The 66,615-nt window shown below is 51.9% G+C and overlaps 1 protein-coding gene across 1 annotated transcript; it reads left to right on the plus strand.

Moving 5' to 3' along the window:
• Positions 1–31,900: 31,900 nt before the first annotated feature.
• Positions 31,901–56,938, plus strand: TSPAN33 (tetraspanin 33). Its single transcript, XM_065423798.1, has 8 exons — positions 31,901–32,008; positions 49,190–49,247; positions 49,894–50,021; positions 51,117–51,191; positions 51,906–52,001; positions 53,085–53,213; positions 55,876–56,037; positions 56,837–56,938. The coding sequence occupies exons 1-8, from the start codon at positions 31,901–31,903 to the stop codon at positions 56,936–56,938; spliced, it is 858 nt and encodes a 285-aa protein (XP_065279870.1).
• The last annotated feature ends 9,677 nt before the right edge of the window (positions 56,939–66,615 follow it).

Genomic DNA, 66,615 nt, shown 5'->3' on the forward strand with positions numbered 1-66,615 from the left:
GTGTGCAAGATGGATGCATTTACTAAATCAAAAATAATAACAACCAAACTTGCCCCAATTGCATGTGCAAATTATGCCCCTGTGCGGGCACTAGCGTCATCCAGGCTTTAATGGGATGTTGTGAACTTAAATATAGCGCTTCAGTCTGGAAACTTCAGACCTGCTGTCGTTGCAAGGAACAGCTGAGAGTCCTGAAGCTGGAAACGGATTGCTGACAGTGCATTCAACAGCCCCTTAGGTATGGCCAGTTTCACTGCTTCCTCTGCGGAGTTAATTAGGCTGAGTTTAATTAGTCCCTTTCCCTGTTCACAAAAGATTTAAGCACATGTTTAAATCCCATTGAATTCACGTGCTTAAAACTAAGCATGTACTGAAACACCACTGACTAATGGTGTTTAAGTATGTAGTTAAAGTTAAGCACAGTCTTAAGTGAATGGGGATGGATGCTTAAATGCTTTGCTTAACTGGGGATGTAGGCCCGGATCCTGCACACATAAGTAACTCATTTGCATGAGCATTTGTAGGTTTGACTCTTAGGGTTTGTCTATATGAGGAGTTATTCCTGATTAATTATTCCATATTCCTGATTAACTCCATATGTGGATACTCTTATGTCAGAATTAGAGTGCTTTATATTGAATTAGCTTAATCCGGTGGATTAAACTAATTTGGAATAAGGCACTGTTATTCTGGAATAAGAGTAACTCCATGAGTGGATAATCAGGAATAATTAATCATCTTTAAATTCACACCCAACTTTATTCTGGATTCATTTTCATGTGTAGACGAACCCTTCGTTTTCTGTGTCATTTTAGCGAGTCTTTCACTCAGCGACAGGGAAGAGAGAAATATATTAATAAGTAGAAAAAGGTGACTCGAAAACTACACCTGAAATTGTAATTTACACCTGACACTGCTCTTTCACTTGCTTTTCCTGAAACTGACTAGGTTTCAAATGAGTCGTGGCCTTGTAAGCAAGTGGTTGTACAAATGACAGCCTGCTGGGACTCTGTACCTGGTCAAGAATGAACAACACCCCCCTTTTCCCAGTTCCACCGCGGGCCTCCATTCTACTTTTCATAGGATTCCAGGCCTGCAGTCCCACTGAAGTCCATAGGAGGCTTTCCATTGATTTTAACTGGCTTTGAAGAAGGCCTTAAATTGTTTTTAAAGCATATTTTGGCAACTGAGTTTTTCAGTGTCGTGGTTTGTTCACAAGTTTGGCACACTTCAAACCCCGAGTTTCCATTTTCCTGTCCGTCCGGAAACTGAACTGCAGCTTCAGTGTGGTCACTATTGTTAATTCTGTTTTGCCTGCAGGATGAGCCACAGCCTGAAGGGTCTGAAATGTACTTGCAGGCACGTCGCTTGCTGTGTCAGAGCAGACCTCTGTTCAGTTAAATGTCCTGCTCTTCCCATTCATTTTAGGCTTCTGGTGAGAGCAGGAGCTGTCTGTACCTAGAGCGATTTTCTAACGAAACCAAATGCATAAGTAACTTAACTTTACTCGAAAAGATGATGTGAAGATTGGACATCAGAACCAGAGACCACGGCCCAGCATGCTGACCAATCCTGGCAAATTGGGTTTTTTGGGGGCTGCCTTGTCTGTCGTCTCTTGTCATAGATCGTGAGCTCTTTGAGACTGGGCCATCTTTTTCTGCTGTGTTTTGTACAGCCCCTAGCACAATGGGGACCAGGACTGGACTTCTAGCCACTACCACCATGCCGATAATTAATAATAATTATTATTAAGAGTATGGCTTACATAAGTCCCTTACAAAGCTAATGGTTTACTCTTTACCTTCTCCTCCCCGCTCAATCCCACGTCTCTCTTTTATCCTCGTGGTGTTGTCTCGTGGGATGGATAAATTGCAAACTCATTGGGGCAGGGGCTCTCTTTAACAGGTCTAAACACTGCAGGCTAGTGAGCATTCTCACCGGTCAGGGAGAGGAAATCAATCTCCATGTGTAACCCACACACCTCCTGGGTGTGGTGTTCTGTCCCATCTAGTGGCACTGAGACCATTTAGAGATTAATGAGTCTGCTCTACAGCCTTAGCTAACAGCCCCGTGGCTTTTAGCTCATGCTGTAGAGGCTCATGCACTGAGGTCCCAGGTTCGATCCCGCCCACCGATGACTGGAGTCTGCCTGTGTTACACATGCACTACTCCTCTCCTTGGGGGTTGTTTATGGACCACAATACAGCTACCAAATCAACTCAGCTGAAAACACCGGCAGTAATCCCCAGCTGCCTTCCTGGAATTGGGAGTTTTGTTTCAAAACGTCGCTAGATTTATCTTTTTAAAGGGTAAAAACACCTAAAAATTAAAGGAAAAGAACAAAAATAATAGTTTTGGGTCAAACTAAACATTTTGTTCCACCCGAAACAAAACAATTTCCATGTTTCGTTTCGGCTCCTGAACCGAAAAGCCGATTATCGCTCTGCTCTAACTATAAGTACTCAGCCTGCTGGCTTGCCTTGTGCACAGTGTGCAGAGAGCCAGCCAGGGTGTGTTGCAGTGGGTTGATTTTGCTTCAGACACACACAGCCATGCAATGTACTGGGATTTCTACAGTGCCGTGAGAGCACTCCCTGGCCTCCCCTCCTCCCCCAGCCCATCTTTGTAATTTTCAAGATAACCTGCTCAAACACTGCCGCAGCTGAACACGCTTTCGGTCTGAGCAATGCCAGGGCCTTATTTTCACACCTACTGAGTGACCACAGAGCAGAAAAGAGTAAGGAGGAAGCAGATTACGACATGTGGTTAGGGGCTCAGGTTTGTACCAAACTGCTCATTCTCTGTTCCTCTACAGAAGCAAACACAGTTGAGTATTGCGTGGATATTCACCCTGCTCTGAATTTGTCTCTGTACACAAAGGCCAACCCTGTATGTTCACTCTGAATGGCTTCTATTAAGGGAAGCAATCAAACAAGCTAGAAAGTAAGTGAAGTCTCTGTGGGAGAGGGAGAGCACAGCGTGTGTGTGTTTCTGTAACATGCTGCATGCCATCTGCCTTCCAAAATGGCAGCTGCCTATGCAGGCAGGCAGACGCCTTAGTAGTTTAAAGGCACAGTGAAGAGAAATGAGTCGTAACAGCTATATGGCTACGTACGACACAAACCCTCCTGATGCATGCAGCATAATTCTCATGGAAGTTAAGATGGACACCCGGGACTTCCCATTGTGATGTATTAGGGATGAGCATGAGATGAAATTACTAAATTCTAAAGTACCAGAAATGTGGAAATATTTGTCTTTTTACCTAGTGCAGTTTCTTAAGTGCTAGTTTCTCTGCTCCACCCTGAATTGTAGCTCTGCCTCAGGGTTTATAATTTAACCCCCCCGCCCCCTCCCTTCTTATCTTGCTTTTTGTAGTTTAGCATTGACTTAGGAAATATTTAGTACCAGTCTTTGCACTAGCCAGCGATGACTGACCCCACTCTGATCCTCGAGAGGCCTGATCCTGTATCAGCAGGACTGGCGTATCTAGGCCAATGGTCTGACCCTGCACCTATACCAGTGAACATTCTTCCACGCGTGACAAGGTGTGCAAACCCCGCATTGGAAAGGAAGAGGTTAATGAGCTACTTCAGGCCCAGGCAGCCCCACCCTGCTATCCCTGGAGTTTAAAGGAAGAGCAAACAGAATAGAGCGAGGGGAACTGACCTATGCCCTCAGCTCCTCCTGCGAGAGGTTCAGCTGCCTGGGCCACTGGCTTTTGGACTCTTGGAGCAGGGGACTGGCAGGCAGCAATCCAGGGAAGGAGAAGTACAGCACCTTTGGGTGCAAACCTTCGCTGCTTACCGCAGGGCCCTGGATTGGAACGCAGTGGAGAGGGTGGGCTCGGGTTCCCCACTAACCCCTAGGGGGTGCCGAGGGTCACAAGCCTACCCTGGTATGAGAGAACCTGGATGGAATCAAAGCCCCAAAACCAAGAGAGTAGAGACCTCAAAACATAGACTCAGGGGAGGCCTAGAGACCCTCTTGGCTGATCCTAGGATTATCAGCTGCTGGACTCTTTGCATATCCCAAGAGGAGCAAGGCACTAGCTAACTGTGGTCGAGCCTCAATAACTAGCATCCCATAAGCAGGGACTGAAGCCAGTGGAGGGTGAACAACTAGAGGCAGACTCGCCATGATGCCATGCCCAGACACAAGAGGGCGCCCTGGTGGTGAACTGCCTACTACACCACACAACAGGTAATTAAGCTGTGGAACTCCTTGCCACAGGATGTTATCAAGACTGAAAATACAGGAAGGTTCAAAAAGGGATTGGACATTTGTATGGCTAGCAAGAATGTCTGGAGTTGTTACAGTTAATGCTAATGTACATTTTGGGAGATTAAACCTCATGCTTCAGGGTTTAAGACCAACTCTAACTAAAGAGATTAGGAGAAGACCTAATATGGGGGGGCCTATTGCCCCACAGCTGCCCAATATGGGGTTCCATGGACCGTCCTCTGAAACAGCTGGTGCTGGCCTCAGTCAGAGACAGGCTACTGCTCCTCTGCTTTGCTGTGGTGTTGCCGTGACATGTGCTGATGTTGGCTCAGGGTGAGGGAACACCGCAATGCCAGCAGGGCCATAGGGGTTTGTCGCCCTGTGTTTACCGCATGACTCTTGGGGACACCATTAACGACTTAGATATTGGCATAGAAAGTACGCTTATTAAGTTTGCGGATGATACCAAACTGGGAGGGATTGCAACTGCTTTGGAGGACATGGTCATAATTCAAAATGATCTGGACAAATTGGAGAAATGGTCTGAGGTAAACAGGATGAAGTTTAACAAAGACAAATGCAAAGTGCTCCACTTAGGAAGAAAAAATCAGTTTCACACATACAGAATGGGAAGAGACTGTCTAGGAAGGAGTACGGGTGAGAGGGATCTAGGGGTTATAGTGGACCACAAGCTATGAGTCAACAGTGTGATGCTGTTGCAAGAAAAGCAAACATGACTCTGGGATGTATTAACAGGTGTGTTGTGAGCAAGACACGAGAAGTCATTCTTCCGCTCTACTCTGCTCTGGTTAGGCCTCAGCTGGAGTATTGTGTCCAGTTCTGGGCACCTCATTTCAAGAAAGCTGTGGAGAAATTGGAAAGGGTCCAGAGAAGAGCAACAAGAATGATTAAAGGTCTTGAGAACATGACCTATGAAGGAAGGCTGAAAGAATTGGGTTTGTTTAGTTTGGAAAAGAGAAGACTGAGAGGGGACATGATAGCAGTTTTCAGGTATCTAAAAGGGTGTCATAAGGAGGAGGGAGAAAACTTGTTCACCTTAGCCTCTAAGGATAGAACAAGAAGCAATGGGCTTAAACTGCAGCAAGGGAGGTCTAGGTTGGACATTAGGAAAAAGTTCCTAACTGTCAGGGTGGTTAAACACTGGAATAAATTGCCTAGGGAGGTTGTGGAATCTCCATCTCTGGAGATATTTAAGAGTAGGTTAGATAAATGTCTATCAGGGATGGTCTAGACAGTATTTGGTCCTGCCATGCGGGCAGGGGACTGGACTCGATGACCTCTCGAGGTCCCTTCCAGTCCTAGAATCTATGAATCTATGAATCTATTCATTGAGAAGGTCTTTGCTCAGCAGTGGGATTCCAGATGCTATTGTTTCTTACTTGCACCTGCTAAGGCTCTGGCATGTTAACTTCTTGCTTCCCATCCAGTATAAGATGTTTACTCAGCAGGGATCAACAGTGAGAAACAAATGCATTTCTCTTCTCTCCCCTGTCTCCAGCAGCGCTGTTACCTGTGCCGATCATCCTCATCAGATTTCTTTTTGGAGGAGCTGTGGTTCTTTGGCTTATGTTCCTGCTAGGCTGCTTCATGAAAAGTAAGTATCCAGGAAATGGAGGCATTCGACGCTGATCAATGTAGCGTTCAACAAAACATCTCAGGCTCGGCAAATGCTCTGACATTTCTCATGGTGGCATCCAGGCTGCCGGAGCTGGGTATAGGTGGACTCCTCAGTGCAGGGATCACTGGGTGGAATGTTCTGCGCGATGCAAAGCAGACTAGGGCCGGCTCAGAGCTACACAGTTTGATTGAGGTCCGTTACGTTGGTGTACAGCTGCGGATTTTTGTATGTTGCTTGGGCGCATGCACGCTTGGGTGCTTGTGTCACTGCTCTGCTTACTCACCACGTGTGGTGGCATCGATGGAAAATGCTGTGCACACCGGGTAGGTGTCCCGGTACGTCCCACACCGCTGTCTGGCGCAGTGCCTTGTGGGACATTTAAAGCAGCTCTTAATGGACCCAGCACCGGGCGCTTCGGTGCACAGTGCTCTGGCGTCAGCAGCAGGTACTGCGCCACGGACGGACTCTATCAGAGACCCATGGCACCGGGCTTCCCCGGCACCACCAGCGCAATCGGTGGTGGAACCGGCATCGCCGCAGACCGTGGTACCACCTCCGATTCGTGCGGTACCGTCTAGGGGCAAGCCGGCCCTGGTACGTCCAGTAACTCCTCCGGCAGAAGCATGGCACCGGTCCCAGTTCCAGATTCGAGCCCGCTCCCGGTGCCGTTCTCAGTCCCGACGCCACTCTCCCTCACGTCGGTCGTACTCACGGCACCGCTCCAGCTTACGACGCGGCTCCGACTCACGTTACCGATCGGATTCCCAATGTCGATCCCGGCACCACTTAGAGCGCCGAGCGCCCTCCCTGAGCCAATCACGGCACCGCTCTCGCGGACGGTCGTCATCGCGGTCAAGATCCGGATCCCAGTACCAACCCAGACCTCGGCACCGGTCTTGGTCCCGGCACCGCTCCCCAACATCTCAGTGGCACCACTCACCGGCGACTCAGTACCGGTCTCCACCGCATCCTGGAGAATCGACGCAGTCACGTTCGCCACCACCTTGGCCCTCACGTTCTGCCCCGCACTCGTCCGAAGGGGACTCATGCTCAGGCTTCTCTGCTCCTGACCAGGGCGAGGGTGATGCTGGAGGACCAGGATCCTGGTCAAGGGCCACCTCAATGGGCCTTTTGGACCCTGTGGGCGTACCACCAAGCCCAGGGGGTACCGTCAGGGGCCTCCCGCTCAGCCCACTCAGAGCCTCGGGTGCCAGAGGCCACCATAACCTGTCCTGCACCAGGAAGTATGGAAACTGCAGCCCCGACTACTGGGCAAGCTCCAGACCCCGGCAGCAGGACCCATCACAACAAGCAGAGGAGGTGGTGGAGCTGGAGGACCCAGTGGTGGACATCCTATCCGCGGAGGCCCCATCCCGAGTGGCTTTGCCCCTTATACGCACCATCCACACCACTGCAAAAACAATCTGGCAGATGCCTGCTTCCATCCCTCCAACAGCTAGAGGAGTGGAGAGGAAATGTTTTGTTCCCTCCAAGGAGTATGAGTAGCTGTACACTCACCCTCAGCCGTGCTCACTAGTAGTGGCCTCGGTAAATGAAAAGGAGCGGCATGGGCAACAGGCTCCAGCGCCCAAATCGAAGGACGCTAGGTGCCTCGATCTGTTCGGGTGGAAAATTTACTCTGCCGGGGGGCTACAGCTCAGGGTTGCAAACCAACAGGCACTCCTGAGCCGCTACAACTATAATTCATGGAACTCCATGTTAAAATTTAAAGCACTAGTGCCCCCAGCAGGAGCAGCGCCAGGGTTTTTGGCGCCCTAGGCGGGGGTCCTTCCACGCTCCCGGTCGTCGTTGGCAATTCTGCGGCGGGGGGGTCCGCGCTCCCGGTCTTCGGGGCACTTCGGCGGCGGGTCCCGGAGCGAGTGAAGGACCCGCCACAGAATTGCCGCTGAAGACCCAGAGCGCGGAAGGACCCCCCGCCGCAGAATTGCCGCCAACGGCGGCAAAATGCCGCCCCCCCCCAAATCCTGGTGCCCTAGGCAACCGCCTAGGTCACCTAAATGGAAGCGCCAGCCCTGGCCCCCAGAGTCCAGGGACAAATTTGGGGCCCTAGTGGAGGAAGGCAAAAAGGTGGCTAGGACCTCCTTGCAGGCCTCCCTGGATGCTGCAGACTGCGCTGCCAGGACCCTTGCATTGGGCATAGCCATGCGCCGTTTATCGTGGCTTCAGGTGTCAGGGCTACCTCCAGAACTGCAGCAAACCCTGCAGGACCTTCCATTTGAAGGGCAAGGCCTGTTCTCGGACAAAACAGACTCTAGGCTCCAGCGCCTCACAGATTCCAGGGCTAGAATGCGTTCCTTAGGGATGCACACGCCGGTCACGCAGCGAAGACCCTTCAAGCCACAGCCTCAACGGCCCTACCCACCTCCTCGGCCGAGGCAGGATTTCTATAGAAGGCGCGGGAGAGGGGGCAGGAAAAAATCCACCGGCCACCAGCCCGGTCAGAACCAAGGCCCACCTAAACCACCGGCGGGGCCCAAACAAAACTTTTGAAGGTGCGCCCGAGGACGGCGTACCAGTCATCAACCAGAATCTTTCCCCTCCATTCTGGAATCGTCTCTCTCTTTTCCACCGTGCGTGGTCCCTCATAACTACAGACAGTTGGGTTCTTCGCACGGTAGAAAAAGGGATATTCTCTCCAATTTTCTTGCTTCCCTCCTTCCCATCCTCCCTCCCCGTCCCTCTTCAGGGACCCCTCTCACGAGCATCTTCTTATACAGGAGGTCCAAATGCTATGAGCCATGGGAGTGATTGAGGAGGTTCCATGGGAGCGATCGAGGAGGTTCCAAGGGAGCTAAGGGGCAGGGGTTTTTACTCCCGTTATTTCTTAATCCCCAAGGCCAAGAGTGGGCTTCGACCTATCCTGGACCTGCGCGGACTCAACAAATTCATGGTAAAGTTGAAGTTCCATATGGTATCACTGGGGACCATTATTCCTTCCCTAGATCCTGGAGACTGGTACGCCGCCCTCGACATGAAGGACGCGTACTTCCACATAGCAATCCATCCGGCATACAGACGCTTCCTTCGCTTTGTGGTCAACCACGAACATTATCAGTTCACGGTCCTTCCCTTCGGCCTTTCCATGGTCCCCAGAGTATTCACCAAATGTATGGCTGTCGTGGCAGCCTCCCTTCGTCGGCAGCGGATCCAGCTATTTCCGTATCTCAACGATTGGCTTATCCGCGGTCATACCAAGGAACAAGTGCAGTCCCACCTTCAAGTTGCCATAGCCATGTTTCGTCAGCTGGGCCTCCTGCTCAACGTCGAAAAGTCGACACTGGTGCCAACCCAGAGAATAGAGTTCATTGGGGCAGTCTTAGATTCCAGACGGGCCCGAGTTCTCCTTCTGGAGGCCTGCTTCCAGTCACTGGCGAACCTCATCCGCAGCCTTCAAAGTTTCCCAACCTCAACGGTGAAAACATGCCTGAGCCTTCTAGGGCACATGGCCTCTTGCATGCACGTGACCAGGCATGCCAGACTGCGGCTCCGCCCACTTCAGGCCTGGCTATCAACAGTATATCGCCCAGGTTGGGACAGTTTGAGTATGGTGGTCACCATCCCAGAAGCAGTCCTATCCTCTCCGCTGGTGGATGGTTCCCGAGTCAGTATGCGAAGGGGTCCCCTTTCATGCCCCTCAACCATCCTTGTCCCTGGTCACAGATGCGTTGTCCCTAGGATGGGGCGCCCACCTGGGGGACCTCCGAACACAGGGTCTATGGACCGCAACCGAATTATCTCTACACATCAATATACGAGAACTGATGGCAGTGCGCCTGGCATGTCAGACTTTCAGGGAGCATCTACACGGTCGTTGCGTTTCGGTCCTCACAGACAACACCACAGTCATGTTCTATATCAACAAGCAAGGGGGAACCCGATCGTTCCCCCTCTGTCGGGAAGCCATTCGCCTGTGGGAGTTCTGTATAGCCCACTCTATCCATCTGGTGGCGTCCTTTCTCCCGGGGGTCCAGAACACGCTGGCGGATTGCCTCAGCAGGTCCTTCTGGTCTCACGAGTGGTCGGTTCACTCAGATGTCATCCACTCCGTCTTCCTGAGGTGGGGGTTTCCCCAGGTCGACCTGTTCGCCTCACGCAGCAATCGGAAGTGCCAAATGTTTTGTTCTCTCCAGGGGAGATCCCCGGATTCGCTGTCAGACGCCTTCCTGATCCGGTGGAAGGACCAGCTGTTCTACGCCTTCCCTCTGTTCCCGCTAGTCCACAAGGTCCTGCTCAAGGTACGCAGCGACAGAACACATCTGATTCTGGTCGCCCCAGCGTGGCCCAGGCAGCACTGAGTAGATGATACATCTGAGGGAAGGGAGCAGAAGGAGACTCCACCGATTGGAAGGCATGAGATGCACTGTCCTAGGGATGGGGGTTCCACGACCACCACTCCCAAAAGGAGGAGACGGGTGGTGGTGGTCGGGGACTCCCTCCTCAGGCGGACTGAGTCATCTATCTGCCGCCCCGACCGAGAAAACCGAGAGGTCTGCTGCTTGCCAGGAGCTAGGATTCACAATGTGACGGAGAGACTGCCGAGACTCATCAAGCCCTCGGATCGCTACCCCTTCCTGCTTCTCCACGTGGGCACCAATGATACTGCCAAGAATGACCTTGAGCGGATCACTGCAGACTACGTGGCTCTGGGAAGAAGGATAAAGGAGTTTGAGGCGCAAGTGGTGTTCTCGTCCATCCTCCCTGTGCAGGGAAAAGGCCTGGGTAGAGACCGTCGAATTGTGGAAGTCAACGAATGGCTACGCAGGTGGTGTCGGAGAGAAGGCTTTGGATTCTTCGACAATGGGATGGTGTTCCAAGGAGTGCTAGGCAGAGATGGGCTCCACCTAACGAAGAGAGGGAAGAACATCTTCGCAAGCAGGCTGGCTAACCTAGTGAGGAGGGCTTTAAACTAGGTTCACCGGGGGAAGGAGACCAAAGCCCTGAGGTAAGTGGAGAAATGGGATACCGGGAGGAAGCACGAGCAGAAGAGTGCAAGAGGGGAGGACTCCTGTCTCAGACTGAGAAAGCGGGACAATCAGCGAGTTATCTAAAGTGCCTATACACAAATGCAAGAAGCCTGGGAAACAAGCAGGGAGAACTGGAAGTCCTGGCACAGTCAAGGAACTATGATGTCATTGGAATAACAGAGACTTGGTGGGATAACTCACATGACTGGAGTACTGTCATGGATGGATATAAACTGTTCAGGAAGGACAGGCAGGGCAGAAAAGGTGCGGGAGTTGCATTGTATGTAAGAGAGGAGTATGACTGCTCAGAGCTCCGGTATGAAACTGCAGAAAAACCTGAGAGTCTCTGGATTAAGTTTAGAAGTGTGAGCAACAAGGGTGATGTTGTGGTGGGAGTCTGCTATAGACCACCAGACCAGGAGGATGAGGTGGATGAGGCTTTCTTCCGGCAACTAGCAGAAGTTACTAGATCGCAGGCCCTGGTTCTCATGGGAGACTTTAATCACCCTGATATCTGCTGGGAGAGCAATACAGCGGTGCACAGACAATCCAGGAAGTTTTTGGAAAGTGTAGGGGACAATTTCCTGGTGCAAGTGCTGGAGGAACCAACTAGGGGCAGAGCTCTTCTAGACCTGCTGCTCACAAACTGGGAAGAATTAGTAGGGGAAGCAAAAGTGGATGGGAACCTGGGAGGCAGTGACCATGAGATGGTCGAGTTCAGGATCCTGACACAAGGAAGAAAGGAGAGCAGCAGAATATGGACCCTGGACTTCAGAAAAGCAGACTTTGACTCCCTCAGGGAACTGATGGGCAGGATCCCCTGGGAGAATAACATGAGGGGGAAAGGAGTCCAGGAGAGCTGGCTGTATTTTAAAGAATCCTTATTGAGGTTGCAGGAAAAAAACATCCCGATGTGTAGAAAGAACAGTAGATATGGCAGGCGACCAGCTTGGCTTAACAGTGAAATCCTTGCTGACCTTAAAAGGAAAAAAGAAGCTTACAAGAAGTGGAAAATTGGACAAATGACCAGGGAGGAGTATAAAAATATTGCTCAGGCATGCAGGAGTGAAATCAGGAAGGCCAAATCACACTTGGAGTTGCAGCTAGCAAGAGATGTTAAGAGTAACAAGAAGGGTTTCTTCAAGTATGTTAGCAACAAGAAGAAAGTCAAGGAAAGTGTGGGCCCCTTACTGAATGAGGGAGGCAACCTAGTAACAGAGGATGTGGAAAAATCTAATGTACTTAATGATTTTTTTGCCTCTGTCTTCACGAACAAGGTCAGCTCCCAGACTGCTGCACAGGGCAGCACAGTATGGGGAGTAGGTGACCAGCCCTCTGTGGAGAAAGAAGTGGTTCGGGACTATTTAGAAAAACTGGACGAGCACAAGTCCATGGGGCCGGATGCGCTGCATCCGAGGGTGCTAAAGGAGTTGGTGGATGAGATTGCAGAGCCATTGGCCATTATCTTTGAAAACTCATGGCGATCGGGGGAGGTCCCGGATGACTGGAAAAAGGCTAATGTAGTGCCCATCTTTAAAAAAGGGAAGAAGGAGGATCCGGGGAACTACAGGCCAGTCAGCCTCACCTCAGTCCCTGGAAAAATCATGGAGCAGGTTCTCAAGGAATCAATTCTGAAGCACTTAGAGGAGAGGAAAGTGATCAGGAACAGTCAGCATGGATTCACCAAGGGCAAGTCATGCCTGACTAACCTAATTGCCTTCTATGATGAGATAACTGGGTCTGTGGATGAGGGGAAAGCAGTGGATGTGTTATTCCTTGACTTTAGCAAAGCTTTTGATACGGTCTCCCACAGTATTCTTGCCAGCAAGTTAAAGAAGTATGGGCTGGATGAATGGACTATAAGGTGGATAGAAAGCTGGCTAGATCATCGGGCTCAACGGGTAGTGATCAACGGCTCCATGTCTAGTTGGCAGCTGGTTTCAAGTGGAGTGCCCCAGGGGTCGGTCCTGGGGCCGGTTTTGTTCAATATCTTCATTAATGATCTGGAGGATGGCGTGGACTGCACTCTCAGCAAGTTTGCAGATGACACTAAACTGGGAGGAGTGGTAGATACGCTGGAGGGTAGGGACAGGATACAGAGGGACCTAGACAAATTAGAGGATTGGGCCAAAAGAAACCTGATGAGGTTCAACAAGGACAAGTGCAGAGTCCTGCACTTAGGACGGAAGAATCCCATGCACTGTTACAGACTAGGGACCGAATGGCTAGGAAGCAGTTCTGCAGAAAAGGACCTAGGGGTTACAGTGGACGAGAAGCTGGATATGAGTCAACAGTGTGCCCTTGTTGCCAAGAAGGCTAACGGCATTTTGGGCTGTATAAGTAGGGGCATTGCCAGCAGATTGAGGGACTTGATCGTTCCCCTCTATTCGGCATTGGTGAGGCCTCATCTGGAGTACTGTGTCCAGTTTTGGGCCCCACACTACAAGAAGGATGTGGAAAAATTGGAAAGAGTCCAGCGGAGAGCAACAAAAATGATTAGGGGGCTGGAGCACATGACTTATGAGGAGAGGCTGAGGGAACTGGGATTGTTTAGTCTCCAGAAGAGAAGAATGAGGGGGGATTTGATAGCTGCTTTCAACTACCTGAAAGGGGGGTCCAAAGAGGATGGATCTAGGCTGTTCTCAGTGGTACCAGATGACAGAACAAGGAGCAATGGTCTCAAGTTGCAGTGGGGGAGGTTTAGGTTGGATATTAGGAAAAACTTTTTCACTAGGAGGGTGGTGAAGCACTGGAATGAGTTCCCTAGGGAGGTGGTGGAATCTCCTTCCTTGGAGGTTTTTAAGGTCAGGCTTGACAAAGCCCTGGCTGGGATGATTTAGTTGGGATTGGTCCTGCTTTGAGCAGGGGGTTGGACTAGATGACCTCCTGAGGTCCCTTCCAACCCTGATATTCTATGATTCTATGATTCTATGACCACGCTGCTGGAACTATTGGTAGACGCTCCGATTCCACTCCCGCTCTGGCCAGACCTGATCTCACAGGACCACGGCCGCCTCTGTCACCCCGACCTGCAATCCCTGGCTCCATCTCACGGTGTGGATGCTGCATGGCTGACTCGGTCGCAGCTACTCTGCTCACACTCGGTGCAGCAGGCTCTGCTAGGCAGCAGGAAACCCTCCACTCAGGCCATGTACTTGGCCAAATGGAAGCGCTTCTCCTGCTGGTGCGCTCAGCACAACACAATCGGTGCCTCTCATCCCTGACTATCTCCTATTCCTAAAACAGCAGGGCCTGGCGATATCATCTGTCAGGGTGCACCTAACTGCCATCTCGGCTTTCCACCCAAGGGAACATGGTCGCTCTGTCTTCTCCAACCCGCTGGTCGTTAGATTTCTGAAGGGTTTGGACCGCGTCTACCCACAAATCTGACAACCGGTCGCGGCGTGGGACCTTAACCTGGTCCTTTCCAGACTCACAAGGCCCCTGTTCGAGCCGATGGCCACCTGCTCGCTCCTCTACCTCTCTTGGAAGACAGTCTTCCTTGTAGCCATCACTTCAGCGAGGCGTGTATCTGAGATCAGAGCCCTCACGTCGGAACCGCCGTATATGGTTTTCCACAAAGACAAGGTGCAGCTTCGCCCCTCACCCTGCCTTTCTTCCCAAGGTGGTGTCAACTTTTCATGTGAACCAGGACATTTTCCTCCCGGTCTTCTATCCGAAGCCGCACGCTACACGGCGGGAACAACGGCTGCACTCCCTTGATGTTCGTAGGGCTCTCGCCTTCTATATTGAGCGTACAAAACCGTTCAGGAAGACGACCCAACTATTTGTTGCAGTGGCTGACCAGATGAAAGGCCTCCTGGGCTCCTCGCAGCGTATTTCCTCCTGGATCACGTCCTGTATCCATTCTTGTTACGACCTGGCTGGCGTCCCAACCACGCATCTCACTGGCCATTCCACAAGGGCCCAAGCTTCTTCGGCTGCTTTCCTGGCGCAGGTTCCAATTCAAGAGATTTGTAGAGCTGCTACTTGGTCGTCAGTGCATACTTTTGCCTCCCACTATGCAATAGTCCAGCAGTCCAGAGACGATGCTGCATTTGGCTCAGCAGTTCTGCACTCAGCGATATCTCAATCCGACCCTACCTCTTAGGTAAGGCTTGGGAGTCACCTAATTGGAATCGATATGAGCAAGCACTCAAAGAAGAAAAGACGGTTACTCACCTTTGTAACTATTGTTCTTTGAGATGTGTTGCTCATATCCATTCCAAACTCGCCCTCCTTCCCCTCTGTCGGAGTAGCCGGCAAGAAGGAACTGAGAGGGCGCTGGGTCGGCTGGGGTATATATCCAGCGCCATGAAGGCACCACTCCAGGGGGCTCCACAGCCGACCCACCGGGTGTTGCTAGGGTAAAAATTCTCCGACGATTGTGCACGCGGCGCATGCACCCCTAATTGGAATGGATATGAGCAACACATCTCGAAGAACAAGTTACAAAGGTCAGTAACTGTCTGTTTTTTCTGCACACAAAAGCCAGGGCAGCATTAGGGGGTAGCAAGCAGGGCAATTGCCCAGGTTCCCACACCACAGGGGTCCCTGCAAAGCTAAGTTGCTCAGTCTCCAGCTTCAGCCCCGGGTGGCAGGTTTTGGGGCCCCGGGTTTCAGTCCTGTGCAGCAGGGCTTCAGCTTTTTGCCCTGGGCCCCAGTGAGTCTAACGCCAGCCCTGCTTGGTGGACCCCCTGAAACCTGCTTGTGGCCCCCCAGAGCGCCCTGGACCCTGGTTGAGAACTGCTGATTTAAGCTAACCTCAGCCAGACCTGGAAGAGTGTTAAAGGATTTTATGATGAACACATCTGGGGTATATAAGCAAGCTTGGTAACCAGTACAGATCTGGTATGGAAGTACAAGACATGGTGTCAGGAGTAAACTAAGAACAGAGACAAGAAGGAACAAAGCACCAAAGGTTGCAGTATCTCATCAACATGCCTCTCTTCAATGCTCCAGAGCACTTCAGCTTTGACAAACCTTCAGAACGGACAGACTGGAAGCAGGATTTTGCAAGATTTTGCATTGCCATCAAGCTGCATGAAGAAACTGGAGATATCTAGGTATTGTCTTTAAGTTATGCTATGGGAAAGCAAGTAGAGCATATCTTTAAATCTTTTGACTTTACTGAAGACAGTTACAAAGATGGCTATGAAAGGGTTCTGGCTATGTTTGCTGCATACTTTACACCTCAGAGAAATGTGGTGTATGAAAGAGCACGTTTTCTCCAGAAAATTCAAGAACTGGGGTGGGAGTGGGGGGGAATGTTGAATGTTTTATAAGAGTTCTGCATGTATTGGCTGAAAACTATGATTTGGGGGAATGCAAAACATGAAAATATCAGCGACAGGCTGGTTATTGGGTTAACAGATAAAACCCTTTCACAGCAGCTACAACTGTAGAGAGATTTAACTCTAGCCTCGGCTATACAGAGAGCAGAGTAGTCTGAGATGATGAGACTGCAAAACCTAGAGCAAACTTGACAAACATTGAAAAACCTGAAACTAGCTTAGAAAGTGTAAACAGCCACTTGAGTGTTAAAAGTAATTATTATGAACCCCCTGAGGCAAGGAGGGAGCACTCCCAGGCTAAGAGGGACCAATTCCAGCCTGTGTGCACAAGGTGTGGAAAAAGTCATATCCCAAGAGATGATGCATGTCCAGCCAGAGACGCAAGGCGTAATACATGCATGAAATATGGACATTTTACAGCTGTTCGCTGCACCAAAGCAGTCAGGAAGTTGACTCATATTACAGACAACTAAGGGCCATTTTTTCTGGGATCTATCACGTGTGATGACATACAGCCTGCCTGGAGAGTGAAACTGAATATTCCTGGCAAGACTATTGACTTTAAAATTGACTCAAGGGTTGATGTGACAGTCATCTCAGAAAGGATTTACAGTCACCTTCAACCCCTCCCCGAGCTGAAGTCACCTGACACAGCTCTGACCAGCCCTGGAGGTATACAGAACTGCCTAGGCCAGTGCATCACAGAAATGACTTACAATGCATAGCTTTTGTCTTTCTGTGCAGGGTTGTAGTAGCCATGTCGGTCCCAGGATATTAGAGAGACAAGGTGGGAGGGGTAATAGCTTTTATTGGACCAACTTTTGTTGGTGAGCGAGACAAGCTTTCGAGCTTACACAGAGCTCCTCTTCAGGCCTGGGAAACATACTCAGAGCATCATAGCTAAATACAAGGTAGAACAGATTGTTTAGCATAAGTAGTTAAAATATTTCAAGGGACCAGACAAGGTGAGGTGGCCTGTTAACACCCCTCCAGTCATGGGGGAAAGGAAGGGGGGAACGGTAGCTGCAGGGGGTTGTTAGTGGGTTACAAATTGTTGTAATAAGCCATAAATCCAGTGTCTCTATTCAGTCCATGATTTTTAGTATCTGGCAAAATGAATTTGCTCCCAGGCTCATCTTTTGAAAGTGTTGTGCAGGTTTCCTTGGAGGATGAGGACTGAGAGGTCAGATATGGAGTGATCACTTATAGGGTGATCAGATATAGGGTGTTTTTGACTTTTATCATTTTCCTGTGTGAGTTCATGCAAGAGCCTAGTGATTGTCTGGCTTCACCCACATAGTTGTCTTCGTAGCAGGCCTGCCCGGACCAGCTGTGGCACTGAGTTCCTTGCACACCGCTTCCCAGCCCGTCGACCCCCAGGCCGGAGGAGGCGGAGGAGATGTCCCAGAACTGGAGTAAGCAGTTGCACAGCTGAGCAGGAGCTCATGGAGCGGTTCTCTGCACAGCCGCCACTGGGCTACCACTGCGACTAATTGGACCTGTGAGATGGGTTGTGCTCGGACTATGAGATCTGAGCCTCAAGAAGCCGGCCAGTTATTACTTGGAACTATGGGGTTGAGGACAGGCCAGATTTTAAAGGTATTTAGGCACCTGACTCCCATTGAAATCAAATTCCTAATGCAGTGATCTGGCTCACTCGGTTTCTTGTAAGTAAAATATTTATCTGTAGGGTTTTCCTGTTTCTTTTGACTTCCCTTTTCGCTAAAGCAAAAGATCCATCCAGTTCCCTATTCCCAAGGCCCCCGAGGGCTGACGAGTGGAGAAGACCCACCTGCAACGGTGCCCTGCCAAGGTTTATTTTAATTTCCCCGAGCCAGAAATAGGAGCCCAGCGTGTATTCGGTGTATTTTAGAGAAGGGCCCTCGGACAGGCTGAACCCAGCCCCTGTTGTGGCCCTTGGTACCTGGCAGGTGGGTTGCACATAGGTTGGTTCTCCTGTCAGATGTTAACGGCAAAGCATTTCATGCCGTTGTCCCTGTGCTTTGGTGGGTAGCTGGGAAAGCTGTCTGATGGGGGTTTCCCAGCTTATTTCTGAGATGCAAAGTGTGCCGTACTAAAGGCCAAATGCAGGTCGGGGGTAAGAGGCCCAGGCAGCTCCCACGGGATTGTACCTGTTGCTCCCTGAATATTGGCCTGCAAGCTTGGTTATTGAATCAGCTTTTGCATTTGGCTGTATTTGGAGATGGTAAATGTCTGCGTTCTCTTTGCTTCTGTTGGCAGCGTTTGTTTTGAGTTAATAATCCCTTGCCTGGCTCTTCCTTCCGAGGATCTCACAGCACTTTACAAACACAAATTTGATTCCCCTACGTGCCGGTGAGCTACCGATGGGGAAACTGAGGCAGTGCTCTTCGGTGTTGGATGGTTTGTAGGACACCTGAACTTGATGAGCAGCAAGGGACGTCATCACTAACACAAAGGACTATTGCCATCTTCCGGCAGAAGGTAGCCCAGCCAAGCGCAAGCCAGTATGAGGCAGTGAGAGTGTCTGAGTGGGATGCTAAAATGGGGGAGCTGCCATCTTTCTAACTAGACTCAAAGAGCTGCAGTGAACCAGAGGGCTGTTAACGCAGTGGCCCACTGAGATAGAGAATGAGCAGAGAATGCTCCCTCTGAACTCCGACGTGTAAGGTCTATGTGACGACTGGAACATCCAGGAGAATCCAGCCTGGTTCCTGGTTATACCCAAAGAGGAGACCTTGAGGGCGTCGGGGTCACCAGGCCTATGAAAGGAGGATTGAACCAAGACAAGGGAAAAGAGCATGCAGGGCCTGAGCCCCCAGGTGGACTGCCATTAACGGCTCAAGAGAAAATCTCATGAGAGCAAATCTTAGGACAAACTAAGTCATTGCACCGTAATGGTGCAGAGATCCACCTGGCACAGCTGGGAAAGGGCACCAGAGCTGCCTAGGGGTTGCTCAGACTTCTGAAGTCACGGGAGACACGCCGAGTTACACCGAGCTGAAAATCTGGCCTCATGTTGTCCTTCCTTTGCCTAAAATGGGGCTTCATCCGGTGGTTGCAAGGGGTGTTCTGCCGCTAGCCAGACACACTCCAGGATCTGTAAGCCCCCGTCCCATGCTAATTAAGGATCATGTTTCGAACCGGCTCGGTCCGCTCTTGTGCACTAAAAACTAGTGCGGTTCTAAGGCTGTGGCTACACTACGCGGGTTTTAGCGGCACGGCGCTGCAACGGTAACACTTCCACTAGGCCACCGGATGTGACGGTTCTTCCTCTTCCAGCGATAGCCCCGGTCATGGGCAATCTTGTCACCGAACAACACGGAGAACAGCCATTTGTGGCTACGGCATTTAATATTGCTTGGCAATTTGGCTGAAATACGGTATCGCCATGATGCATACGCAGTCAAGCCTCCAAATCGTCCACAGGTAGCCAAATGTAGTAGACGCTTGCCCACACTGGCCTGTCCATTACATTGTGCACTTCATACTATTCCAGGGTCAGTAATTGCCAGCATGAAAATTCAAACGTATCAACACTCAGTACAGTACAACATTTGCACTCTGACAAGCCTGCAGAAATCAGTTGTAAATTGGAACCCACAGTACGGGAGACAGTTGATCGAATAAAAGATATGACCTCATATTCCCATGTAGTTAGGGGTAACCAGAATTATACCTTGGATTAGTCCAACCAGGCTGCAGGTTTTCTTTTGTGATGATGACAAATCTGGACCAGGGATGGGAGATCAATTTTCACTGGAGATCATATTGCGTGATTGGATCAAGGCGACCTGAGAGACTGGAATGTATGGTCCAAATCAATTCCACCTGACCAAGAATGGACAAAGCAGAGCAGAAACCAGAGACGGATGGCAAGAACCAGGAAGAATGAAACCCTGTGGAACATGAGCCAAAGTGCTACATGGAAACCGATGCCAGGCTCATAACAGGAGTGGGGAAGATGAATCCCCGTTGTTATGGAGTCATCACAGACGAATTACCTCAGCCATTTGGTTCTGCGTGTGTGAACTCCATCACACTCTACTCTGAGTTATTTATAGACGGCGGCTGGATTGGGGGATTTCTCCCTTGCCCCTCTGGGCACTGATTCTAAAGGAGACAGTGATGAAATGAGAACCGAAGCCAGGTCTACACTACAGACCTACCTCAGTATAACTAAGTCACTCAGGGGTGTGAAAAATCCATACCCCCGAGCGACATAGTAATACCAACCTAACCCATGGTGTGGACAGCGCTGTCAATGGGAGAGCTTCTCCCCTCGACACAGCTACCGCCTCTCGGGGAGGTGGATTAACAATGCTGACGGGACAGCCCTCTCCCCTCGGCGTAGGAGCATCTTCAGTACAGCGATCCGGCGGCACCACTGGATCGGTGCAGAGTGGTTTTAGTGTAGACCTGCCCTGAGCAGAATTCCTGTTTTGTTCCAAGCGCCACCTGCTGATCAAGAAATAGAACTGAAAATATTTCCACTAATCTAACCCCAAAAGGAAGTATTTCTTCACACAGCGCACAGTCAACCTGTGGAACTCCTTGCCAGAGGATGTTGTGAAGGCCAAGATTATAACAGGGTTCAAAAAAGAACTAGATAAGTTCATGGAGGATAGGTCCATGAATGGCTATTAGCCAGGAAGGGCCGTGATGGTGTCTCTAACCTCTGTTTGCCAGAAGCTGGGAATGAGCGACAGGTGATGGATCACTTGATGATTGCCTGTTCTGTTCATTCCCTCTGAATCACCTGGAATTGGCCACTGTCAGAAGAGAGGGTTCTGGGGTAGATGGACCTTTGGTCTGACCTACTATGGCCATTCTTATGTTCCTATGTAATCTGCATATTCCCCAATAAAGGCATGATGAGAAGAAATAGCTAATAGTTACTGCTCTGTTTGTTTTAATTTGTTTCCTACTACAGTTCTGGTATAACTATGGTTTTATGTTGGAACTTCATATTTTGGTTGAAAAGATAAGCTTTAAAACAAGTAACCATAACATGCAAAGAAGTCAGGGAAAGAGTACAGATTTAAAAGGCCAACCCAAAGAGTCATGGTAAACTTCGTCTTGGGATGGACACTGCGGTTGATTTGATGTCTGCCTTGTATGAGACAAGTTGGAAAGGGGGTGCATGTTGAGAGCTGTTGATTCTAGCCACACAGGGTATGGGAGTTTTCAGTGAAAATCTCGGAGAAAGCACGTCCTGCCTGAAATGACTTGTTTGGAATCCAAGACAAAGGCTCCCTCCTGAGTTCTATTTTGTCCCCCAAATGCTGCTTATTCGAGTCTGAAGCTTCCTATTATCATGAGTTCATGGACATCTCATTCTGACTAGTGATCCCTCAGAGTCCTGAATCCATGCACGTATTCTGATTGCACTCTGGTCTTGCCGGCTGCCTAGGTATTCCCACGTATTTTGCTGAGGTTCTCTGGAATCTGCACTGGAAGGTAACAACTGCGCATTGATTGAGTATTAAGAAGTTGGTCAAATACCAGAGAAAATATTTGTTGGATAAGTTATTGTGTAAATATGGGTCCCAATCCTGCAAAGACCATTTGAGTAGAATCTGATTGGCTTCAGCGAAGCTCCTTGCAGGGTCCACCTGTGTGACGCTCATTGCAGGATTGGGGCCGTGTTTGAGCCGCTCCAGAGTTGGATGAATACCAGAAAAATTGAATTCTCAAATAAATTCAGCCCCCAAACTGGCAAAAATTTGTCACTGGACAATGACTCTTCAGCCAGGTCTAGTGAAAAGGTCTGTGGCCTAGTGGAAAGAGCACTGGACTGGGACTCAGGAGAACTGCAGTCTGTTCCTGGCTCAGCTTCCTGAGTGAGCATGGGCAAGTCACATCACTTCACCGCCCCGGTTTCTCCATGTATAAGAAAGGTATAAAGCTATTGGGCTCCTTGGCAAAGCACTTTGCCACCTACTGATGAAAAGCTCTACCTAAGAGCTAGGTATTGTCTATATAGGATATAACACACACCCCTTGTGACGGGGTATACAAACCTCACACTGGGCAACAAGCTGTTAAGGAACTACTCTGGGCCCCACCCCTCCACACCTGGAGCAAATGCTCCATCTGGAGGAGGCATTAGAAGGCAGGGGAATTGCTCATTTGGGGGCAGACCAGGGAAGAGAGCAGACCTGCAGTCCAGCAGAGGAGAACGAAGGGAAGGCAGAATCTCTCCCTAAGACACCTGCCCGGAGGTCCCTCCAAGGAAGGACCTGCCTCAGAGACAGCCAGAGAGGGACGCACACCCCTCTCCTGCTCCTAGGATCTCTGGACTTTGGGAATCCCCCTTATTTGTTGTTTGGACTATCCCAGCAGGGGAAAGCCCTTGGCCTGAGCTGGTCCAGGAGAGGCGGGGCCATACCCTGGAAGGAGAAAAAGAGCTACCAGTGCACGACAGCACCAGAAAGTGCCTTGTGGTGAGCAGACACCCTGCACAGATGGTGACTTTGGGACAATTGCGGGGGCGGGGGGGGGAAGAGATAAGAAGTGAGCCGGGGGGCACCCTTGAGCAGCCTCAGCCATCAGATCACAGATAGCCCTCAAAGGGCCCTGGGTGGGAGCCCAGTGGAGTGGGAGGTGGCAGCCTTAGCCTTGACCATTAGGTGCCACTCCCCGACCAACCAACCCCTGCGTGAGGACCGTCAGACCCCTACATATACACCTATTGCAATGACGCTGGGCTGGGGCTGGAGGGAACTGAACAGGCCAGTTGTTAAAATCTGATACATTTAAAACACCAGAACAGGTGCACAAAATGTTAGAAACCACTACAGGGGCTGAAGGGCCGGCTGCGGTCAGGACTCAACACCGCTGATGGCGTGAGTGGGTCGCTTTGCCGAAGTTCGTTTCGCTCCCTGTAAAGGTGCTTTCGCCACTAGAGCGCCACAGAACAGCTGTACCAGGGCTGAGAATGTGGCCCATCATCTCTACCAGTAGCACTAGAAGGGGATTTTGCATGTGTCCAGCTTCTGTTGATGGTCGCTCACCATTTCACCCATCAACAGCAGCCATCCTTCTGAACAACACGGCAACTCCTTTAGGGCCCGATCCAAGGCCAGTGAAGTCAATAGGAGTCTTTCCATTTCTGGAAAGCCATAAAGCCAAATGGCATTGGCTGGCCCCACGGGGATCCTGTGTTATTTAACATCTGTATCAGTGACCTGGAAGAAAACATAAAATCATCACTGAAGTTGATCCAATAAAAGATGTTCCCTCACCCGCCTTGTCTCCCTAATATCCTGGGACCGACCCAGCTACGACTACACTGCATCCTGATCCATTTGGCAGATGCCACAGACATTGGGGGAGCGGTAAATAACGAAGACGACTGGTCAGTGATACAGAGCGATGTGGCTTGCTAGGTAAAGTGGGCCCTGTGACGAAGTGGGAATGTTCTTAATGTTTTCTCTGACTGCTGGGTGGGTGCCTCAGTTTCCCCTATGCATTTCTTGAGTGTCTAGGGGTGTGTGATTGTTGCAGAGCCCTAGGGGGCCAGTGTGATGGGGTCTGCACAGAGAATGGCCGACACCCTGTCTCCTGGCAACTGATGGCCTGGGCCCCTCCTCCGCAAAGGTGCCAACTGAAGGTGTTGGAGAACAAAGAGATCAGGTGACCTCCTGGCCCGGGAAAGAGACAAAGGGAGAGGAGGGGCTGGAGAGTTTTCAGTTTGGAGCTGGCTGGGAAAATGGAGGGGAGCCCAGACAGGGCTCGGGCCCCCCAAGATGGACCTGACTGAGGGGGTCCTGTTGTATGTACCTGCAAGACCTGTCTTGGACTATGTTCCTGTCGTCTAAATAAACCTTCTGTTTTACTGGCTGGCTGAGAGTCATGGTGAGTCGCAGGAAGCCGGGGGTGCAGGGCCTTGTCTCCCCCAAACTCCATGACAGGCCCAAGCAAACAATATGAGTTTTAATACGGCTAAATGTAAACATCTACATCTAGGAACAAAGAATGCAGGCCATCCTTACAGGATGAGGACTCTGTCCTGGGAAGCAGCGACTCTGAAAAAGCTTTGGGGGTTATTGTAGATAATCAGCTGAGCGTGAGCTCCCAGTGTGACCCTGTGGTCAAAAGAGCAAATGAGATCCTGGGAGGCATAAACAGGGGGATCTGGAGTAGGAGCAGAGAGGTTATTTTACCCCTGTATTTGGCACTGGTGCGACCGCTGCTGGGATCCTGTGTCCTGTTCTGGTGCCCACAATTCAAGAAGGATGTTGCTAAACTGGAGAGAGTTCAAAGAAGAGCCAGGAGAACAATTAAAGGATAGATTCACGGAGCTCAATCTATTTCGCTTAACAAAGAGAAGGTTAAGCTGGAATCAAGGGGTGACATGATTACAGTCTGTAAACCTACCTGAGGAACAAATATTTAATAATGGGCTGTGGAGTCTAGCAGAGAAAGGTCTAACGTGAACCAATGGCTGGAAGTTGAAGCTGGACACTCAAACAGGAAATAAGGTGTAAATTTTTAATAGTGAGAGTAATTAACCACTGGAACAATTTACCAGGGGTCGTGGTGGATTCTCCATCACTGACCATTTTAAAATCCCGACTGGACGTTTCTCTAGAAGATCTGCTCTGGGAATTATTTTGGGGAAGTTCTATGGCCTGTGTCATGCAGGAGGTCAGAAGAGGATCACAATTATCTCTTCTGCCTTAGAATCGATGAATCTCTGAAACCCGACAGACATAGGCTGTGATCCTGGCACTGGCTCTACTCAGGTTTGGGACAGTAGTCTGGAAATCTCAGCCCATATGAAAGTTATGTTTTAAATGTGGCATAGAAAGAATTTTCTCCCAGCAGGCAGCTGACCCACCAGGAAATATCTGTATCTTCTGCGGGCGGATCTGTGGTTCCAGGATCGGAATTCTGAGCCATCTCAGGACCCATATGTAAATCCGTGGTAGAGATCACCCTCGAATCAAGGGATTGCCAATTATGATGATTTTTCTAAGGGACAGTCAGTAAATGTAAAAAGCAACAGAGAGTCCTGTGGCACCTTTAAGACTAACAGATGTATTGGAGCATAAGCTTTCATGGGTGAATACCCACTTCTTGGTGCCTCATCCTCTGTAAGTTTCTACCCTATGATACTGTCAGGGTTCCCTTCCCACTCTGAACTCTAGGGTACAGACATGGGGTCCCGCATGAAGACCCCCTAAGTTTATTTCTACTAGTTTAGGTTAAAAACTCCCCAAGGCACAAATTCTCCCTTGTACCTTGGATTAGGTAACGCTGCCACCACCAAGTGATTAGACAAAACTCAGGGAAAGGACCACTTGGAGTTTCTACTCCCTCCTAATATCCCTCCCAAGCCCTACAACCCCTTTCCTGGGGAGGCTTGAGAATAAACAAGATGAGCACAGACCAACCTTGGGTTTTTTTTAGGACACTGAAAAAACCAATCAGATTCTTAAAAAAACAGAACTTTATTAGAAAGAAAAAAAGGTAAAAGAAGCACCTCTGTAAAATTAGAATGGAAGATAATCTCACAGGGCAATCAGATTCAGAATCTGTCTCCGGCAAGCACCCAGAACAGACAAACAAAGCCTTCCCCCCTCCCCCCCCCCCCCCCGATTTGAAAGTATCTTGTCCCCTTATTGGTCCTTTTGGTCAGGTGCCAGCCAGGTTACCTGAGCTTTTTAACCCTTTACAGGTAAAAGGATTTTGTGCCTCTGGCCAGGAGGGATTTTATAGTACTGTATACAGGAAGGTTGTTACCCTTCCCTTTATACTGATGACAGATACAGTTACTATCGAGTTAGTAGAAAGCAACCTTGGGAGTGTAGCTATGTAACTGCTCCTTTAAATTTCAAATAGTCTGCTGGGGGCATCTGCCATTTTGTGTTCTGTTCCCATGCAGCCTGTTGGCCAGAGGATAATAAACACACTGTGCTCTCTCTCACAGAGGCTGTGCATTTGGTCTTTCTTCTTTTGTTGTTTTCCCCTTTAATCTAAAGTAAATCATGCAGGCTCTTCTCCCATTTCCAGCCTGGATTTTCCACTGCCTTACACCTTGTGTTGTCAACCCCACCATTGTAAACGATGGGCCCAGTGAGTGCTATAAAATCCACACTGTCCATTCGTGCCCGGGTATAAATGACAACACGAGATGCAAGACAATGAAGACTCAGGCCCCCTAGCACTAAGTGGCTGACCTGACCCAAGACACGAGTCCAGTGTTGTGTGGGTTTCTCTGGAAATAATTGTTGCTATGACTACAACTTAAAGCAATGTAAGGAATTTAGCTCTGGCCCTGCTCTACATGTCAGTTGTGTTGTCATTAGTGAATGTATGGGAAACCCAGAATCCTGAAATCGGGCATTGGTTAGCAGGAAGCTTCCAGTTCTTATAGCCCGTTGAACTTTTGGGGGGTAATTCTAGGGAGGATAATCTAGCCTGATGGAGACGAGCTGTTTCTCTCCCACCCACTGGAATCTGTAATGAATGCTGGGTTAACAGTCCCACGTGACAGCGGACAAGAGGCTGAAATATGGATGATCTGCAGCCTTTAGTCACGGATTTATGGCCCAAAATGTGAGACAAAAGATCAAATGAGGAGTTATCGTTTTGCACCAGAGCAGAGCCATAAACCATCCTCGGAGACTTTCTTTCGCTGACTCAGGTTGGTTCAACTTCATGCCTCATCCTTCCCTCCCCAAGAAGCTGTCGAATCAGCGGCGCCCGGATTCACTTGGCCCTGTGCGAAAATGCACCAACCTGATGTTATGCTGACAGCAATGGAGAAATCTTTAGCTCTAAGCACTTAGAAAGGTAATTAAAGAAAACCATTAATGCAGCTCTGTGCAAGGTTTAATTTTACTCCAGGTACAGTAATGGGAATGACTCAGCCATGTATAGCCTGGAACAGCGTTTTCAGGTGGTGAGGTAACCAGTCCGTGTCATCAGGAGAAGTTGGAGTGAGAGCCTGGTTAATACGTACGGAGACACTTTTTGGTATAATATAAACAATGAGCCAAAGTTCCTAGATTTAATCCCCAACTGACCTTACCCCAACTCTCCACCTATCTTTTTAAAGTGATCCTCACAAGGTAAAAATGATAGCCTAAAACCTCCAAATTCCTTGTCTGTTACTAATAACACCCCAGCTTGTTCAAACGGAGTGTTTTTTAAAACCTAATTTACTTTGCAGCATGCCTCTGCAGTATTGCTAACTCCAAATCATCAGTCAGACCCCGGACATCTTCAGATGGGCTCAAAAATCCTGAGATTTCAAAAAATAATAAATGTGGGGTTCTTTTTATTTGTCTTCTGATGTTGGAGACTTCAGGGTTCACGCCCCCGGTGGTTTTTCTCTGCAGCCAGGAGGGCTGGAAATTTACTTTTTTTGTTTAATGAAAGCTGAGATTTTCAGATAGCAACATGATTCCAGCAATCGAGGGCTTTAAGAAATACACACTCCCCGAGCCCCCACCCTAATTGCAAGACTCTTGATAACACTGCAAGAGTTGGTTTGAGTGATGGGGGGTGAGGGGGCAGAGAGGAGCGAATGGGGGTGGGGCCTCAGGGGGCGGGGCCACGGTTCGGGTGCCTGTGCTCCCACTCTATACCTTTAGGGCGCTTCTGCCACTCCTGGCTCAGGTGCCAGGGCCCTGAGATTTTGGAGCAGGACAGTCTGTGGCCAGCATCGTGGCAACTGTGAAGCCCCAGACAGCAATGGAGGTGTCTGATTCCAACTATATTCATAATAAAGAATGATGGAAAAGAAAGACAGAGAGTATGGAATTACATTTATTTTAAAAGTTTCCTAACCCTTAAAAAATCCCCTTGGGTGCTTTGTCTTAGGCTCTCAATGGCTCGAGCCCCAGAATTGCTGAAGTCAGCAGCCTCATAGCCCTGTTGTGATTCTCTCATTAACACAGTTCAATTAAAAAATAAAGTTCTACGTCTCAGATCACTTTCCAGGCCCTGCGTGAAGCGTTGGCCTTGCAGTGAAATGAAGATCTCAGACTTATTTGTACCAATTTTGTATGACATATCCTTCTGCTACATCCTAAATGCGGCTGTGTCTTAGACGCGGGAATGTACACATCACAACCTGCAGCATGTTGCAACAGGTTTGCTTAAAAATCTGTTGTTGATTCTTTACTGATTTTCTAACCCATTTCAAGGCGCAGTGTCCAGCGTTTGTCTTTATCCTGTTGCAGAAACTCTTTCCCTGATTTTGGAAAGTTCAGAGGTACAGTTTGCCAAGAAACGCTCACGTGTCCCACTCCCTTACCCCAGTTTTACACCCATGTCACCCCATTGACTTCACCGGAGTTCCTCTGCTGTAGACTGGTGTATATTGAGAGGAGACTCGGGCTCTGTTTGTGGGTTTCCTCCATGGCAGTGACGGACAGGGACATGTAGGTTAGAGGAGTTGTAATAATCTGCGGCCACAACAGACCTCATGGCTGTCAGGTGCTGTGCACACCACCACCATGTGGACTTTGCAGTTGTCGGCAGGCATGAAACTCAAGTTATTCTGCTCCATTAACAAGGGAGGCTAATCGTTAGCAGCAATATGCACAGCAAACGTGCCTAAATTGGAGCAGAATCATCATCTGCGATGTAGTGATGCACATGGCAGAGACAGCGGGGCTAGAACACCAGACTGGGACCTGTATTCTTTGCACACTGTTACTCCACATTTAAGATGATGGTAGCTTTGGTCCCCATGTAAAACTTCCAGGAAAGGAATTTGGCTCACGGGTCTCTTAGGGTACGTCTACACTACCCGCTGGATCGGCGGGTAGCGATCGATCTATCGGGGATCAATTTATCGCGTGTAGTGTAGACGTGATAAATCGATCCCCAATCGCTCTCCCGTCGACTGCTGAACTCCAGCTCGGCGAGAGGTGGAAGCAAAGTCGACGGGGGAGCCGCGGCCGTCGATCCCGCGCCGCGAGGACGCGAAGTAAGTGATTCTAAGTCGATCTAAGATACGTCGACTTCAGCTACGCTATTCTCCCCCCCACAGTGTAGACCAGGCCCCAGTGGCCAATCTCTTGTGTAGAAGAGCATTCTAAATAGCAGATTATCCTGGGGATGGCCGGTGGCTCTCTGGCAGCTTAAATAAATGGGCAATCTGTGGAAGCATGTGAGGATCAAAAGAGGGCGATCTCTTACTCCGGGCATCGCCAGGAGTTGCCATTTATTGCCAGTCATGGTGAAGTTTGATGTTCTTAAAGCCCTAGCTCCTAGAGGCCTGTGATTATGTGAGAATCTCATCTGTTGTTCTTTTTTCTTTTAAGTACATTTCTCACCTTGGTCATGGTTGGAGAGAAAATCTTGCAGACATGACCCCCAGAAGCTCAGAAGAATAAAAAGACCCAAAACTGTATTATTTTTAATGATTTTTAAGCCAACCTCGTGACTTTTTGGAGCCTGAGGCGTGATTTTTTGAACACTGAGGATTGGGGATACCAAGGCAATTCCATAGCACCCTCACTATATCGGGGTGACCACTGCTTCTGTTAGACTGTAGGTATCGCAGCGCAGGGATGGTCTCTGCCTGTGTCCTGTACAGCAATGGTTCTCAACCAGGGGTACACATAGTGACTGGCAGGGACATGTAGGGCCGAAGAGGAGAAGCAGAAGGAGGGGGAGAGAGAAGAAGCAGAGAGGGAGACAGACGAAGGGGGAGAGATCTTCCAGTGGGTACATCAGCTCATCCAGATATTTGCCTAGTTTTACAACGGGCTACATAAAATGCACTAGCGAAGTCAGTACAAACTAAATTTCATACAAACAGTGACTTGTTTCTCCTGCTCTATCTACCATACACTGAAATGTAAGTACAGTATTTATATTCAAATCCATTTATTTTACAACAGGGTGGATTTGATTTAAATCATGATTTAAATCACTAGTCAGGAAGACTCGATTTAATCATGGTTCTCTACATAAAAGGGCATTCTTGTTGGTTGTTATAACCTTAATACATATTCTTCACAACTCAGAGATAGATGTAGGTTTCATTTTTAGAAGGTACACAGTATACATTTTTAAACAGTGATTTATTTTGAAAACTTTTCAGATTAGTTTTACAGCTATATCAGAAAATGAATGATTGTTTGGTTATTTCATTTACCAAAGGTAATTGAAGCAGATATTTATGAAGTCACTGGGAGGTGAACTATCTCCAATTCAACAGGTTAATCATTAATATTTGGAGGATTTTCTTGCCATGCTGTATTAGGAGGAGAACATCACCAGACAGATATTTAAATTGTTTTATTTAACTAAAACAACAACATTAAGTATTCTGGATTTTTTCTTCAACAGCAAACATATAATATTTTAACAAAACAAGCATATGTCCCTCACTTCTCATATTTATCTCCAGACTTCTTCTCCTTTTCCAGATCTATTCCGCCCCCAACAATCTTCTATTCATTGAACTTTTTGAAACTTTGCACGTTTAGAGAGAGGTAAGGGATTGACTCTGTGTACACAGATTTTCTGAAGGACAATAGGGTTGAGGTCTGTTGTTTCTCACCTCTATATATTATTTATTTATTTTAAAAGATTTTTGCTGTTAACAAGCTCTGGAGACACAAATGCACAGTTTGAGAACTGCAAAACTAAGCATCTTTGATGGTATCTTCTAGACTGAGCACTGAGTCCCATTGGGTAGATATAAAGATTAACCTAAATAATCTATACAGAAGCCTGTGGAACCCCATACGATTGGGTCCCTAATCCATGAACTATTGGAACTCATTTACAAAACTTTTCTTAAACATGACATGAATATATTGTCTCATACCATAGAATTAGAATTTATAATCCCTATTCCATGATGAGATATCTTTGAGCTATAATGTATCTTAATTAAAACTATCTTTAGCTAGGTTTTTTCCTTAAAAAGCATTTTATCAAAAAATCCGATTTAAATAAAAAAAATCGGATTTTTTTTTAAATCATTGATTTTTATCCACCCTGTTTTACAATTATATGGTAAAAATGAGAAAGTCAGCACGTTTTCAGCAAGGGTGTGCTGTGACACTTTTGTATTTTATGTCTGATTTTGTAAGCAAGTCGTTTTTAAGTGAGGTGAAACTTGGGGTATGCAATCAGAGTCCTGAAAGGGGGACAGTAGCTTGGAAAGGTTGAGAACCACTGCTGTCCAGCACCAGACACCCTGGCAGCAAATGTGAGCATGCTCCTTTGTGGGTATTGCAGTCACATCTTGCACAGTGGCAGGTGCCCCGAGATCCCAGTGCAGATAGGCAGAATTCTGGACAAAGGGGATTCACAGACTCCAGTGGGGTTCCCCTTTTCCAGCTGAGCTGGTCTGGCACGGGCACCCCTTCTCCTGGGCCTGCAGAGCTGGGACATGTTGCTTCTTTAAGAACTTTCCCCTCCCCCACCCTTCTGAGTCCATGCCCTTCCCCTGCCCTCCCCCACCGGGGAGGCAGACGCTGCCCCTTTAAGGCCTGCCCCTCCCCACGGGTCAGGGGCGGGACGCGGCTCGTCTCGCAGGTGTTGCCAGACGTGATTGATACAGAGCGTTCTGAGCAGGGAGGGGCCGCGGCGGGAGTGGAGTGACGGGGAGAGAGCGACCAATAGGGAGGCAGGCGACGGGGTCAGCCGGGCCAATGGGCGGGCGAAGTGGGCGGGACAAGGCTGGGGTCTGCCAGCTGGCGCTGGCACTCGGGATCGATCGGTGGCTGCGGCTGGCCAGGGCGGCCCCGGCTCCCATGGGCCGGCAGTGAGTGAGCGGGCGGGGCGCGCCCGGGGCCATGCCCAGGCGGCTGCCGGGGCCCCCTGCGGGCCCCCACGGGGAGGATTTCTCCTTTGTGAGCCCGCTGGTGAAGTACCTGCTCTTCTTCTTCAACCTGCTCTTCTGGGTGCGTGGGGTCGAGAACTGGGGCGGGCAGCTGGGGGGCACAGGGGAAGGGAGCGGGCAGCTGGGGGGCACAGGGACAGCCAGCCCCGCCCCTTGGCAGAGTGTGGGGGGCATGGTGCGTGTTGGGGGGTGATTCCCCTGTCTGGAGCAATGGGGGTCCAGCAGGGCATGGGGCTCCCAGGGTACTGCCATGCCTGGGGGGCCTGGCAGGGATGATCCCTCAGGGCAGAGGTGTGGGGGGATCTGGAGGGGAGGGCGGTGAGACGTTCCATGGGCGGAGAAAAATGACCCCATAAAATCCAACCCAGTTAATGTTCTCTTCATCCCAGCTCTGTGCAGGGCTCACCTCTCTTTAAGGAGCAGGGTCAGTTTCTTTTTATCCAGGTACTGGAGAAAGCACTCTGTTTTTCCCCTCTTTCTCCCCCCTCTCTCTTTGCCTGCTCATTAATTTTGGCTGGGGGGGAGTTGATATTTTTATTCCGAACAAAACCAGTAGCTGAGATGCTGTCCAGACCAAAATTGTACATGTAAAAAACTTTTCCCTGGGCTTCTGAAAGGAAAACCGAAAGAAGGGGAAAATTCTCATTTACTTCACCTGCACCTGAAAAGGGACTGGCTTCACTTTTGCCAGTGCCCTTCGTGGCTGGCCTTTTGCACCCCAGCATAAAGCTGTTGTGTTCAAATGTTAAAATCCAGGAAACCAGAAACAAAAGGTGTCATAAGTACTCCTGTTCTAGAAACAAAATGCATTTCTAGTCTCAGTAGGTTTCGTAAAACTGTCTGTCTCCCCCACTCCCTCCAACACAGGTGCACGTATGGTAAAGGTTGTCTCTAACCTACATTGTGAGATGTACCCCTTTAAGAAGGGAGTGGTGCTTAGAATAATATATAAAAGGTCACTGAATAGTGATCACATCAGTTCGTTCAGCCTGGATACAGTTATAAAGACAGCAACTCTAACCTGGTATGAACTTGGCTGAGAATTGGGGAACAGCAGATAACGCTACACTTAAAGGGGCCTATTTGTATTTTTGGTGGTTGTTTAGACTTAGACTTTGATTATTGTGTGAAATCGGTCAAAAGCGGTGGGGGGACATGCAAAGGACGTGTCTCACATGCTATGAGTAGTTGGAAAGAACTGTGCTTCATGGACCTTCAGCCACTATCAGCAGTGGTGTCGTGTCAGGATCTGCTGTCCCTTTGGATAACCAGCTGAACGTAAATTTGGACACCTTTTGTCTCTGTTGGTGTTTGTTGCTCTATGCATTTCTATTACACAGGGACCTATGTGGTGCTGCATTATTTGAGACTGTGGAATGGGGTGGCCAGTCAGCTATTGGGTGACTTCTTCCCATATCTCATATACTTGTCTGGTTTCTTTTTCTTTTTTCTTTTCCTTTTCTTCAAAAAAGACCCTTTTAATTAAGGGAGTTAAGAAAAACCTGGTTCTCCTTGCTCTTCAAAGCCTGTAGAATTTACAGGGACATTGACTTTAAAAATCACACATCCCTCTGGGGGTTTTTAAACCCACTTTGGAGCTTTGTTCCTGTCTTATACAGTCAGTTTCCACTTTTGCTTTGTGTGGGTTTTCTTGGGACCGACAGGCCAGAGACAGAGAGAGATTCTTTATTTTTAAAGGAAAAGGTGATTGCTACGCTGCAACATTGGGGACACTACTTTGAATATTTTTAAATCGACTGTCTTTCCAGCTGATGTTGCCTGTTTAATATTAGTAGTAACTTCACTTCACTGTACTAACTGGAGTAATGTCTTGGGGTAAAAAGGTGCTTTTAGAGCTCAGAATGACTACACATTAGGACTGTATGCCCAGACCTACCCTGTAGGCACCGTCAGGTTGGCTGGTTGTTTCCAGTGCTGCTGAGTGAATTTGTTGCCATGTAGAATATCCTTTGCAGTTCAGCCGCTTTGCTCTTTTTCCCAGGTTCGTGTAGTTCAGACAAGTGTTCAGAGCTTACTGGAGTTGCCATAGTCAGAATATCTTTGCTAGGGGACCACAGTGTCTGAGAAGGGATAGACGCAGGCCAGAGGACAAATCAGAGCAGATCTTTCTATCTGGTCAGCCCTGTAAACAGCTCCCTGGTCAGATGTGCCTTCCCCAATGAACTTATGAACCTTACAGCTGTGCCCAGCATATGTGGGGGGCGGTTGCTGGTTGTCTCTAGCACTGTCCTTCCTCTTAACTGGCGAGTCTTTGTTCCCTGAACTGAACATCAGGTTTTCAGTCTCCACAGGTAGCGTTGTGTAGAGAAGACTTGGAGATAAAAGAATTCCTGTAAACTGGTGGGGGCTTCAGAGGAACTCCTTTGATCCGCATGCCAGTGGGGGTCTTGTGCTAGCAATGCACGCGCGTGCATGTACTGTGGTGCTAGTGAAAAGGGTTTGCCTAGCTGCCGAACAGGGACCGCGTGGACAATGGCAGCTTTCCCACAGCCTCCTGCTCATGTTTTCCAACCATGTCCATGGCCACCTTGGAGTAAAAGCAGTTCAGTCTCCATGGCACGTTCGTTCCTTGTCACCTCTGCTGAGAATGTTGGTTAGGAAGGTGACTTTTTGTGGGGTGGCCGCCTGCCCCCTGGAAATGGGGCTGAGATCCCATCTCCTTTCCCAGTGGCCTCCCAAATCCATTGGTGGCTGGCTTTCTCTGGCTGTCTTCATTCTGCACTGCCCTCTGCAGTCCTGGTGCAGTGCCTGTTCCCTCTGAACACTATGGTGTTCTCTCCCTGTAAAATCCCAAGGAGAGGAAGCATCAAATATGGTAGTTTCACAAGATGATTTCATGCCTCTGAATGGACTTGGGCCAGCTCAGTGTAAAAGTGAAATTGACTGACTTCTAGCATAGAATAAACGTACAGCTGGAAATACCTACTGGATCACCCATTTATCTCTCCCGACGCACTTTGAACCCTCCCTTGGCCAATGGTGTTTTCTTTAATAGCTGAGATCCTTAGAGTGGCCCTCTGACTGGGAAGCAAGACCTCACAGGGTTGTCACTTGTAGCTTGCCAGGAACTGCCCCAAAGCCCCCTGTACTTCCAGTCTAGCAGAATCCTCTGCTTCTAGCTTTCTTGCCTTGATATGTTTGTATTGGCCCCCTCTTCAGTGAGCATCTACATCGCTGTCTAGTGGTCAGAGCTGGGGACCGGTGAGTCGGGTGATAGTCCTGGCTTTGCTACTGGACTCCCAGGCCTTGCTACACAAGAAGGGGTTTGCTGGTATACTGGTTTGCTGGCAAAAGGGCTTACACCCCCCAATATAACTGCATCTACACTGGGGTTTTGCCAGCATGACTGTATTCTGTAGAGGTGTATTTATTATTTTGTTCACACTCCGAACCAACACAGCTATTCCAGCAAAACTTAAGTGTAGCTCTAAATACACCTGGCGCAGGCCACAGTAGGTCACTTTCCCTGTCTGTAAAACAGGGATTTGACTCTGAGGAGTTGAGGATTAACTAATTGTCCCTTGCAAAGAACACAGAGTTCTTCTGCCAGAAGGTGCAGCGAGGTCAAATGAGGCTCGCTCTGATAAAGGCTCCAGCCCCAGCTGTATTGGCTCCTAGCCAGGGGGACATCTGTCACCCTCGTGGGTGCAGCTTGGGCGTGATCGGGGCCAGAGGGAACCGAACCTGCCGCCCGAGAGAAGAGTGCATGGAGGAGGACAAGCTCTGGGCAGTTTCTTGCCTCTTCTTGTTATAAGGCACATCCCTGTGTGGTGCTTATTTCTTTGTCCTTCGTCTGGTCTGGTGGGCTTTCACCCCGACGCTTCTCTCCGGCCTGATCGCACTCTGATCTAGAGACAGGGACGGTGGCGGCAAAACGTCCAGGCTCAGTATTGTAGTGGGAGGAGGGAGCCAGCAACTTGGTTGTACTTCCCCTTTGCAAAGGGGAACCAGTGTCCCTCAGAATAGCCTTGGGCTCAGGGGGGCTCCTTTCAGAGCCCACCAGCCCTGCCCCTTGGTTAGCTGGCACTGCTGCTGTAGATGGGCACAGCAATTCCTGGTCAAAAGTACAAACGAATTCCAAGTGTGTGTGCAGGAGTGTCTCCCTCTCCTCCACCCCCCCCCCCACCCCCATCTGCCCTCTTGTAATGCTGCAGAAATGCCGGGGGCTGGAGTGGTGCGGAGCGGGCCCATGGGCCAGGATGAGCATTGCAACCTCGCCACCGGCCTTCCGAATTCATGCAACCCCGTGGAGTCTGTCCTCGCTGCGTACCCCAAGAGAATGATGGGAATTCGGGGGCCGGTGGGGATGGAAAATGTGTGATTCAGGGGATGGCAAAAACCAAAGCGGGGGGGAGTGGCCCCCCTACTTTATAACCCCCACCCCAAACGAAATGCTGTCAGCGTGTGTCTAAGCAGAGACCTGCCAGGCTGAGCCAGCCAGGCCAGGGCTTCCGGTGCTGCTTGCGCGCACCATAATTACTGCTGCCTGCGTTATCCAATTACCTGCCTGGCACTTTCCTTTGCAGCTCATCTAATCCGGTGAGTTGTCGGTGTGATTGTTTTTATTTGGCTTGCCTGGGGAGGAGGTTTTGACAGGTCACAGAGCAGACACGCCTCCCCCCGCCCCCCCCCACCCATGGCAAATAGCACAGGTGGTAAGTAAAGAGTTAAATCAGGCTGGGTGGGTTTAGAGGTTAAGCCAAGGGGCACGGCAGGGGGATACGTTCATTGGGGGAAGCCGTCCCATACCGGCTGAACTGCCCCATGGAGCAGGGCTCTGGTGTGTAACGACTCCTCGGTTCTCAGCAGGGGCGGGCAGAGCCCTGTCCTTGAGTGGAAACCCTGGCTTGTGTTCCCTGCCTGGCCACTGATTGAATTATGGTCCCTCTGGCCGCCCAACGGAGAGGGCGCGCCCCAGCCTTGGGATGCAGATTACAGCACTTTATATAGCTAATGAGCAGCACTGGCAGCTGAACAGAGGAGCGTAATGAGCTCGGGGCAGAGACGGGGCCCCTGGAGGAACGTGGCGGGGATGGGCTGACTCCCACGGGTGTGACTCGCTTTCCGCTGACTTTGTAATGAGATGCACTGACTGGGTGGCTTTGATTATTTTAACTTCCACGGGAAGGAGCTTTGCTTGTGGTGCAGTGAATATTAATGCAGCTGAACACCCCCCCCGCCTCGTAACCCCCCCGCATTCCTGCCCAATCCTGGGCCCTTGACCCCCAGTGCAGTCCCATCCAGGCACTACTGGTAGTTTGAGGAAGAGGGACCCGCTGTCCTGTGACCAGGCCCCTTTGGGGAAGTGCTGCCACCTGAATGCAGTTAAAGAAATGCAGAAGCAGGAGAGGGAAGCATCTGTATAGAATTCCCCTTGCAGAATCTAACTGTAGAGTCTTCCGTATGTTGGGGGGAGGTGCAGGGACTTGGATGCAGTTTGTAAAACTTAGGGGCCTGTATCAAATAGGAAAAATTCCCAGTTTCTTTGGCCCTAACCCACGCCAAGCCCTGTGTGTAGAGATGTGGCTCTGCTCTCAGCAGAGTATCGGGGGTAGCCTTGTTGTTTTTGTGGACACAGACTAACACAGAGTCCGGTGGCACCTTAAAGACTAACAGATTTATTTGGGCATAAGCTTTCGTGGGTAAAAAAACCCACTTCGGATGCATAGAGTGAAAGTTACAGATGCAGGCATTATATACTGACCCATGGAGAGCAGGGAGTTACCTCACAAGTGCAGAACCAGTGTTGACAGGGCCAATTCGATCAGGGTGGATGTAGTCCACTCCCAATAATAGATGAGGAGGTGTCAATTCCAGGAGAGGAAAACCTGCTTTTGTAATGAGCCAGCCAGTCCCTATTCAAGCCCAAATTGATGGTGTTAAATTTGCAAATGAATTTTAGTTCTGCTGTTTCTCTTTGAAGTCTGTTTCTGAAGTTTTTTTTGTTCAAGAATAGTTACTTTTAAATCTGTTCTAGAATGTCCAGGGAGGTTGAAGTGTTCACCTACTGGCTTTTGTATGTTGCCATTCCTGATGTAGCTAATCAGAGTCACCATCTGCTTTGCAGATTTAGGTGCTTGGAAGAGCAAACCCAGGCGAGAGAATTGCTTGCGAAGGATTGACCCCGGCTTAGCGCCGAGTTACAGCAGTAAGGGGGAAGTTAGGGACTGATTCCCAGACGGTGCCCCCAGCTCCTATGGACTTCAGCTCTTGTGACCTGCCTTTGGTCATTGCTTTCTGAGCAGGTCACGATGGGTCTGTCTGCAGTGCCATAAAAGATCAGCGGAAGCGAAGCTCAGAGCCGGGTCACCTGACTTGGCCTCACAGGGCTCAGGCTTCAGGGCTAAAACAGCAATGTAGAAGGTGGGGCTTGCGCTGGAGCCTGGGCCGAGAAACCCTGCGAGGGTGAAGGGTCTCGGATCCCGGGCTCCAGCCTGAGCCCGAATCTCTACTCTGCTTTTTTAGCCGTGCAAACCTGAGTCAGTTGACCCAGGGTCTGAGTCGCCCTGGGGGGGTTTTCTTTGCAGGGTAGACATACCCTGTGGTCCATGCATCCCCGTGTGGGTGGGCAGGAGTCCGAGAAGTGTGTGAAATTATCTCATCCAGCGGCTGGGGCTTCGCGTAAAAGAACGAACCCACCCGAACTCTACAGAGTGGCTGTATTTTGTATATTGCAGATAACAAAACTTTCTCACCAAATGCTCTGAATGTTTAATTGTCTATTGTTTCCCGCGATCCTAGATGTCCGCCTTGGGATTGTATTTTTCCAGCGTGTTAGCACGTCAGAGTCCTTGGGGCTGTACAGACACCTAGGAAGACACCGTGCCTGCCCCCATGAGCTTACGAGCTTAACTAGACAAAACAGACTTGCAGAAATAGGCAGGCAACATACACACGCGTTGTCTGAGGGGGTGTTAAGGCATGTCTAGCCTGTGGGGGTTGGTTTTTGTGTGTCACTTCCCTGCTCCCTTTACCAGCCATTAACATCCATAGATTAGGATGGGGAGCAGGGTGGGGAAGAGGAGCAAAATCATACAAGTCACTTTCGAAAATGTTTGCCTGGGTGTCCTTGATGTCGGTGTTTGCACGTCCGACTCCTAACTTCCTAAAGGGACTTGATTTTTTTTCTGAACACTTCCCTCTGAAAATCAGACCCTGTAAAGGGATGTTCACGCTGCAGCTGGCAGCGAGCTTCCTGGCCCAACTAAACAGACTCGCGTTTCTGGGGTTCGAAATAGCCGTGCGGATGTTGGAGCTGCAGCAGAGACCCCTGAGCCCCAGCCCACCCAACCCCTTAGGCTGAGCGTCCACGCAGCTATTTTTTAGTGTGTTAACGCAAGTGGGGCTGAGGTTACAGACGTGTCCTCAGGTGTCTTAAACTTCCCAATCTTCCACAATCACTAGCTCGCTTGAAAATCTCGGCCACTGACTTATTTTTCTTTAGATAAACTTCCCCATGAGACACTATCAGAGGGTGGCTTTTTAAAATTGTAAACCCCAGGTCAGCTGACAGTACCACGGCTCTCCTGATTGCAGGTGGGGAGCAGTGGGGCATGCCTGTCCCCTAAAAATAATTACAGATAGAGCCGTGTTGCTGAAGAGCCCACGTTCAGCACTGGCTTTACCGAAGCTGCTGCTGCTCCCAGATGATGACAGGTCCCCCGCTCTTTTGGGACGCCTTTAAGCACCGGCAAGAGGCTGCGTGTGTAACTTGCATTACTGCCTCCATGGGAGACCTCTTTGTAACCCCTGTAATTTCAGTCTGTTCAAAATATTGGAAAAGAAAACAAATCTGCTAAGGCAGCGGTTCTCAAACTTTAGCAACCTGAGGACCCCCATTTTGATTTAAAATTTTTCGTGGACCCCCAACCCGACTTCTAATTTTCCCCGGGGGTGCTGAACCCCTGCTCGGCTCCAGACCCTGCCCCCACTCTGCCCCTTCTCCCAAGGCCCCTCCCCCACTCCACCTCTTCCTGCACCCGCTCCACCCCTGACCCTCCCCTTCCCGCCCCCTCCCCCAAGCACGCCCCATCCCCGCTCCTCCCACTGCCTCCCAGCACCTCCTGCGCACCTCCTGCACACCCCTGAACAGCTGTTCTGTGGCGTGCAGGAGGCACTGGGAGGGAGGTGAAGGAGTTGATCAGTGGGGCCGGCGGCCTCGGACATGGCTCATGGACCCCCCTGGAGCCGGATATGACTCGCAGACCCCTTTGTGTACCCTCATGGACTCCCAGGGGCCCGTGGACCCCAGTTTGAGAACCACTGTGCTAAGGAGATGCTTTAGAAAATAGAACGGTGGTTTTGGGGGGGGAGATGGTGAAGGGGGCTGTCAGTAGCATAATGCCCAGCACGTTAAAATCTTGTAAAGGATTTTACCAAAAAATGCTGAGTGAATTTCAGTCCCTGCAGAAGACCAGCATATGGTGTCTATATATCCCTTCAGCCCCTTATTGTTTGCAAAAAGAACAAGGAGTACTTGTGGCATCAGGCTTTGCTAAAATGCTTTAATAATCTAACCAAGGGAAGGACACACTGTGAAATGACTCGTATTTAGGCTGTGTCGCTTTAAAATCGAAAGCGTGGCCTGCCCCGAGCGCTCACGCCACAATGTTCTCTTTCTCCTGCTGTGCGAAGGCTGCTGTTGGATGTCTCTCCCCCAGCACAGATCTCTTTCCTCTTCTGAGAGCCATTATGCTGGCTGAATCGCTCTGGCTGCCTTTTGAAAAGCCCTGGCGTGCTTGTTTGCCTGCTGCGCCCCCTCCACCACCTCCAGACTAGTTCCTTGCGTTTTCGACTTCTCTCTGGCTTATAAACGCCCTCTGTGTCGGGGCCTCCTGATATTCCCCGGCAGCTGCAGCGGCCTGCACCTGGGTTGTGGTGTTCACGGGTGCGGTGGGGGAGGGAAGGGGTGCCCCACAGAGGTGCTGGGCCCTCAGGCAGTGCCGGGGTTCCTTTGGTCCGAGAGAATTGTATCCCGGGCGTGCTCGGAGTGTGAGGCGGGCGTGCAGCGTGTCAGCACTAGTGAGCCAGGGAGCACGTAGTGCAAAACGCGACGGCCTGGGGGGATAAAATGGGTCTGAATGGGACGAAGACAGATTGCCACCAGAAAAAGAAAATCTTGGTTCACACGGGATGAAGTGAAACTGCAGCTGGAATTCCTGCTGCAGCTCGGATGCTGTCCTGGCCTTCCCCTGGCTGTTTTTCTGGCCCTTCCAAGCTCCCTGCTAGGCTTGGAGATGCTCATAGCCTAGGAAGGGGTCAAATCCCGTTGGGTATAGGGCCCTGCCTGCCGATACACACGCACTCTTTAAACAGGGACAGGCTCCTTTCAGCCCCTCGAGCAGGGACAGCTCTAAACTCAAGCTGTGTGGGCCTGTTTCCTTTTCAGCTCTTGCGTTTCTCTCCTGCCCACTCTGCTCTGGCCGAGAGACTCTAGCCTGGGGCCGCTGTCCCTTGGGGGGCAGACTGTGCCCCTTTGGAGGTCTCCCAAGGGGAGAAGGGCCCCGTCCCATGGTCTCCAAGGATGCAGCTGGGCCATCACTGCTTCTGAGCTGTGAGCCTCTTGGGGTGTGCAGTGCACCTGGGCGTCAGACCCTTCGGGGGAAGCGGAGGGGACTGCGCCACAAGCTGCCTACGCATCCCACCTCGCTTGTCTCCCCTGGGAGAGTTCGTGCAGTGCCTCCGAGTTGCTGCTGCAAGCTCCATTCACTTCACTGGCCCTCACTTGGGTGTGATCTGCCCTATGATTCCTGGGCCAGCACCTGGGGTCTCGTGGCTTATCCCCCTCGTGGCCTGTCGGCCCATCTGGGGCCGGAAACATACGTGGGTTTCTGCACCGAAGTCAGCAAGGGCCATCGGTGGCTCTGAGCCGTGTTGCTTTGTCAGCGGGTTTGGCTGGAGGTGGCCGGCGAGAATGGACGATAAAGGGTGCCAGGGTATGCTGGCATCGCAGCAGGCTGGCAGAAGCATCTGCAGTTCAGGCTGGGTAGCTGAGCCCTCGGTCCCAGTTGCTGCTTGCTTGGCGCCCGTGATCCGTCACTCAGCCATGTCTGTATTGGAGCGTTAAAGCAGGCACCGTGCGCAGTTCTCCAGAACTCAGTGCGTGAATGGCTGGGGGTGGGGAGGGGCTGAGTCATTTACATACATTAAAATGTTGTCACTCGTCCCAGGCGTAACTTTGCATCACTCCAGTGGAGTTGGGATTTCTTCTGACCTGGGTTCAGATAGCCGCACTGCTGCGGGGGGGCGTCTGGTGCAGGGTAGGCGCGGAACGGCCTTCCCCGGCGTTTTAACCACCATGTGCCCCAGGCCTGCTCTGTGCAGGGTTAGTTGCCGAAGGTGGCTGAGGCGCCGGTGGATGCGGATGCAGATGAAGGCAGTAGGGGATTTTTCGGGAGGGGAATGGCCTGGCGCAGACACCGCCTACAGTGTGACTTGCGTGTGAAATGACTGGCAGTCTGGAGGCCTGGGGAGCTCTCGGCATCTGTGGGTCTGTGTAAAGGGCTCTAATGATCAAGAAAAGGTGGCACCATGGGGCTCTGCATTTTTTTTTTTCTATCAGGAAACTGCTTCCACTTGGAGGTCTCCAACTGATTCTTTTTTCCCCCGTTGCCTCCCCTGTCGTGTGTGAAAACCCAGCCGTTCTCTTTGCCTCGCACACGATCCCAAGTAACCTGCCGTCTGAATCTAGCTAACGCGTCAATTGATTTGATGATTCGCTTCTGTTTAATAGCCCAACCTACTGCATTGCATCCTAGTGCTGTACAAAGCCAGCTCTGGCTGCTGCCCTGGCAGCCCAGCGACGCGGCTGCTGGGTAGGTCATTGGCAGCAGAGATCGAACCAAAGACCTCTGGATCTAAAGACCCCAGGTCTGTAAGCTAAGGCGGTAACAAGCTCGTCAATGTCTATATATGGCCCAGCTACCAGCAGAGGGGAGCAGACCGCCGCACTGAGTAGGTGTGGATAACGCTAACACTAATTCAGGTGGAGCTGAACCAGTGGGAGCAATGCTGAGAAAGTTGTGCAAAAATCTCTCTAGTGTAGTACAGACTCCGGGGTGCCACCGTACTGAACAGGTGGGGTTTGCGTGGCAATTGAAAGGAGCAGAGAGCTTGATCTAAACTGTGTGTGTTCCGGGCATACAGGCCATAGGGGTGCAAGTGGGGAAAACCTGCTGGGGTAGGAGGCAGAATAGATTTCCTCCTCTAGCTGTCTGGGTTCTGCAGGGCTGACTGGGATAAATGCGTGTATGAGAACCAATACAGCTGAGATAGGCTGGGTGAAAAAGGTCCCTTTTCTCTCCCGCCTGTAGCTGCACTTCAGATCAGACTTAAGCCAAAATTTAGACTCTGTAAAAGTGTGTGTGTGTGTGTGTGTGTATTATTTTCCTAATTGCCTAGTGGCCCCAACCAAGATCGAGGCCGCGTTATGGTAGGAGACAGCCTTCGTGCGGAAGAGCTTGCAAGCTAAATGGACATAACGGGTGGGAGGGGAAATGGAGGCACGGGGCGGGGTTGTGTTGCATCCGTGGCTGCACAGAGGCTCTGGGGCAGAGCTGGGGGGTGGTAGGATTTTTTTTAGAGTCTACGCTTCTCCGGGCACCAACTCTGTCCGTCTTGATACGGGGCTGAGTGCTTGGATGGTGCTCGGATAATAAAGGGTGTTTAAAATGCCTAGATTAATGTTTAACATGGGGCTGTCCTGTTTGAAATGTAAATGCTGGCGGCTGTTTTTTTACTTCCGTGTTGCACTCCGAAGAAGCAGCAAAGCATCGCCCCTGGGGTGAGGGTGCTTTAAACCCCCAGAACCTGTTAGCCTCCTAACTCCACCTTAAGCTTCCCAGGAAAGCTGTCCCGCTCACATGCTTGGCTCCTGCCCGCTCAGCTGGGCCGCCTGGCGTTCGGGCTGGTTTCAGCACAAGGCCGGTCAATGAGCACTCGGGCCTCGCCTAGCCTCCTGTCCCATGTGCCCGAGGGCTGGGTCGGCTATTTCTCACGGCTCAGGCGGCTGGGAGGTGTGTCTGAGTGACGCAGAGAGCAGCTCTGGCCTTGGGCCCAGCCCGTCCTCTGGTGAAATGCTAACAGCAGAGTATAAACCAGAGAGTGAACTCCCCTCTGTGTGTCTGGGGCTGGTATGGAGCAGCTGGACAAGGAGCCAGGGATGCCTGCTTTGAGACTGCCGCTCCCCATCACAGGTACAAGACAAGGGAGCCGTCGCTGTGCTGTGGCAGCAGACTGGCTCTGCGCCCTGCCGGGGCTGGGTGGGATTGTTATGGCCCCCAAGAGACCTCTGCTAGGGACTCGGGCTGGTTTGGTGACCCACTGAGCACCTCCTGCAGGAAAGGGGCTGCTGCCCCTCCAGCCATGCAGGTGAAGTGACTCCAGGTAAGTGGAGGATGGGGAGAGGCCACAGCTGTGGGTGGGTGGGTAGATAGGGCAGAGATGCGACCAGCCCCAGAGGGATGGGTGGTCACTGCTTGAGCAGGTGGGGCAGGGGGTAACCTCATGACTTCAGGAGTGAGCGAGCGATTTGCTGCTGTTACAGTGCAGGTCTCCCCTCCTCTCTGCCCTGAGGGCTCAACTCCTTCCTGGGCTAGCAGGAGCCTCCCGCATCCAGGCTGGTGAGGCAGAGGAGACGTGATGTGTCCCGTGTCTGGCTCTGGTGCTTTTCCAAACCCCACAGAGTCTTTGGGGGGGTGGGAGGTACTGGAAGGGGGTGGACTGACTCCCATCTCTGGAGGGAAGCGAACACCCCCCTAGTGCTGAGCAGTTCCCCAGCAAAAGGGGAAGCCGCAATAGCTGCGATTTCCCTCTGCCCCTCCAGGTACAGGCTAAGGTGGCGTTTTGTGCAAGGCCCAGTGGGTGCCCAGCCCATGGACTCGGGCACCGTGGGGTCAGGGAGAACGTCCCGTCTGGGCGTGCCATGCCAGTGCGGGCGTTGGCCTGTCTGAGTAAGTGGCTGGTCCCTGCCGGGGTGGGCGTGTGGATCTCCCATCCCTGGATGGCCTGGGGAATGGGTCACTGTGCAGGGCACGGCCTGGCCCTACGCTATCTGGGAGAGCTGCTTCAGCTTGGGGGGCTGACTGGACAGCTTGGGAGATTTCTCCCCTTTTCCTGCCCCCGGTGCTTTAGCTGTGGGTGAGGGAGGCAGGGAGCTGACCCTCCGCCCAACCCCTCCCAAGAGTTGGTGCCTCCCTGTCCGCGATCTTGTGGCAGTCTCTGTTTCTGAGGCTGGTGCCCAGGGCTCCATCAGGCTGAGCAGCCGTCACGTCGCCTCCCACCCCTGCTCGCAGCCTCCCTTCCATCGGGAGAGGTCCCTGGTGCTGAGGTTCCTCGTGGGAAGCTCGAGCTGCCGCAGGGTGTGGCCAGGCATCCATCTTCCCCTCTCCCCATGGCGGTCGGGGCTGGGCAGGGCGAGGCGCGTCTCCCGTCCCTTGCTTTGTGGTGCGTGAAGGACAAGTGCCTCCTGCTCCGTGCGCCTGGCATCTCTCATGTCTCGGCTCGGTGAGCCTGGCTAGCGCGCTCCGCATGTGGGGGTTATAACGGGCGGTTAGCTGCCGGGGGGCTCTCCTTGCACCCCTTACCCAAGCCAGGGCACAGAGGGGGCAGCTGCACTCTACTTTCAGCCACTAGGGGGCAGTGGAGACTGGACTGCACCTGGCCCCTCCAAGTCAGAATGAGACCCGTTAGCCAGGCAAGGGATGTGCCGCTTCCCCTGCACCTGCTCTGTGTGATGAGGCCTCCCTGCCTGCGTAGGGGTGGCCCTGTCCTCCGGGGAGACCAAGCTGCTTTCTGCCTGGGAGAACGGGCAGGAAGGGATGTGCGTAAGCTGCTTGACTCTGGCTTGACTCTCCTTCCCCAACCTTTGTGGTCCTGATAGACTTGCCTGTAAGCCTCCATCCCACTCCCAGTCCCTTGGTTCAGAGCTGCGGGGGAGCAGTGAGCGGTGTGTCTTAGCGGGGCAGAGATGCAGGGGCCACAAACACGAGAGAGTTCTCTTGAAACTGCCTGAGTTCACCAGCCTCCGTCTGCCTTCACCCTATAGGCTCCGGGAAAGGATGGCCGCGGTCTGCGCAGGCCCTGCAGCGACGCGTGGCTCTTGGGAGCAGTGCAAAAGGCCCTTGAGGGGTGTTGTATTAATTTAGATGGAATAAAGGGGATATCCTAACCCACTGAACAGTGTTAAACAAGGTTCGCTGTGCAGAGCCCTCAGCCGGCTTAGCACCATGGCAAACGCACCATGTACAAACCATTGTATTTAGTAAAGGTCAAGAAAAGAAGGAAAACCAGCTAAAGCATTTGAAATGTAAAGTATGGAGTCAGGCTTCGTTTTAACAGCCTCCCTTGTTCCCTTGCCCTTGAGCTGCAGAGAGTTTTAGACGGAAACCCTCCTCGTTAGACAGTTTCTTTGATGCTGTCTCAGATGGTGATAACCTTCCTTTTGGAGAACAGAGAAGTCAGTCGAGATGCTGCTGTTAAAGTCCGATCCTGTTTCATCCCAGTGGGTGTTTGGGATTCAGCTGTAGCCAGCAGAGGTGGTGATGCCCTCTGGGGGGGGGGTCCCCTCTCCCTGGGGGGGGTCCTCTCCCTGGTCTGGTCAGGATGTCCCTCAGGGTTAGGAAAGAAGGAATTGGGGTATGTGGCTGACACTGGAACTCGGCCTTGTCATTGGTGCCTCCTGTAATGAGAGACCAATACAGAGAATCCAGCCCGAGGGGAAGCCTTGAGGGACTCTGTTACCTTCCAGCCAGCCGGGGTAGGTCTACCCTGCAATTAGACGCCTGCGTCTGGCCCGTGCCAGCTGATTCAGGCTAAGGGGCAGTTGAGTTGCTGTGTGGAGGCTCAACCCTTCCACCTTGCAGGGTCCTAGAGCCCAGACTCTGGACCAAACCCAAATGGCTAAACAGCCCTTTAGCCCAAGCCCAAGCCAGCTGGCCACGGGTTTTTAACGGCAGCGTGGACGTACCATGCGAGGCCCAAGTGAAGGAAGTGGCTAGCAGAGGCTGCGCAGTCTGGTGGACTGAGCACTGGGCAGGGACTCCTGGGCTCTATTCGCAGCTCTGCCCCAGGCACGGGCCAGCGGCTTCACTTCTGAGCCTCGGTTTCCTCCATCGACAAAAAGCGGGCTAGTGTTTGGGCAGCGCTGTATAAATGAAGGCCTCTTGGTAACAGGTTTTAACAAGGCTTCTCCCCCAGGGGCTGGAGGGGGCCAGCCTTGGTTCTAAGCCTCCTTTTGCAGTGGCATTTAGTGAGGGAGCGCTAAGGCAAGCCACCTGCCTGCTGCCAGCTTCCCCTTTACCTCCCGTGGCTGGCGCCAGCTTCCCCACTGCCTTGCTAGGAGCCTGGTTAGATGCAGGAATCAGACGACCTCTTCCCCTGGGCAGTGATACTCATCTGCCAGTGCAAAGCACCAGGAAGCCTTTTACAGAGCAGTAGGCAAGGGGGCTGTAGGGTCTGCGGATCACGACTGCCGCCTGCCTGTGGAACAGAAGGAATCCACTTCCACTCCGACCGGCTAGTTCCTGACTATGGCGGTTGGCTGTTCCAGGATGAACAGAACTGCGGGAGAGCAGCATTGCTTGAAATGCTGCTGTTTTATTCAGCCAGCCCGGCATGGCGTCCCTGGGCAGGAGGGGGAAGTGTGTGTGTGTGAGAGAACCTGGAAAGTATATGGCACCCCCCCCCCCCCCACACACACACACGTGGATTGGCTGCAAAGCATCACTCCAGGCGTTAATTCCGTGTGTGGGTGGGAATCCAGGGTTGGTGAAAGGAGCTGGCTGACGGCCCTGCAGAGTGAAGTCCCTGCCCGCAGAGAAGAGGATAACGCGTCCCCGGTGCTTGGATCCCCCGTCGGGGTGAGAGGGGCGTGCATTCTGTAGGGCCCATCCAGTCCTTGCCGTCCGCCTGCCGTGGGGGCGTGTTCTGTGCATACTTGTCCCCTAGGGACTGGGCACCGTGATACTCGGCATTCTGAGCCCTGTGGCTGATGGGTGCTTTACGAAGCTCGGTCAGTACCTGCTGACAAAGGAAAACTGAGGCATAAAGTGACTCATTCAAGGACACCCAGCAGACTAATAGCGGCTGTGGGTAGAGAGCCCATGGGCCCTATCCATACTGCTTAGTGTTAAAGGGCTTTCCCGTCACCCTCTCCCCCGGTTCTTGTCACGCACACAGCAAGCCTGATCTCAATTTCCTGTTCTTCCATTTCCTGTTTGACCCCAGTTTATATAGTAATATTCTCAGCTAGACCTTAACCCATCATTTTACTGAAATTTAACTAACTAATCCCAACATATGGTAACACAATTCTCTAACCAGTTATATCCCACTCCCCTAATTAACTTACACCTAGCAAACTTAATTATACAGCAGACAGAAACAATTAGAGAACCAGACAGATTTAACAATAGAAAAGTGGGGGCCATAAAGATAAAACAATACAGAAATGAGGGTTTCACAACCACAACCATTGATGAGTGATTTCTTGCAGGTGGGATGCTATCGAACCACGTTTTCTTTAACCATCTTAAGATCTGTTTCTTTATCTGGTGGTGATGGGCACTATCAGGACAGGATCGTCTTCCTAACAGCCCAATAGCACCTTATTTCAGTGTGACTGGTTTGGGATGGGAGGATGTGACTGTTCGCTTCCCAGCTTATGGCTGCCCCTGCTGCTTAGCCGAAGGCCTTAGCCTAAGAACCAGGCCTCAGACTCTCCTAGTGAGCGAAGGCCCAGACACAGGCGGACTGTGATTTTGACTCTTTGTTTGTATACCCCTGTAACTAGCTAAGTGATAAAAATACACCTAAGTTCTTAAAGTACAGGCCTTTACTGACCTGCCTGTAATAGGGTGACCAGATGTTCCGATTTTATAGGGACAGTCCCGATTTTTGGGTCTTTTTCTTATATAGGCTCCTATTACCCCCACCCCCTGTCCCGATTTTTCACACTTGCTGTCTGGTCACCCTAGCCTGTAATCTATATTGTAACACTTAGCAAGGCCCCAAGCACCCCTCGGATGGTGGTAACTTTCAGCCTTGGCTGGGCTGACCGGGATTTGAACTTGTGCCTATGGGGGGAGGGGTCCTTATCCTATTGCCGATCCCCTGAGCCCTCTGGAGGCCCCCAGTGCCCTCTCCTCATTTAGGGACACTGCATGTGTGGGTTGAAGGCCTGAGCAGGCGGCTGGCTCTGAATCTCCACGTCCTGCCTCCACAGATGATCTCGATGGTGATGGTGGCCGTGGGCATCTACGCCAGGCTGATGAAGCATGCAGGTGAGCGACTGGCGCCTTCCCCTTGCCCCAGGTCTGTGCTGGGGCTCTGGGATCTCTCCTTCTGGTGGGAGAGGACCCCGGAGACTGGCTGCCCTGGAAGCAGACGGGTTTGAGGAGGAGAGCGGAGCCTTTCCCTGGGTCTGAGACTGGAACGCAGCTAGGGGGGGGGTGAGGTCTCCGTGTGGAGAGCGCGGCCCGCTGCATGTGGCAGACATCGTCTGGGGTGAGAGGGGAGAAGCTGCCGCTCTTGTCCAGTGAAACAGGGCTTGGACGCGTCCCCCCCTCCACCCCTGCTTGTCACAGGCCTGCTCAGATCTGGGGCCCTTGTCCATCGCCAGATAAACCTCTGGTCTCGGGGCCGCGTGGAGTTACGGCAGCCTGATCTGGGCTTGTTCCTTCTCGCCCCGGGGCCAGAAGCACTGGAGAGGCCTGGGGAAAGGCGTCGCTAGTGGCTGGCTGGCTCTGGAGCGGCCCGTTGCTGCAGGGATAATGGGAGAGGCTGGGGCCCCAAAGGAGCCTTCCCTCAGCCCCACCCCATAGAGCCGTCTCCTTTGGATTCCTTTAGCGGGCAGGGTGGTGCAGCTGGACTAACAGCTCTGCGCTCTCCTGTCCTCTCTCCCCCACCCCCTCTGCTACCGCCTGGCAGAGGCGGCCATGGCCTGCCTCGCGGTGGATCCCGCCATCCTACTCATCGTGGTCGGCATCCTGATGTTCCTGATCACCTTCTGCGGCTGCATCGGCTCCCTGCGTGAGAACATCTGCCTGCTGCAGACGGTGAGGGGACGGGAGGCTGCGGGAGCCCAGCCTGGGCCGGGGGGGAGAAGGGGACAGTCGTATGGCGGTTATAGTCAGGACAGGGGATGGGAAGCCTCATGGGGACCCCGCTGTCTACCTGGGCCTGCAGAAACCGCGAGGAGTGGGCTGGGGGTTCCCCCCTCAATGACTGGCACCTCGGGCAGCCGTCAGGACTGATGGGACCCAGGGTCTCTCTGCTCTGTCTCCCATTTCCTTCCCCCACCCATTGGTGTGAAATCTCAGCTGGTGCCCAGCCATGCTGATGACAGGAAAGCTCGTGGTTCCCTCTAGTGGCCAGAGCTGGGGAACTCCTGCACCCCAGGAGGTACTTAGCCATGCGCCTCCCAGGAAAACTGACCCTTTTCAAAGTGCCTTTAATGGCATTGAGCCGGGTGTCTCGGCTAAAGAGACGGAGGGTTTCTCATTCCTTCACACATCCAGTCAGTTGTTGGTAGGAGCTGCTTGCATAGCTGGGGGAGAACAGACGCTGGAGTCTGTACAGATCTCCTGTAGTTACATACAGCTCTCAATGGTGGATCTGTTTGCTAGCACAGACATGGACAACGCTTTAGAGCAGTGTGGCAAATCCATAGGAGGTGGGTTCTGTCTGATTCAGCCTTGAACCAGCGACCCGGCACGGTCCACTCCAAGAGGTGCCGTCTTTCAGAAGAGATGTAAAACCCAGGCTCTGAGCACTTTGGGATGATCCCAGAGCATATTTTGCAAGAATGAGGTCTTAACTCCACTCTGCCTCTCTGACGTCCCCTGCAGTTTCAAAAAGTGACTGTTTCTCTCTTCCTGTCCCAATCTTCTGTGCATTGTTAAGCAGCTGCTCTGTTCCACCCCAGAGGTGGCTGCATTTCAGTGCTGGGTGAAGTGGTCAGTAGATAGGAATCGGTAAAAAAGGCACTACAGGACTATAATGTGACGGGCCTGGAGTCCTGCTGCCCTGTGACCTTGCAGCTTCAAGCGTCCCTGCTTGGGTCATGGTGCGCAACTCTGGCTCCGTAAAAGATGGTGCATTGTTGCCTCTTCGGTGGCAATTTGCTGACGGCTGTTTTCTCTCTCCTGCAGTTCTCAATCTGCCTGACCATAGTCTTCCTGCTGCAGCTGGCAGCTGGAGTGCTGGGCTTTGTCTTCTCTGATAAGGTAAATACACCAGAGAGCTGGGGTGAGCATTGTTCTTTTGAGGTGGTGGGTTGGTGGGGGGAGGAGAAGGATGCCCCATCATAACTGGAGGACCAGTCCTGGATTGGCAGGGAGCTGCGCGAGAGGACAGAATAGATTTCTTCCCTTGCTAAGCTGCGATTCTCCAGGGAAAGGTGGTTCTACGTGGGGACGGAGGGCCAAAGAGGCCGAACCGCAAATGGGAGGCGAGGTGTCTGGGGGTGAACAGAGACTGTTCTCTCTTTTTAAAATCTTATTTAAATGAAAAAGTTTGTTTTGATCCAAGGCTTCCCCAGCAGACTTGGCGACCCAAACGCATCAGCCTTCTGCTGGGGCGTGGGCACCAGAGTGCAGCTGGCTGGGTGGGTCTGCCCCAGGGTTTGGTCCCTGACCTCGTTGTCTTTCAGTGGCCAGTGTTTTGGTTTCCAGTATGTCCCCCGCCTCACCCCAAACAAGTGGAGGGGGCAGGGATGGATGGGCTGGGGTGAGGCCACTGGCCTGCGATGCAGGGAACCTGGGTTCAGGTCCCTGGCTCCACATGTGATCTAGAAACTGGGGGTGACGCCCGCCCGTCAGGCAGCTGTGAGGTTAAATTGTAGGGGAGGAGGCACTCGGACACTGAAGTGGGCGAGGGGCGTGCAAGCACCTAGGTAGGAGGGAAATCTCCCTGGCGACCTCTTGGCGTTCCTCCCCCAGGCACGCGGGAAGGTGAGCGAGATCATCAACAACGCCGTCGTGCATTACCGGGACGACCTGGACCTGCAGAACCTCATCGACTATGGGCAGAAGGAGGTGGGTCCCGTTAAAGAGCCAGCACGCGTGGCCCTCGGCCGGGTCTCCTGCCTCCTATGGAGTGACTGGCCCTGGGCGAGCTCTCTGGCCTCCTCCGTGATGGGGATAGCTGGGTCTCCCCGCCCCGTAGCAGGGACGGCTGGTCCTCGGCCAGGCCTGGGGTGCGGTCCGGGCCCTCCAAACTCTCTCGTGCGCTGTTCCCCTCTCTTTAAAACATCCCTGAAATCATCTCTCCTGCCTTGATCCGAGTTCCCTTTCAAAGCACGTAACACGGTCGGTCTCTCCTCGCCGAGGCTGCAGGGCCAGGATCTGCTCCCCTTCGTCCCTTCTTGGAGCAGTGGGCGCGGCTGTCCACGGTTCTCTGGTTCCCTTTCGTTGTCCATCAGACCCCATTCCACTAGTCCCACATCCTTCTGCTTCTTTGTGGGCCCACATCTTCCGGCGGGAGGGCGGTGCCATCGCAGACCACACCCCTCCCAGTTTGAGTCCAATCGTGCTAGTCACAAGTACCCGCCGAACTCTCTCGTGTACGCACACATGCTTCTTTGTTCTCCTACCGCGGGCTTGGTCCCAGGACGGTGGTGCAGCTGGCGTTGCACATCTGGAGTCTAAATATACTCCCACCCCTCTGCTCAGAGACCCTTTGTCCCCCAGAGCCCTGTTCTCCCATTTCCATTGCTGTCTATAGGCCATGAGAAATGTTGGATTGGGGATGGAGGCTGGAGGGAATGTGGCTAGCGCTAGAGAAATACAATCATGTTTCCTTTAGAGTTCCCTGTCTTTTGCTTTCGCCCATGGTCTCACCCTGGCAAAGCATGAAGCCACGTTACAAACCAGTTTAAATTTGATCCAAACTGACAGTCTCTCTGGTTCTTATGGTTTCTTCTCCATGGGGAGTAATGTATGTATTTAAGTCTTTCATTCCCCTGCTACATCTGTTTTTAAGCTGTTGTTTATGTAGGACCTACTAAAACATTAAAAACCCATTCAAATTGACCTGGCCTCTCTTTAAAGACATGCCCTTTGAGATCTGCCCAGTTTCTCCTTCCCTGGCCCTCTTTGACCTGTGCTGTCTCGTTACAGTTCAGTTGCTGTGGGGGTGTCTCCTACAAGGACTGGTCCCAAAACATGTATTTCAACTGCACTGCTGACAACCCCAGCAGGGAGCGCTGTTCTGTGCCTTATTCTTGCTGCCTGCATGCAGCTGACCAGGTAAGAGCAGACGCACTGTTCTGCTGGGAACAGGACTTCTCCTTGCCACCCTCAAATTCTGGTGACTGCCCTGCACTCAGGGCCAAGGAAGTCTCTAAGCTGGGTAGCTGAGTAGCATTGGACGACTCCTCCATGTGCCCTCTGCCATTCTTAAAAAGGGGAATGAGGACAACCTGGGGAATTACAGACCAATCAGCTTAACTTCAGTACCCGAAAGATAATGGAGTAAATAATGAAGCAATCAATTTGCAAACATCTAGAAGATAATAAGGTGATAAGTAACAGCATGGATTTGTCAAGAACAAATCATCTCAAACCAACCTGATAGCTTTCTTTGACAGGGTAACAAGCCTTATGGATAGGCGGGAAGCGGTAGATGTGGTATGTCTTGACTTTAGTAAAGCTTTTGATACTGTCTCGCATGACCTTCTCATAAACAAACTAGGGAAATACAACCTAGATGGAGCTACTATAAAGTGGGTGCAGAACTGATTGGAAAATCGTCCCCAGAGAGTAGTTATCAGTGGTTCATAGTCATGCTGGAAGGGCATAACAAGTGGGGTCCTGCAGGGATCGGTTCTGGGTCCGGTTCTGTTCAATATCTTCATCAATGATTTAGATGATGGCATTGAGAGTACACTTGCAGAGTTTGCGGACGATACCAAGCTGGGAGGGGTTGCAAGTGCTTTGGAGAATAAGATTAAAACTCAAAATGATCTGCACAAACTGGAGAAATGGTCTGAAGTAAATAGGATGAAATTCAATAAGGGCAATCAGCTGCACACACACAAAATGGGAAATGACTGCCTAGGAAGGAGTACTGAGGAAAGGGATCTGGGGGTCATAGTGGATCACAAGCTAAATATGAGTCAACAGTGTAACGCTGGTGCAAAGAAAGCAAACCTCATTCTGGGATGTATTCGCAGAAGTATTGTAAGCAAGACACGAGAAGTAATTCTGCTCTGCTCCGCACTGATACCACCTCAACTGGAGCATTGTGTCCAGTTCTGGGCGCCACATTTCAGGAAAGATGTGGACAAATTGGAGAAAGTCCAGAGAAGAGCCACAAAAATGAATAAAAGTCTAGAAAACATGACCTCTAAGGGAAGATTGAAAAAATTGGTTTTGTTTAAACTGGAGAAGAGAAGCCTGAGAAACTGATATAACAGTTTTTCAAGTACGTAAAATGTTGGTACAAGGAGGAGGGAGAAAAATTGTTCTCCTTAACTTCTGCGGCTAGAACAAGAAGAAATGAGCTTTAAATTGCAGCAAGGGAGGTTTAGGTTGGACATTAGGAAAAACTTCCTAACTGTCAGGGTGGTTAAACACTGGAATAAATTGCCTGGGGAGATTGTGGAATCTCCATCATTGGAGGTTTAAGAGCGGGTTAGACCAACACCTGTCAGGGATGGTCTAGTTATTACATAGTCCTGCCCTGAGTGCAGGGGACTGGACTAGACGATCTCTCAAGGTCCCTTCCAGTCCTACGATTCTATGAGTCATGTCCCCCATGTGATCCCTGTGCCACCTCCTCTTTAGTGACCTTTGCAGCTTTACAAACCCTCATGCCACTAGGGGGCGCTGGTAGCCGCGTGGCTCCTACAGCTCCAGCTGACCAGGCTGTAGCCATGGCTGGCTGTAGACCCCTCTCCATGCCATGGCCTGGCTGGGTGTGGAAGAAGCTCCCTCAGCTGAGTGACAAGACCATGGTAGGAGGAGAGGGCTGGGGACGCTGTATCGGAGTCGGTGTAGGCCCTGCTAATTCTTCTCCCTCTGGAGGCAGGGTGTCCGGGGGAGCCAGTTCAGATGGCCGGTGCTGCCCTGCCCCAATCGCAGCTGGGAATGGCTATTGTTTCTGAGCCCTAGGGAAAAGGGGATCCGATCACTGATCTTGGGTGATAAACAAGGGGCCTGATTCTGGGGTTTCCCAGGCTCTCACCAGGCACAGGCAGGCTGGGACCTGCAAGGTGCTGGCCCTGTGGTCTCCGAGTGGGTCAGGGAGACCGAGGCTGTGCAAGGGGTGCATACCCTCCCCCTCCCCCCCGCCCCCAGCCCCAGCAGCTCCTACGAGGGGGAGACCCTTGCTGTAGATGCTGGGTGGAAAAGGAGTCCCGTGAAACGTGCATGGCTTGTGTCAGTAAATGCCCCACGGACATGCCGTGGGATGGGAAAGCAGCTCACGTGGGTTCCCGTACGTCATGGCACTTCTTGGCTGCCTCGTCCGTAAGGGATGAGATCCTCTCTAGTCCGCCCGTCCCACAGCCAGACAAGGTGATGCCCTGCAGCCTAATCTCCCGAAAAGTCACAAGCAACGGAGCTTCTGCCCTTTCCCTAGGAGGCCGCACTGGAGCATTCGGCGGAGCCCAGACACTCCAGCGATGGGGGAACTGGGGAGGGCTGGGGGTTGGGCTTGTGGGGGAGAGAGTGTACGGGGAAACCTGATGTTAACAGGGACGTGTTGGCTAAGGAAGCCGGGCCTGTCCCGCGTGCCATTAGGCAGCGGCTTGGGAAAGCCCGACACCCCCCCCCCCAATCCCACAGGCGTGAGAGGGAGCCGGAGCGACTTGCACAGCCCGTGGCGGTGTGTGAGGTGTGGCCACACCAGGCTATCTGTCCCCTGGCGCCCTGGTTCGCTGTCACCTGCCCCGGTGCTTCCCTGCAGGCTGTCATCAACACCATGTGTGGCCAGGGGATGCAAGCCATGAACTATCTGGAGGCCAGCGAGTTCATCTACACCAACGGCTGCATCGACAAGCTGGTGAACTGGATCCACAGCAACCTCTTCCTGCTGGGGGGCATCGCGCTCGGCTTGGCCATTCCACAGGTAGCCCCCACCTCCCCGGGGTGTGCTCTGCTGGGGCCAGAGGGTCTGGTGTTTGCACTCAAACTTTGGGGTGGAGAGGAGTTTTCTGCCCCCCATTAGCTCTGGCGGAAGGGAGCAAGGGACAGGCCCAGCCTACTCAGAATAGCCCCCATGCCCCTGCAGGATAATGAGAGCCAGGTTATCTGGAGCAGGGGTCGTCATCTGGATGAAAAGGGAATGGCCCCTTAGATCTGAAGCCAGGGTATTGGGCACTCCTAGATCTGAGGGGTGTAGCCTGTAATTTGTGCGCACGCATGAATTCACGCCCCCGCATCAGTGGTGGGTCTGGGATGCTAGAAGCATTCAGACTGGGAAGGACTGTTCCCCACCCCCCCAGGTCACGTTTTGACTTTGTGCGTGTAACTGGGGGGAATCCTGAGGAAGCCTCGGATTGCATGGTGCCTTGGGCTGAGGAGCGTGGCAGAGCTGTGTGTGGGAGCCCGGGGCTGGAACAGGCTGCGATCGGGATCGGCAGAGTTACTGGGCGTGGAGGGAGCCCTCGCCTGGCCCGCTCACCCCTTTACCGGCTCCAGCCTGGGCCATCTCTCTCTCCCAAGCACCCAACATAAACGACGGATATTCTCGTCAATAGCCGTGCGTTTGTCCCTTGGCGAGAGCTTTCTAATTGGCTGAGCCACAGGCGGGGAGCGCACCGATTGGCCAGCGAGGATGCCGGCCGTCCCCGGTTGGAGCAGCGAGCTCGCCTGTGCCTGAGCCCTCCCAGGTCTGTTCAGCCTGTGGTGCTCTCCTCTCCTTGCAGCTGGTGGGAATCCTGCTCTCCCAGATCCTCATCAACCAGATCAAAGACCAGATCAAGCTGCAGCTCTACAATCAGCAGCACCGAGCAGATCCTTGGTACTGAAACCCCACCCAGAAGAGCGAGTGCTTCCTTGCTGGGGAAGTGCCTCTCGTCCCGTGGCAGGGAACGGCGTGGGGAGGGACACGCACCCCAGGAGGAAGAAGAGACCTGCATTTTCCCCTGCTATTGCTCGCCCTGCCCTGCAGGGGACTGGACCACGGGATAGCCCCCAGGAGAGACCCCAGGCAGCCAGCGAGAGGCTGCTGCGTCTCCGGCATCATCCGTAGCATCCCCGCCCAAGTAACTGACATCTTGGTCCCTTTTTTGGCAGCTTGCTTCTCTTTTCTTTTCTTTTAAAGAGGGAAAAGAGTAAAATATTTCCCAGCTGCCCCAGCCCTGTCTGGGAATTGCCTTGAGAGCTGCGTCTTCCCCTAGAAGGCTGGCGCATTGGAGCGGGGCTGGGCTGGCTGGTACGGAAGGGAGGTAAGTGGAGGGGGTTTGGTGGTATAATGCAGGTACAAGCTTCCTTCCTCCTGTGTGGTCTTGGAGCACGGGGAGGGGGGCCTAGCCAGCTTCCTCCCTCCCAGGCCTGGACCAGCTGGCTGTATCCAGATGGGAGTGACACCAGACGGGAGAATGATCAGCCCCCGACCCTGCACTGATCTTTACAGATGCTCCTCTGTCTTCAGTGTATCAGGAGGGGGCTGCTAAGGGGAGAGGGCTAGAGGATGTAACTAGTTGCCAAAAACCAGACTCGGGAGGGGGGGCTGGGAATGGGATCTGGAGCCCAGCCCTCCAGGGCGCTGACTCCAGCCTGGGGGCACCATCTGACTCTGAAGTGGGTCTTGGACACGGGATATGAAGCCTTTCACCGCTAGGGCCTCCAGGCCGTGCCCAGGCTGACATGACAGCCGCGCCAGACTTGCCGCATTCCCTGGCGGGCTGGTATCCCCACGGCACACAACTGGGTCACCTCGGAGATGATGTTTTGGGCTCTTGAAACCTCCCGAGAGGCAGAGTTTCTCCCAGCTGATCCCTGTGGGAGGCAGCAGCTCTGGGAAGCCCTCGGTCTGTGGGGTTGTAGTCTAGCCGGAGGCCCACGTGGGTCTTGGCTCTGGACTCTCGAGTTCAGTGGACACGGCCAAAGATCGGAGGGTGCGCTGGCTACCCCAGGTCCAGCCGATGTGCCCACAGCCCCGGGTGTTTGGCTGTGGGAAGCGGCCGAAGCGGCAGATCCTCAAGCGTAGAGCAGAGACAGCGGTGGAGTAGCGTGTCCCGTTCTGGGCACGGAAGAGTCCAGTTGTCAGGGCCATTAATGTAACGGCTTCTACCAGTCTGGCTACACTGAATTCAGTTCCCCCAAGCCTCGAATTTAGGGATCTTTAAACCCTCAGAGCAGCCGCTCTCTTGCTGAGCACTCTCTCAGCTGTATGTATAACAATGCTCCTGGATGGGTCCGTCGGCAGGGATTGAACCTGCGATCTCTGGCTCGAGAAATGTGGGCTGCTACTGTTTGAGCTAAAGGACCAAGTCTGTTAGCTCAGCCAGTAACACTCCTAAACATGTGTACATGGTGTCACCACTAAGGGGGACGAAGTCGCACTGTTAGCACAGGTTACACAGTTTTGTATCCAAATGCTCTATGCCTATCCAACGTTGTTTGCGAGAGATGCCCACCCCATTATGTAAGGCGGCGATGAGGGGCCGCGTGGCAGGAAACGATCGGGGAAACAGGTGTTTGCAGTCATCAGCCTGGCGTGGGTGAACCAGGCAGGGTATGACTGAGAGAACATGAATGAAAAGCAGCACAGCGTCTCTCCCTATAGGGTTTGCTGCATCCGAGCCAGTGGCTGATCCATCTAGTTAGTTATCTGCACAGGCAGAAGATATTTGAAACTGGAGGGCTCCTTAGTCTAGCAGGCAAAGGTGGAACAAGATCCAAGAGCTGGGAGTTGGCAAAGTTAAAACTGGAAATATGGTGAAAATTGTTACCGGTGCTGGTAATGGACCATTGGAATAGCTTCCCCAGGGATGGGGCGGCTTCTCCATCAGGTGGGCTTTTTGCATCAAGGCGGGGTGGCTTTCTAAAAGATGCCCCAATTCAACCACACGTTATGGGCCTGATGCAGGCGTCACTTGGTGGAATTCTCCGGCCTGTGCTCTACAGGAAGTCAGACGAGATGTCCGTAACAGTCCCTTGTGGCCCTAATGCCTGTGGGTAGCTTATCTTGGCCAGGGGCTGGTGCCAGGTGGGTCAGAGGAAGGTATAACCATCCTTCCCCCTCCGCCAGTAACGCTCAGTCAGCGTGCTCCCTGCAAACACCACCAGCTGCACCAAGGTGGAAGATGAGACCACATGATCTGTGTGTTACCTCTGTGGATGGACATCTGCCCATATGCTCTCCTGCCCCTTAGAGGCAGCATCTCCTCCTAGCATGGAGAGGCTGTAACAGTCTTCTTGGAACATGCACAGATATATATTTTGAACACTGTACAAAGGGAGGGATCGGCAGAGACTTCTCTCTTTTGGGATGTTTGTAAGTAACACATGGGTTCTGTATTTATCTGTGAAATTAACTCCTCTGTGATGTGTTCCCTTTGCTTGTGTGGAGAATAAAATCAAATCGGGTTCTGACTGAAGTTATAGTTTGGTTTTCTCTGTACTGCACCTGCCCTGAAATAAAATGTGTGCCTGTGTTTGCGCACAGTACTGCCCTCTGCTGGATGGAATCCTAACAGCTCAGCTGGGTCATAAGCACTATATTGCTCATGCAGATTCTCCTTCAGTTCAAGGAGTAGTGTGCTCTGTTTTGGGGGGCAGGCGCATCCGAGGTCGTCTTAGTCGACAGGAGCCTGCTCCGTTACTTGGGTCAGTGCATATAACAGAACCGCTGTCTATCAAGCTCGTGGGGTGGCGCTTGTCCCAAGTGTGTGTTGCCCCCGTGTGTAGGGGCCTGGTGTAGAAGCTGCTCAGGCGCCCCCTGGCCTGACTGAACAGTACTCTGGGAAGGGGAATTGGTTGCTAGCCTGGAGCTGTGCGTGTTGGGGAATCTCTCCTTTCCTAACGCATCTGTCTGTTCTGTTTGTACAGCACCGAATACAACAGGGGCCTGGTCGGTGACTGGGGCTCCTAGGTGCTATGGGAATGCAACTTGGTAATAGTGCTGGGGACAAGACGGCAGCTCCTGCCCTGCGGTGATGCTGAGCTGCTGGTCTCAGTGCAGGAATGGCTGGGTGAAATTCGAGGCCGGCGTGATGCGTGTCACACTAAATCTGCATGATGGTCCCTTTCAAGGCCATGAATCCCTCCTGCCGTGCTCCTTGACCTGTGCACCTAGGTGCTGCCCCCTCATCCCCCCTCAGCTTGAAGTGGTTTCCATTCTATTCTATGCAGGGTTTACAGGTTGGTTCAGTGGCTGTCAGCACAGATTGTTCCAGCACAGGATTGGGCCATTTAGGAGGCTGTCCTGTCTACTTATAAGTGTCCCCAGCCCAGCAGACCCCTCGCTATCAGGAAACTCTTCCTTCTGGTCAGCCAAGCTCTTCCTTCTCATTGTGGCCCATTGCTGCTCGCTGCCCTGCCCTGCTGGGCTGCAGTGGGCCCTTGTCACGGAGTGTGGGGGAGTCAGGGCCCTGCACCTGCCACTTCCTGCGATTCACCATGACTCTCAGCCAGCCAGTAAAACAGGAGGCTTATTAGACAACAGGAACACAGTCAAAACAGAGCTTGTAGGTACAGAAAACAGGACCCCTCAGTCAGGTCCATCTTGGGGGGTAAGGAGCCCAGACTCCAGTGCTGGGCCTCCCTCTGTTTCCCCAGACAGCTCCCTCCAGCCTTTGTCCAGATTTCTGGGCTCAGGTTACGTGCTCAAGTATCATCCCTCAAGTGGAGTCACACCCTGAGATCCCACCACCATCAGTATTGATGCAGACAGTAAACTAGTAAAACTCCCATGCAACATTACCAGTTTAATACTCCCTACTCCGTCACATCTTTTCCCCCCTTCGAGACTGAACTGAGCAGGGTCACTCTAACCAGTGAGCTGGGGAAGTTCAGGGCCCCCTCTCTGGGGCAACGCATCAGCTATCACATTGGCACTCCCCTTCACATGGACCACCTCCATATCGTAATCCTGCAGGAGCAGGCTCCACCTCAGGAGCTTGGCGTTGGCTCCTTTCATCTGGTGTAGCCAGGCCAGGGGGGAGTGGTCAGTGTACACAGTGAAGTGTTGCCCAAAGAGATATGTCTCTAGTTTCTTAAGGGCCCACACCATGGCCAGGCATTCCTTCTCGATGGCCGTGTAGTTTTGCTCCCGAGGTAACTTCTTGCTCAAGTACACGATGAGATGTTTCTCCTCCTTTTCATCAGCCTGCATTAACACCGCACCCAACCCCGTGTCTGAGGCATCAGTGAACACCATAAAGGGCTTGTCAAAGTCTGGGGTTACCAGAACTGGGCCACTGACCAGAGCCTCCTTCACCGCACAGAGAGCCCTCTGGCACTGCTCAGTCCAGACCACCTTGTCTGGCTTCCCCTTCTTACACAGCTCAGTGATGAGGGCGGCTATGGAGCTAAAGTGTGGCAGGCACAAATCTTTGATGATATCCTGCCATCCCAATAAAGGCTTGGACCTGCTTTTTGGTTTGGGTGACTGCCTCCACCTTGGCTAGTTCTGGCTTTAGGCAGCCGCTCCCCACCCAGTGGCCCAGGTAAGATACTTAGGCCATCCCCATCATGCACTTCTCAGCTTTTATAGTCAGTCCAGTTTCCTGGAGTCGGTTCAGCACTTGTTTAACCTGGGAAACAGTCCTCCCAGGTCTGGCTAAAGACACAGATGTCATCAATGTACGCCACGGCAAAACTCTCCATCCCCCTCAGTAGCTGATCCACCATGCGCTGGAAGGTGGCCGGCGCTCCCTTGAGGCCGAAAGGCAGGGCCAGGAACTCAGAGCCCCAGAGGGGTGATAAAGGCGGATTTCAGCCTGGCATCTGCATCCAGTGGCACTTGCCAATAGCCCTTTGTAAGATCCATGGTGGTAAGGTAGCGAGCTCCTCCCAGCTTGTAGAGGAGCTCGTCAGGCCTGGGCCTGGGGTAGGCATCAGACACAGTGATGGCATTGAGCTTCCGATAGTCCACACAGAACAGGATCGACTCGTCCTTTCTGGGGACCAGCACCACCGGTGAGGCCTAAGGGCTGGAAGATGGCTGGATCACTCCCAAAGCCAGCATATCACTGACCTCTCTTTCCAGGTCCTGAGCAGTTTTCCCTGTGACTCAGAATGGGGAGCATCTTGTAGGTGGGTGTGATCCTGTCTCCACCTGGTGGACAGTCAGATTAGTGAGTGGAAAACAGCTGTGGATACAGATGCAGCACCCCTCTGATCTCCACTTGCTGAGCAGGGGTTAGCCGAGCAGAGAGGGGAATTGTTTCCAGGGGGGAGCCAGCTCCTGTCTCAGGGAATAGATCTACTAAAGGGTCATCTCCCTGCTCCTCCCAATGCCCACACACGGCCAACGCCACATTCCCCGTCATAATATGGCTTCATCATATTCACATGGTACACCCGGTGGTGGTGCGCCCGGTTTGACAGCTCCACCACATAGTTTACCTCATTTAGTTGCTTGACAGCCTTGAAAGGGCCTTCCCAGGCGGCCTGGAGTTTTTCTTCTCTCAGGGATGAGAACCATCACCCGGTGGCATAGGTGCGGGCCCGCGCCATGCGGTCATACCAGACCTTCTGTTTCCTCTGGGCTCTGGCCAGATTCTGCTTGGCCAAGCCCATGAGCTCAGCAAGTCTTTCTCGGAAGGTCAAGACATACTCCACCACTGACTCTCCATCGGGAGTGGCCTTCCCCTCCCATTCATCTCTCATCAGGTCCAGGGGCCCCCTTGTCCTTCTTCCATATAACAGTTCAAAAGGCGAAAACCCGGTAGACTCCTGGGGCACTTCCCTGTACGCGAACAGCAGGTGAGGTAAGTACCAGGTTAATACTCCTTACTCCGTCACAGCCCTCTCCTCCCTTACTGGTTACATGACGGCAAAGTGAGATCACAGAAGTACAACTCTCTCTTCCCACACGGCCCTTCTCCCGCCCCATCCTCTGTGAAAGGGGGATAAGAAGGGGCTCCGGGTCTTGAGCTGAGATTGCTGCTTGGCATCCCAACAAACTGGGCCCTGGGCTGTTTGGAAAAGGGCCAGCAGCTGCATGGGCTCCATCTCAGCTGCTTCTGACCCCCCCCCCCCCCCGCACCCCTTGTGAGTCCAGCAGCTGGAGCTGGCCCCAGGCCCCCTCCCTGGAAACAGGCCCCTTGGTGCCTTCCCCGGCTCTGACGGCTCCAGCCCTGCTGCAGCTTTTCAGCAGGCCGCGCTCGCTGTGAATGTGGGTGGGTTTTTCTTCTGCTGGCTCCATTCAGCTTGCTGGGAAAGGCAGGGAGGGCTCAGCCCTGGCTGGAACTGCCAGCATTGGGCTCGGTGTGTGGTCCCCCTGCGTGTCTCCTCTTCCCCCTCCCCCCACCCCAGCTCCTTGGCTAGGTTTCAGCTCCACGGGCTGGGAGAGACTGAGTCAGGGAATCTGCGCTGGTGTCTCCAGGGGGCAAGGGAGACTTAAACTAGTGTAAAAGAGCAGAGTCGGTCCGGTCCGGCCCGGCCCTACGGCTGGAGGGCCCAGCTGCGAGCAGATTTTCTTGCTGGAGAAAGCTAGATCGTCTCTGTGCAAACGACTCTGGGCTGTGCTTCCCAGGCCACCCCCAAACGCACTGTGTGTGAGTAAGGCAAGGAATGGCCGAGTCGCACTGCACACACCTATCCTGAGGTGCTAATGCAGGGGCCTCTGTTCAGGGCTGGAATGAAGAAACAGAGCCGTGCTTCTCAACGCCCTTTGGAGCCGACAAATTGTCCTGCAATCCTCCATATTCCCACAATCCTTTGCAGCAGGGATTTGCATCCTGGCCGTCTCTTTTCTGCCACTTTGGGGTGTGGGCTTTGTTCCCGGTGAGTATCCCCCCTGCATCACAGCTGGGTCCTGTCCCACCAGCTGAGCGGCCCGTGGGTAGAGAATACGGCAGCCTGCATTTCAGAGTTCTGCTGGGGTGAGACCTGGCTCAGAAGCCAAGACAGTAGAACGGGGCTGGTTAAAGGACTGTCCTCAATCAGGGCTGAGCCCTAGAGGGAGCAGCTCTGGCCGATAGCACTGGGCAATCTCCTATAAGGAGGCAAACTTCCTTCAATGGATGTTCTTGTGTTCCCTCAGGGGAGCAGCTGTCTGTCTGTCTCCCCGCATCATCGCCCTTGTCCCTCCAACCTAGTTGGACAGGCGTGGGACTTCCTTCAGAGTCCGCTCCTGAATGGCTGGAGCCAGGGCTGTCATGTGAGATAAGGGAGGCCGAGTTTAGTGTTACAAGGGGGGTAGCTCCTGACCAGACATGGGAGGCAGCAATACCCACCCCTGAGGCCTGCACATAGGGTGACCAGACAGCAAGTGTGAAAAATCGGGACGGGGGTGGGGGGTAATAGGAGCCTCTATAAGAAAAAGACCCAAAAATCAGGACATCTGGTCACCCTACCTGCACATCTCTCTCTTGTTAATGTCTCTGTAACTCAAACATGGGACAGGCAGGAGATGAGATCTCTGCTGAAGCTGTACCATTGCTGTCCTGTCAATTAAAGGCAGAGAAAGACCCTGCTCCGCTTATCTGGTTCTCCAAAGAGACCTCCAGCAAAAACTGGGGAAAGCCAGACTGGAGGTTTCTAAGGCAAGCACCAAGTGGGGGGTGGGGGGGGGGGGAAGAAATCTTCCACACCCTCATTAGACATCACAAAAGCCACAACCCTGCTGTTGCTCTTTACTAATCACCTGTAAGAAGCAGCTTGATCTGCTGTTTGTATGAATAGTGCCTGGAGAGGCCAACTGTGCTCAGAGCCCCATTGTGCTAGGAGCTGTATAAACACACAATAAGACCCCCTTCCACTCCCAAAGAGTTTGTGAAGCTGATTGGAGTGACTCAAGGGGTGGGGTACCAACCTCAGAGCAGCCTGTTAAGTAGTAAGGTACACACCCCAAACTGGTTGTGAGTTCTATACATAGATTTCACCATGTATTTGGTGTGAACTCCTCAGGCACTACACCAGCCTTAACATGGTGTCACAGTCCCCATGGGAGCTCCAATCTATCACAACACCCAGGTAAGCTTGGCTTTGTGATAGATGGTCCCTTACACCAAAAATCACAGCTATATTCAGGTTACTGCCAGTCCCAAAGGATCAGTCACTTACCCCAGGTCAATTGCACTTTAGATCCTATACCAATGACAATGTTTGTACCCAATCCTATAATAAACTATCTAAAGATTTATTAACTAAGAAAAAGAGAGAGTTATTTACAAGGCTAAAGCAGGTAAATGTACACACATACATGAGTGACAGTCTTAGGTTCGCAAAGGTACTAGAAGCTGCGGTAATATGCAAGCTCTAGATGTCCTCTAGGGCTAACCCAGGCCAAGCAGCTGGGGATCCCTTGCTTATGCTTAGAAATCTTGCCCTTTCTGAAGTCCAAGCAGCACAGAGACCCAGGCCATGTCTGCATTACCACTTATGACGGCAAAACTTATGTCGCTCAAGGGTATGAAAAAAGCAACACCCTGAGCGACGTAAGTTTTGCCAGCACAAGTGGGAGTGTGCACAGCGCTGCCAACAGGAGAGCTGCTTCCACCGATGCCACTCATTGGGGGTGGTTTAATTATGTTGGCGGGAGAGCTCTCGCCTGTCGGCATAAAGCGGCTGCATTGGTACAGCTGTGCCGCTGTAAGCTCTCTAGTGTAGACGTAGCCCCGGTTTCTTCTTGGCGATTTTTATTCCCTTCCTCCAGGAGTTCAAGTTGCTGGGATGAATTCACATGGAGGTTTCTTCTTCATGGGAGCAGGGGTGGGGAGGAATGCAGTTAAAATCTTTTTGTTCTTTGATGAGTCACAAGGGTTCGTTTGGTTTCAATGGGCCGCCTTGGTGGGCTGGACTAACACCTTTTGTAGGAAGCCAGCATCTTACATTAGTTAATGCTTCTTTCCTGCAGGGTGAGTTACAGAGGTTTACAATGCAAACCCCTTATAACATGGGGTACAGCTGTTATAAGTGGGATTGCTACATGCAGCATCCTACAGGCGTTCCATAAAGACTAAACCCATTCTTCTAAATTTAACATCTATTTTACCAATATGAACACGCAGGTGAGCCAGACTGGTTTCCAGCTATACATTTGTCAGTCTTCAGTTGAGGCCTAGGGGCCTTGGCGCGAGCTGACACCTGGTCTGCTAGTGTCACGGTTAGGGCAAATCTACACTTAAAATGCTGCATCCGCGGAGCTGCACCAATGCAGCTGGGCCCCTATAGCGCTTAAGCGAAGATGCTCCTAAGCCAATGGGAGAAGCTCTCCTGTCAGTATGGTTAATCCATCTCCGCAAGAGAACATAACTTAAGAACGGCCATATTGGGTCAGACCAATGGTCCATCTAGCCCAGTGTGATATCTTCCGACAGTGGCCAATGCCAGATACCCCAGAGGGACTGAACAGAACAGGTAATCACCAAGTGATCCAGCCCCCATAGCTAGTTGCTGTGTTGATGGGAGATGCTCTCCTGTCGATATAGCACTGTCTCCATCGGGGGTTAGGTCGGTAAATTACATCACTCGGGCGTGGATTTTTCACACCCCATAGCGACGTAGTTATACCAGTGTAAGTCTGGAG

Source organism: Emys orbicularis, chromosome 1 (assembly GCF_028017835.1).
Source record: "Emys orbicularis isolate rEmyOrb1 chromosome 1, rEmyOrb1.hap1, whole genome shotgun sequence".
Classification (NCBI taxonomy): Eukaryota; Metazoa; Chordata; order Testudines; family Emydidae; genus Emys; species Emys orbicularis.

Excerpts from the sequence above, each read along its gene's own strand:
- TSPAN33 (XM_065423798.1), top strand. The coding sequence starts at position 31,901 with ATGCCCAGGCGGCTGCCGGGGCCCCCTGCGGGCCCCCACGGGGAGGAT. Across the intron at positions 49,248-49,893 it reads CAGGCTGATGAAGCATGCAG|AGGCGGCCATGGCCTGCCTC; the intron begins GTGAGCGACTGG and ends ACCGCCTGGCAG. Across the intron at positions 52,002-53,084 it reads TCGACTATGGGCAGAAGGAG|TTCAGTTGCTGTGGGGGTGT; the intron begins GTGGGTCCCGTT and ends GTCTCGTTACAG.